At 38.6% G+C, this 72,089-nt stretch overlaps 2 protein-coding genes and 1 pseudogene across 3 annotated transcripts; 1 reads left to right on the top strand and 2 right to left on the bottom strand.

Moving 5' to 3' along the window:
* The first annotated feature begins 6,372 nt into the window (after nucleotides 1-6,372).
* LOC140931965 (uncharacterized) lies at nucleotides 6,373-11,762 on the top strand (annotated as a pseudogene).
* Nucleotides 11,763-42,584: 30,822 nt separating this feature from the next.
* On the bottom strand, nucleotides 42,585-50,317 carry LOC140930719 (uncharacterized). 2 transcript variants are annotated; one of them, XM_073380427.1, is made up of 6 exons: nucleotides 50,307-50,317; nucleotides 48,369-48,532; nucleotides 47,380-47,502; nucleotides 44,681-44,744; nucleotides 43,577-44,139; nucleotides 42,585-42,822 (listed from the first exon to the last, which is right to left on the bottom strand). In XM_073380427.1, the coding sequence occupies exons 2-5, from the start codon at nucleotides 48,482-48,484 to the stop codon at nucleotides 44,059-44,061; spliced, it is 384 nt and encodes a 127-aa protein (XP_073236528.1). In that variant the 5' UTR covers nucleotides 48,485-48,532; nucleotides 50,307-50,317; the 3' UTR covers nucleotides 42,585-42,822; nucleotides 43,577-44,058. The 2 variants fall into 2 exon arrangements, with proteins under 2 accessions (XP_073236528.1, XP_073236530.1); XM_073380429.1 differs by lacking the exon at nucleotides 50,307-50,317 and having other exon boundaries at nucleotides 48,369-48,569.
* A 113-nt stretch (nucleotides 50,318-50,430) lies between these two features.
* LOC140929503 (uncharacterized) lies at nucleotides 50,431-67,225 on the bottom strand. The gene is made up of 3 exons (XM_073379273.1): nucleotides 66,943-67,225; nucleotides 51,221-51,718; nucleotides 50,431-50,505 (listed from the first exon to the last, which is right to left on the bottom strand). The coding sequence occupies exons 1-2, from the start codon at nucleotides 67,085-67,087 to the stop codon at nucleotides 51,261-51,263; spliced, it is 603 nt and encodes a 200-aa protein (XP_073235374.1). The 5' UTR covers nucleotides 67,088-67,225; the 3' UTR covers nucleotides 50,431-50,505; nucleotides 51,221-51,260.
* Between the last annotated feature and the right edge of the window lie 4,864 nt (nucleotides 67,226-72,089).

Genomic DNA, 72,089 nt, shown 5'->3' with positions numbered 1-72,089 from the left:
GATGAGAAACTTGCTTTTGGGGGATAGAAAACGTGTTTTTTGTTCGTCAATTCAAGAGGCAACCTTTCAATCGTGCTTCGTATACTACATGTCTTCACTTTTTAAAAAATATTTTTCAATGAAGTTAACCATAGTCAGTTCAAGAAAAGTTGTAGTAAATTATCTTTTGACTTTGCCAGGAAGTAGCGTCCTTCGCTGAGATAATCGTTTGCAACCTTGATGAAACATTCCATGTGGATGCAAAAGCAGTTTCACATCGAACATCCCTTGGTTCAGAAGAAAAGGAACTAGATATGTTAAGCTCAATTGTTTCTAGAAAGCCTTGAAGGAAGGAAGCAGAGAACATATTCCCGTCCCTGGCGATTTTGTGGCGTTAGTAGCATCAAATTCTACTGAAAAATGTCCCATAGTGTTTTTTAAGATTATCGGAAGTTTGCAAAAGAACCTATCTAGCTCAGTATTCGGATACTGAACTAGGTAAATTTAAAGTCAGTGCTGGTAAGAGTTATAAAGAAGCTGTAAATACATTGATTTACTTTACTGATCTCGTTTACTTCCATTCTACCTGGATCTACGAGCAAAGGAAACTAAACATTCACATACATTGCCACATTCATAAGCAGTAAATGTGTTACAATGAATAAGTTATGTAGTGTCTTGTGAGCGAAATGTATGTTACCTTTATTGAATGAAAGGGCGGCACTACGGGGTGGGGATGCTGCCCCACCAACTCTTAACTTTCAACTTTGCGTAGGCTGGGATATACTTCAGTGTAGCAAGCTAAGAGCCACATAATCATATACTGTATGAGGGGATTTAATGTATAAGAATCCGTAAAAGCTACGTCTTGTTATACCTGCCAGCAATGCTGTGAGTGAGCTGAGTATTATCACAAATGGAAAGAGGGGAAAACAAATGTAAGAGAGCACTACATGGTGGGGCTTTTCAAGTATCTGACAGGTGGTTACGGTGGGAAAATGATGCCCAAGAATGCTGTTGAACACGTTTGTCATGTACACATTGTGGTCAATACCATCAACAGGGATGGTGATGACATGTACTTTCTGGTAAAAAAGAAAGGGTTATATATCTCAGACATTCGAGGAACCCCATCTTCCAACGGAAAGAAGTTGACAAGTGAAATGTTGAAGTCCTATCTGAAAAGTGTGCAACTAATTTCCACCTTTGTACATCATGATTTGCTAGTGGAAAAGCATTTCAGAATTTCCAACGCAAAAATTTGCAACTCTGCAAAAGTGGTAAGAAAACTTCAGCAAAACCATACATTACCCGACTACAATACAAGCGACAACAAGCATTGTGAAGAGGCCATGACTGCGTTCAAGGACGAGGACATCAAACACTTTTACAAGTGTGGGCGAACTCGGAAAGCAATAAAAGTTCTGGGAGAAGCATCAGGTGGAGATGCAATTATCAGCGACTCAAAATTCACGTTGGCAATGGTCTACCAAAAGTTGTCCCAAAGTGTTTTATCTTTACTCACTTTTTGAAACTTTACTGCACTAACATGAGAAACTTGCTTTGGGGGATACAAAACGTGTTTTTTTGTTCGTCAATTCAAGAGGCAACTTTTTCAATAATGCTTCGTAAACTACATGTCTTCACGTTTTGAAAAATATTTTTCGATGAAGTTAACAACCATAGTCAGTTCAAGAAAAGTCGTAGTAAATTATCTTTTGACTTTGCAGGGAAGTAGCGTCCTTCGCTGAGATAATCGTTTGCAACCTTGATGAAACATTCCATGTGGATGCAAAAGCAGTTTCACATCGAACATCCCTTGGTTCAGAAGAAAACGAACTAGATATGTTAAGCTCAATGGTTTCTAGAAAGCCTTGAAGGAAGGAAGCATAGAACATATTCCTGTCAATGGCGATTTTGTGGCGTTAGTAACATCAAATTCTACTGAAAAATGTCCCATAGTGTTTTTTTAAGATTATCGGAAGACTGCAAAAGAACCTATCTGGCTGAGTATTTGGATACTGAACTGCGTAAATTTAAAGTCAGTGCTGGTAAGAGTTATAAAGAAGCTGTAAATACATTGATTTACTCCACTGATCTCGCTTACTTCCATTCTACCTGGATCTAAGAGCGAAGAAAACTGAACAGTCACATACATTGCCACATTCATAAGCAGTAAATGTTTTACAATGAATACGTTATATAGTGTCTTGTGAGCGAAGTGTATGTTACCTTTCTTGAATGCAAGGGCGGCACTACGGGGTGGGGATGCTGCCCCACCAACTCTTAACTTTCAACTTTGCGTAGGCTGGGATATACTTCAGTGTGGCACGCTAAGAGCCAAATAATCATATACTGTATGAGGGGATTTAATGTATAAGAATCCGTAAAAGCTACGTCTTGTTATACCTGCCAGCAATGCTGTGAGTGAGCTGAGTATTATCACAAATGGAAAGAGAGGAAAACAAATGTAAGAGAGCACTACATGGTAGGGCTTTTCAAGTATCTGACAGGTGGTTACTGTGGAAAAATGATGCCCAAGAATGCTGTTGAACACGTCTGTCATGTACACATTGTGGTCAATACCATCAACAGGGATGGTGATGACATGTACTTTCTGGTAAAAAAGAAAGGGTTATATATCTCAGACATTCGAGGAACCCCATCTGTCAACGGAAAGAAGTTGACAAGTGGAATGTTGAAGTCCTATCTGAAAAGTGTGCAACTAATTTCCACCTTTGTACATCATGGTTTGCTAGTGGAAAAGCATTTCAGAATTTCCAACGCAAAAATTTGCAGCTCTCCAAAAGTGGCAAGAAAACTTCAGCAAAACCATACATTGCCCGACTTTGATACAAAAGACCACAAGCGTGGTGAAGAAGCCATGACTGCATTCAAGGACGAGGACATCAATCACTTTTACAAGTGTGAGCGAACTCGGAAAGCAAGAAAAGTTCTGGGAGAAGCATCAGGTGGAGATGCAATTATCAGCGACTCAAAATTTACGTTGGCGAGGGACTACCAAAAGTTGTCCCAAAGTGTCTTATCTTTACTCACTTTTTGAAACTTTACTGCACTAAGATGAGAAACTTGCTTTTGGGGGATAGAAAACGTGTTTTTTGTTCGTCAATTCAAGAGGCAACCTTTCAATCATGCTTCGTATACTACATGTCTTCACTTTTTAAAAAATATTTTTCAATGAAGTTAACCATAGTCAGTTCAAGAAAAGTTGTAGTAAATTATCTTTTTACTTTGCCAGGAAGTAGCGTCCTTCGCTGAGATAATCGTTTGCAACCTTGATGAAACATTCCATGTGGATGCAAAAGCAGTTTCACATCGAACATCCCTTGGTTCAGAAGAAAAGGAACTAGATATGTTAAGCTCAATGGTTTCTAGAAAGCCTTGAAGGAAGGAAGCATAGAACATATTCCCGTCCCTGGCGATTTTGTGGCGTTAGCATCAAATTCTACTGAAAAATGTCCCATAGTGTTTTTTAAGATTATTGGAAGTTTGCAAAAGAACCTATCTAGCTCAGTATTCGGATACTGAACTAGGTAAATTTAAAGTCAGTGCTGGTAAGAGTTATAAAGAAGCTGTAAATACATTGATTTACTTTACTGATCTCGTTTACTTCCATTCTACCTGGATCTACGAGCAAAGGAAACTAAACATTCACATACATTGCCACATTCATAAGCAGTAAATGTGTTACAATGAATAAGTTATGTAGTGTCTTGTGAGCGAAATGTATGTTACCTTTATTCAATGAAAGGGCGGCACTACGGGGTGGGGATGCTGCCCCACCAACTCTTAACTTTCAACTTTGCGTAGGCTGGGATATACTTCAGTGTAGCAAGCTAAGAGCCACATAATCATATACTGTATGAGGGGATTTAATGTATAAGAATCCGTAAAAGCTACGTCTTGTTATACCTGCCACCAATGCTGTGAGTGAGCTGAGTATTATCACAAATGGAAAGAGGGGAAAACAAATGTAAGAGAGCACTACATGGTGGGGCTTTTCAAGTATCTGACAGGTGGTTACGGTGGGAAAATGATGCCCAAGAATGCTGTTGAACACGTCTGTCATGTACACATTGTGGTCAATACCATCAACAGGGATGGTGATGACATGTACTTTCTGGTAAAAAAGAAAGGGTTATATATCTCAGACATTCGAGGAACCCCATCTCAATGGAAAGAAGTTGACAAGTGAAATGTTGAAGTCCTATCTGAAAAGCGTGCGATTATTTTCCACCTTTGTACATCATGGTTTGCTAGTGGAAAAGCATTTCAGAATTTCCAACGGAAAAATTTGCAACTCTGCAAAAGTGGCAAGAAAACTTCAGCAAAACCATACATTGTTCTACTACCATACAAACGACCACAAGCATGGTGAAGAGGCCATGACTGCATTCGAGGACGAGGACATTAATCACTTTTACAACACTTTTAAAGGTAAAAGCAAACTCGGAAAGCAATAAAAGTTCTGAGAGAAGCGTTAGGTGGAGATGCAATTATCATTGACTGGGGGACTACCAAGTTTTTAGGTTAATACTTGAACATGGTTCACGCCCAGGACCGCTTGAGAGCATGAAAAAGGATCTCTTTGAGAAAGCAGTGGAAAACCCCACCAATGCAGACTTTATGGTCATTGTGGATGAGGAGAAGACTTCCAGGCACTATGGACTGGCCGAGATTTCCTTGGACCAAACCAAGTACAGTTACATGAAGATTTACAAAGAGAATATACGCCCCAACTTCTGCAACAACCAGGAATAATTCTTTACACCCCTTGGAAGACAGGCTAATACCCTTGATTTTTTTTAAAGGGGGGAAAGAAGTAAAGATCAAGATATCTAGAGATACTAAGACCAGAGTACCTAAGAAAGAAAGGGTGCCTCCCCCTAAAGCTCAAAGGCAAAAAAACTCTGCAGTCACAAACAAGCGAGGAAGAAAGTATCTGTGAGTTGGGTTCGAGTACCCCACAACAATTTTAACAATTCATACACTCACCCCCACACCACATATATCTCGCATCTCATTAACTCCTTCCTCAAATCGTCAACATCATATCATGAATATGCATTTCCAAACACCATAGGGTTTTAACTGTTGTCCATAGCTCACTTCAGGAAAGAGTGATACCCTGGGACCCAAACTAGGCATGTGTACATTTATGGGATAATTTCGGGGAACGTGAATGTAACCAAACATAGCGGAAAGTGAAGAGGAATGTTTCAGCAGGGTTAAAACAGCTCAAAATGGCAAAAAGGAAGGTGGAATTAAGAGAAAAAAGAGCATAAAATGTGCAGCTGAAGTATACCTGGGGCGATTTTTCCTCAAGAAAATCCAGAAGAATGCACCGTGAAACGACTTCAGAGATGGCCTTTCTGCCGTGGTGCCAAAACAACCGGAACAAAAACCCAGCTTGATACTTCTTGCCTTTCGTATTCGATAAAATGCCAGACCAAGGGAGTTCCTGAAGTTATTTGTGGACAAAGGCACACAACAACTTGCATGTCTCATCATAATTCAAGTTGGCTGGTCGACTTGTCCCCCCAAACAATCCCATAAATGCACATACGCCTAGTTTGGATCACAGGCTATCACTCTCTTCCAAAGTAAGCTATTACTATTCACTCACTATACACATCCAAATTACAACACTACGACTGCCACCACAACCGCCATGGCCATCCATGATATCAACTGCCACACAGATTCAGACCCACAACACGGACGACAAAGACACAGGCTCTGTAAATATTGTATAAATATCAAACATCTTGTAAATACATAAAAGTGCAATTATTGTAATTGAGAATGACAACACTTAGACAAACATCCTAAAACACCCCTGTTTTGTAACCAGCATTTTTCACTTCATTTCATGTAATCGTAACAATGCTTGATTTATGCAAACATCATTTAAAATCCAATGTCACATAATTTGCTTTCACATAAATAAATTTGTCATTACGTATTTCGAGCTATAATAGTTGCTTATGTTTTAATGGCGTTGTAAACATGTCCACTTAGTGTGGTTTGTCAGGGAATGGACACGAGCTGGGGTAACCAATCCCTAAGAAGTGCCTCACAAAAGCCTTAGTTGACCTGAGCGGTAAGTAACTAATATCAATTGACAAGAATCTAATAATATTTATGAGTCATTTTGAAGAATCGCTGTGAAATTAAAGTAAAGTGGCCGCAGATATTCAGGAATCTGTATTTTCTTGACTTTTTTCGCAAAGATGAAAATGTTAAAAAGAATACGTCAATAATAGTAAAGGCTTAACAGACCACAAAGTTTTAAGAGAAAAGAAAAACATTTAAGTGGTATCGAAATCTACCTCAGCACTCCAGAGATGGATTAAAAGATGATGTTGAAGGATGTTTTTGGCATTCTTTCATGAGCTGTTGGGTCCAATATTTGAAGAGCAAGCTTTTCATGATGCCTCTCCAAAGGTTATCCTAGAGTACAGTAAGAAGTGTGATCCAGATCTCCAGTTTCAGCATTACAGAGGGGTGAACGAGCAATACAATCCTACCCGCTTCCCCTCTTTCAACCCAACTTTAAGAGCAGTGGAAATCCTTCACTGTGAATCCATTTCCAAGCAAACAGATTCAGGCAAATGAGTGGCCAGTCCCACAGTGAAGCTTAACCTTTATGTGACCACCACCACTTCTTTCATCATCGTCGTCATCATTACAATCATCACACTTTCAACAATTCATATACTCACCCCCACACCACATATATCTCACATCTCATTAACTCCTTCCTCAGATCGTCGTCATCATATCATGAATATGCATTTCAAATGTTGTCCACTACTATTCACTCACAATACAAGTCCAAATTCCAACACTGCCACTGCCACCACCACTATTGCCATTTATGATATCAACCACCACCCAGACTTAGACCAACAACAAAAACGACAAAGACAAAGGCCCTGTAAATTTTGTAAATAAAAATCAAATATCTTGTAAATGAAGAAAAAATTAATTATTGTAATTGAGAATGACAACATTTAGAAAACATCCCAAAAGCATGTTCAGTTTTGTATGCAGCATTTCTCACTTTATTTCATATAAACGTAACAATATTGACTTATGTAAATATCATTATTTAAAATCGAAAGTCAAATAATTTGCCTTTTACAAAAAACTTGTCATTATGCATTTTGAGCTTTAATAGTTGGTTATGTTTTAATGGCGATGTGAATATGTCCACTTAATGTGTTTTGTCTGGGATTTGACACAAGCTGGGGTAACCAATCCCTGGGGAGTGCCTCACAAAAGCATTAGTTGGCCTAAGCAATAAGTAACTTATATCAATTGATACGAATCTAATACTATTTATGAGTAATTTTGAAGAATCGTTGTGTAAGTAAATTGAACTGGCCAGAGATTTTCAGGAATTTGACCTTTACTGACTTTTTTCGTAAGATGCAATGTTAAGAAGGGTACGTTAACAGTAATAAAGGCTCAACAAAGAGGAAAGTTTCAAGAGAAAAGGAAAAATTCAAGTGGGATCGAAATCTTCCACCTGAGCACCCCAGAGATGGATCAACAGATTATGTTGAAGGAATTGTTTGAATTTTCATGACCTGATAAGTCCAGTATTTGATGAGCCAACTTTTCATGATGCTTACCCAAAGATTATCCTAGAGTACAGTAAGAAGTGTGATCCGGATCTCCCGAATGGTGCCTGAAACGATTAATGTCTTTGGAGGCAGCATACAGCAGCATGTTTCATGCCCTAACCGACATAGCAGAAGTGTGCCCATCAATGCCAGTCTAAAACACGTGGCCAGAACATGGATGCAGTGCCCTAAAGCGAGTCAAGACTAGAATGAACAACAGACTAAGTGTTTACATGCTTCAGTTCCTTCTAATGGTTTCTATCAATAGTCCAGAGCTTGCAACACCTGAATGCGAAGCACTGATTACAGCAGCTGTTGAAAAGTGGCATATACAAACAAAAAAAGAAGAAAAATCCCTAGGAATATTCCCATTTCCCAATCTGCAACAGCATTGCCAACCATAGTGGTGCCAGAAGTTGACGTCACTGACGTTGGAATACAAACAGAGACCCCAAAGTTGTTTCTGGCTCAGACGTTGAAGTTGCCACAGCTACTGCCTCCTTAAACCTGACTACTGATCCTAATGAGCAAGACTTAGGAGAAAACTGGCTATGGAAGTGACTGTGATGAAATTGATGTCATCCTTTTATAATCACCATTAAAATATTGTATACCTGGATGCTGGGAATGTATTAAATAGTGTAGAACATGGACAGGATTTTTACATAGCACAGGACATGGACAGTAACAGGATTTAAAGAAATTTGCACAGTTCACTATTAGTTATCTATCTATCTATCTATCTATCTAAAATGTGAAATCTTTTAAAAAGAAATTGTATACAAATTTGATCGCTAAGCAAAAAGAGACAGGTACTTTTGAATATCTTTTAAATAGATTTTAAATAGTTTCTAATTCGTTAATTTCTAAATAATAATTTCTAAATAAGACACTAGATAGTTTTCTAAATACTTTTTTTGCTCATTTTTAAATTGCATCTTTTAATGTTAATTTTTATCTTTTTATAGTGATACTGTAAAATTATTTAAATATTAATTTTCTTTTTACGTTTTATAGAGGGCCAAAAGTTTATCCTTTTTTCATAACAATGTAAAAACTTGCAAGAGGTGACAGGTCGAACATCTTCACCGGCGTGAAACCTTTGAAACCTTTTTACATATTGCTCCATTGAGGAGACCTCTTTCAGGGGATCTTACAGTTTAAAATTTGAACGATGATATCGCTTCTATATAGCGGACCAAGATACGGTTCGGTACAGTTTATGTTCAGCAACGGAAAATTGTGTAAGTGGAGCAGAACCTTTTAAATGTTCAACAGACAATTTATTCAGTTCGCGCGTATTCCTGTTGAATTTGTAGCCCGTTTATGAGATATGTCTACTCAAAAATATAATAATTTTTCCATACCTGCTGTTATGTGAGAGTAACTGCTTTTAATATCTCCGTACAGTTTAGGTTTACGCGATCTCAGAGAACAATGTTTAGCTGTACACAGCACGTAGTCCTTTTTAAAAAAATGTCTCCAGATCTGACACTGGTTTTGGGTATTTATCACGTCTAAGCATGATTTAAATACATTATGATGTTGTGTCCTTTGAATGTCGTCTTAAAACTCAATCGCTTTGTAAATGTCACTTGTAGTTTTAATATCGGAGGAGAGTATTTTAAAGCTCAATACTTTTCAATACCATTACCATGTTGTTTTTTTACCAATCAATTGACTGGCTTCTTTGTGCCACTACATTATGTGTGTAGTTAAATATAAGTTTACAAGTAAGACCGGCGGTTTCGAATCTTACGATTCTCATCAGTTGCTATGTGGTGGGATGGTTGAGGTGAACTCTGAACCATTCCGTATTGCTTGATTTAGTAAGCGTTTATATATCCACCCTGGTTTGTTTGGAGGATCGAAAATGGTGCGGTTTGATTGGTTCCTTGCAAAAAACCAATCAGGTTGCTGTAGGTTCACTCTGTGTTTTCTCATAGCTAGGTTGTGTTTTTATAAAGGTTTAAATTTGAAAAATAGGATTCTTGCCTTGCTTTTTTGTAAAGTATAAAAACATCTTGTTAAAATGTTTATGATGTATAAGTGTTCCTCAAAATGGCGAGGGACTATGTTGTATATTTTCGTTTCAATTTAAAGCAAGGCTTGCGTTGACTATACCGTTGTGTACTGTACAGAATGTAGACAAGATTATTTTTTACTGGCACAGCATGGCACCGTATAGCGTGAGTAACTGTAACGGATGACAGACTGCACATGTATAACGGCGTGAAACTTTGAGTTAACCTTTAATGTTTTGTCATTTGTAAGTTAGAGCTCTGAGTTATTTTTATAAAAAGGTTGAAATAATAGATTTTGTTAGAGCAATTGCGAACAGTGCAGAAATCTATGCAGCGAATCATGTTTTCACACGGTTATACTTCTTTAATTGAGTGTGATTCTTATATCAGGCAATATTACCAGTATTCTACAGGAATGACCTCTACTATGTCGTGCCCCTACTTCTATAAAAAATCACTTCACAAATGTAAACTATGGGCCTTAAAAACATGTACTGGTATATCTCCTCATGAACGTCAGTGGTTACAAAATTCTCCACGTAGTTCTCGCCAAAAACGGGATCTTCCCTGGGCTTGTGAAGCTGGATTATTAGGTTTGCCAAAATTGTTCTATACCAAAGTTTTAGGAGGATCCTGTGACCCTGGAGTTAATGTTTTCGGGTTAATGCAAATTTTTATAAAATTTCTAGGAGCCCAAAAATCATTGGAACAGATGGTCAAAACTGTTAACGGCAAAACCGTTTACCTCGCAAAAATAACAGACAAATTGGTTACCAAGGTTAATAACCTGCAATCATCCCTTCGTACGCTTGATTCTACATTCCTAGAATGGAAGACAAAAATACAAGCCTTTGCCACCCACGAAAACTGTCACCACAATAACTATATGGAATTTCTGTCAAAATGTTCCTTAGAAATAGCTAGAACCTTCTCAACACAGCTCCGTTTCACCGAAATAAATGATATCCTACATCAAGCCCACACGTTTCATAACAAGTAACTTGTCAGTTTTGCCGATCTTCCTTCGTTTTTGACCACAAGCATACAACACCAACTTCATTCACTGCCCTCACTACAACATACACTCTCTGCATTGGAGGCTGGTTACCCAATTTTGTTGCAACCGTTTGTCGATTATCAATACAACATGGCAAAATCTATGGCAATCAATATTCTTTTCACTATTCCTGAACTGACTCCTAAACATGCGTTTTGCACTATTGAATATCTGACTCCGCTAAAATATAATATTTCTGGCACGTGTTTTCAGGGTCCAATTACTCGCGATGATTTAGCCTTGTTACATTGTCCACACGCTGAATTTATTTTAAAACGTACACTATTAGACAACTGTTATCACACAGACGATACTTTTGTTTGTCCCCAACACATTTTGAAGACAGTCAACGATACTCGATGGTTAGGCCTACCTTGGAATAAAAACGCAAAACTGAATTTCGTTCGGCGATGCCAACAAGCCCCGGACTGTTCAGACCTTCACAATTTATACCATTTAGGAGGCCGATATTATTTGTCTACTCAGCAAGGGTTACTACCCGTTTACAACACTACTGACGGTTCCTCTCATTTAATTTCACTTACACCATTAACGGTCTACCATTTTCCTTGCGAATTAAGTTTCACTACCCAACAAACCAGTTTAGGTACCTACCCTCATAGTATAACTCTTCATTTACCGATATTCAGTTCTAATTCATTTCGTTACATTCCGTGGCAAAATGACAACGATGACCTTTTAAAATTACATTACCAATCGCTTAATTTTACACCTCCACTTCAATTCGATAATCAAACACTCCAATCACTTGACCACACATTTCGTCTGCTTGACGGACAATTCACTTCTCAAATTGCCACAATACAACAAGACCTTTCCCATTTACATTCTGTTAGTTCCACCACACTTAATGATCGGCTTACCTATATTGCTCTCTCACTCACCTTGCTGAACACTTTTGTCATCATTGTCTTGTATTGTCGCATGAAACGACCGCCAAATCAACCATTGTTTAGTACTGTTCTGTTTCGGCGCAAACAGTTTCCTAAAAGTAGTACAAACGCCGCCTCACACATCGCCTGTCAGTGAAAACGACATCAAGCTTGAAGCCTCGCCGTCGACTACTAATACTGACCCTAGTCAAGAAAATGCCACTTGTTCCACCTGTAATAAGCCTGTTTCAGTTTAATTCGTTTCACGCTATCTATAAAAAAAAACCCAATTCAGCATTTGTTTCCTATTTGGGAATCACTCTGGTACTTTTGACAATCCACAATTTCAATGCAAATTTCCGTCTTTGTTTTTGTTTCCAATTATTTATACTGCGTTTTCCTTTGTCCTAGATCGCCTATCATCTCTCAGCATGGATTTTCATCAATCTCGTCCAATATTACAATTAGCTGAGTCTTCAGACAAAACTCATATAGTTCGAGTTCCAGCCTACTCTCCTTTTGCAGTCCGTTTTATGAAGCGTTTCTGAATAGGCATGACACTAATTTTACAACCTCATCTTGCAGTCACTGCAGGTCTGAGCATTCCGTACAACAGTTTTGTTTGCCTTCTGATTATTCACCCGCAGAAGTAAATTTCTTATTCGATTTTCTGGAGCGTACACCTTAGGCAACATTTGCACCTGACTTATTTCTATCAGTAATTCGCTCATGCGATTATTTGTTAATTCCTCATCATGTTATTTTCGATCTAATCCAGCTGTATATTCCTCGGCATTTACGCGTTCCTTCTCGGTTTACAATGGATTTAGTACAAACACTCAATTCTACTAGCTATGCCCTTTTTGGACATGAATTCGCACGTACCTTTCCCTTGTTAGTTTGGTTTTTCACTTGACGCGGTGAAGTAATACTGCTCGTGGCTCCACGTCAAACTAACAAATATCTGTAATTTTTTTTTATTCCTCCATAGTTGCCCTAATGCCTAAAGTAAGAAGAAAGCACCGCCCAGACCGTGCAAAGGTGCACTTAACATCTTTTCTCGAAACTAAGTGTTTCGTCTGTCTGGATTCACCTCACGAACACCCAAGCCGGCCTCTCTTGTGTTGTCGAAAGGACATACACGAGGAGTGCCTTCTTGAGTGCTTGCGTTTTGCCAATCAGGCGGTGGGAGACTCCTGTCCTCACTGTCGGGCGCCAATCCAAGCGTAACATGTTTCGAGCCCAAATGTTCCTTTGGGACCAAATCCTTTTTGTTTTCGGAGGGTTCATTATCCGCCTCCCCCACCACCGCCACCCGATCCGGATGAATGGTTCGCGTATTTTGGCATCCCTTTGGAGCCGGATGATGATCCCTTTCCCCGGTACGTTCTTCCTCCCGCCCCGCCTGGTTGGGTAGAATATATGAGCCAGTTTTAACTATATATACCCCTTGGGTAACGTCACTCTTCACCGTTAACCAACGAAACAGTCACTCTTACCTTGCATGTTGACGGTTTCCCTCCTCCTTTTAAGCGTTGCCCAAATCAATATTATACACAAAAATGTTAAACACCACATAAACCAAAACATAAAAATACAAAATGTACCCAAAACCCAACAACAACAAAAAAACCTTAACGCACAATCCATATTTATCCGCCTTGTTTTTACCTTGTGGTGTTGGGATTTTTCATTGTTATATGCAGTTATTGTTAGTATTCCTTTTCCATTACACTGATTGTTCTCTTCCTTATTTGGAGCTGGGGACAGCTCCGTCTAAGTGGGGAGTATTTGTTAAACAATAAAAATGGAAGCGATGGAAAATGTTCGCAGTGCGCACGTTTTTGACTTAACATTATTAAAGGAATTTTATTCGGTGTTTGGAATTTATTGCAAAATTCATTCGTTTCGGGAAATATTTACAGGTTAAGGAAAAATATCTTAAAAAGCAATTTGACTCATTTTACTTGGTGTTAACTCCTACGCATCAGAACTGATCAAACAACATCCTTTCTCGAAATAAGAAAATGATTTCTGTTGATTCATTCTCTTTGGTCTCGTTGAAGGAAAATGTTGATTGAAGAGTTACGTTAGCCACTTGTGACAATTGCTACAATATATGTTTATAGTGGAGTTGTTGTAAACGTTCTTGTTGATTGGTTTGAGTAAGCTACTTCACTACTTGTAGGTTTGGTTTTCTAAGGTAATTGATGATCGATAGAAAGTTTCTCCTGACATGAATTCGGTACAAAGGAGATGTACCAATTTGGTGCATCTCCACGGTAACACTTCTGTTCATGAGATATGTTTAATTAGAGCCTTTGGCAGATGACAAGCGCTGTTTATATTAAGTATTTTGTCTAGTTTGACATCCTTGACCTTAATCTGGTCTCCCTTCGATATTTACCAGGAACTACTACCCTGCTTGTTTTCTTTTAGAGTTTTAAGCGTGTTTCCTCGAGTTTTTAACCGAATTCTTGGCAGTGGATAACTTTAATTAGGCTTAGTGATTTTATAGGTGTTTTTGTAATCAAACAACTATTGTTTTAAATTCTGCCTTGTACTTTGAACTGCATTTTTAAATTATCCTTTAACTTTGCAATCACGTTCGTGGTTAAATTATGGAAAAGTTGTAGCCAATCATCTTCGATGAAGAAGCTTAACACCTTCTGTAAATTGACAACAACCTTGGATTTTCAAACTGTAATTTTAGTACTTTCCTATCTGTGAGTATGAAAAGTCTGTTTAATGGTATATACCTTGTAGTTTTTATATTGTTCTTCTAGTTTTATATTGGCCAGTTGACTTAAGCTTAGCAGTGAAAACTTCAGTTGAAGAGTCATTTCGACAAAGCAATTATCTCGAAGGTTTCATGCTAATGAAGAAGTTTCAACCAATCGGATTAGACTTACGTCAGCATTCGGTTTGTGCTAAGCAGCTAGTTTCCTGGCTGATATAAAAATGCATGTAACACTGATCTTGTAGAGAATTGTAAAATACAAGTTGCACTAACTTCGTGACACCTTACGGAAGAATTAAAGAGAGTCGATTGAACAAGAACTCGTGTGTTTGTTGTTAGAACCTGCTAGTACCCCCAGCAAGGTTCTTCAACAATATAAACATGGGTTCCTTATATTTATTAGTATATTTTGTTTCATTTCCTTCTTGCAAATGTTTTCTTATTTTATTTACGCCCTTGTAAATGTATTTGACATGGTTTTCACAGGAGGTGAACAAGTTTGTATTCTCAGTGAACCTTTCCGAATGGGTCATGTTGCCAAAAATGCTGTGCCTTTATTATTAGATGATAAGCCAGTACAGTCTTGTTGGGAAACTGCTCATCGATATTTCCGCACAAGGGAGCCATATGATGGCCCAGTTCAAGAAATTCAGTTCAGCATGTGAAAGTGGACAGCTTATTGTCAAGAGAAGACCAGGAGAAGAAGAGGACTGTTCTCAAGATTACTATCTGCCTTGCATTCTCAGCCTGTGCATTGTAAAGATAAAGGATCGTTGGAGAGAGAGTGGTGATGTGGATGATAGGACTGACAACACATCTGCTTAAGCTGTTTTTACTTCTCCGTGTAAAAACCTATCAATTGTTATGGTCTGTTTTGTAAGCAATGGCCTATTCGCCTATTTGTCCTACCCTTCCCTTTACTACCAATGGCCGAAGATACCCTGTGCTGGTGAAGACCACTCAAAAAAGTATCCTAGAGCTGTCGCCCATCAGTGCCATCTTTGCAGCAAAGGTCTCTCTTAACTAAGTGCAAAAAAGCACGCTGTACACGTTGCTTCCACCCACGAAGCCAGATCTATTACGCCTCCGAGATTCTTTACTTGACCTTGTGCCTGGACATCATGGTAGCCTTATTAGACAACAAACTGCTGGACTACAGAACTGTTTTTCCCTTCCTGTTCGTCGTTGATGTCGTGCTCTACCTCCTACTAGAGAAAAATTATTTTCAATGGCAGATTACCACCGAACCACTGTTAGTGCCACAAGGCTTCGCACTTTTTGACAGATTTCCTTCTCATGATATATGACCTATTGACAAGCAACAACATTCATTTCTTTGCTGAATTCTTTTGAACACCCAAGGCCAGTACATTTCTGCTAGTTTGGTGAACGCCACAGTTCAGGCACAAAAAATAAATACGAAAATTTAAAAATTTACATCACATGTAGAGTTTAGAAAGTTTTATTTGCTGCGCGTTTGCTTAATTTTTTCTGGTATATTTTTGGTCGTTTCCTTTTCTTTTCCTCTAATCAGCTGAGGACAACTGAAACTTAAGGTGGGACGAATGTTCAGAGAGAATTTGTTGTTTACTTATTTTGCTTTCGCTGATAAAAACATGAAAAGCTAATGAGAAAATCCTTTGATCTTTATTCTTAACTTTTCTAAGTCATAAACAACCAGAGCTGTTGATTTATTCCTCCTAGGCAAGGGAACAAATGATAAGTGGATTTCAACGGGTAAAAGCAGATACAAAAATGGCAGAGGTGCAAGAAAAAACCTCCGCCAGCAAGATCACAAAACTAAACTCTGCTTTAAATCCCATGGAAGAAGAGGAGGACCAAGAAAGCTCTCAGAAAGGATGGGGGACACAAATTATGCCCTTTTAACCCTTTCACTCCCAAGCCGGCCGGAACCGGCCGCTAAGAAATGTGCAATTATTCCCAAGCCGGCCGTAACCGGCCGCTGAAACAGCCTTTGTTTTGATGCCCTCTCACCTCCCCCGTAAGGCTTGAAACTCTAAACAAAAGGTGTCCCATTGTTTTAGACATTTCAGCCAATCATATTACAGCTACTGTGCATAATAAACTCGTGGCCTGAGGGAGCTAGAGAGAGGCGAAAACATAACATTCACAACGTCGACACTGATCAACATGGCGGTACACGACGGAATTAACGATAAGACTACAGTGAAATATTTGGACATTGCAGTGAAGAATTAGATTGAAAGGATTCATAATGTTTTAGCTTAAGCTATGGGCACCAAAATATTGTGCAATGCACAAAACATTTCGCGTCGTGAAAAAATTTTCCGCTTGTTTCCTACACGCACTACCGCTAGGTTTGTAGTTCCTTTACGCAGATCCGTAGGTGTGTAGGTGTGTTTTTACGTTCGTGTAAAACTATTTCAGTCGATTTTTAGGTACATATACAGGCATTGTAAAACTTACTAATGAAGTGTGCATTAGCCACAGAATAAAAGAGTTCTTCACTCAAGAGATTTGTAGTCGTTCAACCGTTTAAAAAATTAAAAAAAATCAACCACCGATTACGGATTAGCATGGCCTCTCGTTTATCACTAACAAGTATTAGCGAAGACCAATTCAGGGAAATCTTTGGAAATTCGGACGAGGAATTTGATGAGAATGATTCAGACATGGACTTCACGGGCTTTGAGGCCAGGCGGGATGAAGAAAGCGACAGCAAAAGTGTGGAAACAAGCAGCGAAACAAGCAAGGATTCCACCGAAGCAGAAACTCCATGGACGATCGAACTTTCAAACTTTGAAGTGAGCGAGTTCTCTGGTGAACCTGGATTATGTTTTAACCCTCCGGACGATGCCAAGGCGGACCATTATTTCTTAAAAGTTTTCGGAGAGCAAACAGTTGATCTGATAGTCAAAGAAACTAATCGATATGCCCGCCAGAGTCTTAGGAACAATCCTCCTCGCCTCGCCACTTGGAAGAATGTTTCCAAAGAGGAATTGAAAGCGTACTTTGGCGTCTGTGTGATTATGGGAATAAATCAACTCCCCAGAATTGCAGACTACTGGAAGGACGACCCTTTCATTGGAAATACGGGAATTAAACAGACAATGACTAGAAACCGCTTTCAAGAAATTTCCCAACTTTTACATTTCGCTGACTCGACGCGAACTCTAGCGCGCAGCGAGAACGGCTATGACCGATTGTACAAGGTCAGAGCGGTCCTAAATGCCGTATTAGAAAACAGCCAGCGATGTTATTCGCCCAACAAACATATTGCCATAGACCAGGGCATGATTGCTTTTAAAGGCAGACTTTTGTTTCAACAATATATGCCAGTGAAGCCGACAAAATATGGCTTAAAAGTGTGGACTCAAAGAATGGCTACGTAATAAATTACGATGTTTACCTTGGAAGTGAGGAAGGCGTTCAAAGAATTCACGGACTTGGCTACGATGTAGTCATGAAAATGATTCAGCCCTACATGAATAAAAATCATCATGTTTATTTTGATAATTTTTTTTCAAGTCCAGTGCTTTTGGAGCACTTAGAGCTGCAACAAACTTATGCTTGTTCCACTGTTCGATGCAACCGTAAAGGCTTGCCGGCTTGTGTGGCAAACAAGCTAACCAGACCTGGCCAACTTGTTCAGGCCCAAAAGGGAAACATTGTTTTTCTTTTCTTGCCACTAATGTTTCTCCGGGAGAAGCTTCACGCACTGTACAGCGAAAAGAAAAAAAGGAAGGAAATTGAGATCGTGAAGCCACGCGTTTCGGATGTTTACACAGTGAACATGAGCGGTGTTGACCGAGCAGATCAACTTCGCTCGTATTATTATGTTGGAAGGCAGTCGAGAAAGTGGTACAAATATCTGTTTTGGTTTTCTTTTAATTTGGCTGCCTGTAACGCTTATATTTTAGAGTCCGAAAGCCGTGTGAAACGTGCACAAGATCTTTTCCGTCTTGAGTTGGGAAAGCAACTCATCGGCAATTTCAACTCCAGAAGACGACCCGCAAGCGACGCTTTGCCGCTTGTCTCTGGGGCCCCATTGACCCATATTTCCACCAAGATCTAGGGCCGTAAGAGGCAGTGCGTCAACTGCAAAGCTAAAGGGAAGAAAACTCCCAAAAACTATCCAATTGAAACAAAATTTATGTGTCAACAGTGCGGAGTTGCACTCTGTCAAGACCAGTGTTTCCGCGACTACCACAATGAAATTTGATTTACCTCACTGACTTAAATTTTCAATTCTTTTTTCGATAGCAGCGATCGTTATTTGCAATGTCAATGTCGGTATTACTTCTATATGTTATAACTTTGCATTATTAAAGCTTTGTACTGTATATAATATTTATTATATCGAATATTGAATGATGAATATGAGATGCCGTGATGTGACACGCTAAGAGCAATGGCGGGAACTTTGAATTTTTTAAAATATAAAACTTCACAACATATTTTATACCTGTACTTGATTTGCTTCTTAGTAATAACTAAGCCAATAAATAAAACAATGTTTAAGCTTGAATTCTGAGTAATTAGTAGACTGAGTAAAGGTCTCAAAAGCTACTGAGCATATATGTTTTGATTTCTACTCTCTCATTGGGATGAATCTCCTAATTGCCTCTAGGAACAACAGGAAATCATGCGTGAAGGCCCCTGGTAGTGAAAGGGTTAATGCAACTGCAAAATTCCTCCGAGGCAAGAAGACAAGTGATAAGCGGATTTCAATAGGTAAAAGCAGATGCAACAGACTCTAGCTGACATGAAAAAATGATCATTACATGCTTTTTTTCAAATGACATTTCAAAAAATGTGTAGAATTTTTCTCACACATCCATAATGCACCAGATCGCATCTTCGAACATCTAAATTGTAAACCTACAAGCTCATGCCCAATTCGCTTATGGGGAGGCCTTGACACTCTACACTGCTCCATCATTCTTCAAAATCTTTTTGAAAAGGCTGCTCTCAAGTTATGAATCAACTGATGGTAAGCAGTGTATTGACTTTATACTTGCAATTAGAGGGCCGCTGGTTCTTTCGTTAAGGTGCATGTGCAGTTTAGACTTTGTAGTTTTCCTATACATTTCTTTCAAATTGAATGTTCTGTTATTTCTTCTCGTTTTAATATTGGCACTTGAATTCTTTACCATTTATAGCCCTCAACAATATCTCTTCATATTTGCAATTAGAGAGTCACTGGTTTTTTCTTAAAGGTACATGAGCAGTATAAAGTTCGTATTTTTCCCATACATTTCTTTAAAATAAAATGATCTGTTATTTCTCCTCGTTTTACTATTTGCATTTCAATCTTTGAAAAGTGAAGAAAGAAGGAAACGTGAACAGAAGGAGGAAGAAGAGCGAATGAGAAAGGAGAAGGAAGAGGAACACCAGAAATGGGCTGATAGAAAAGCTGAAAGTAAATGTCACAAACGAGGGAAACTGGGCCATTATAAGCAGGAGTGCCACAATATTGCCCATCCCAGAAGGCGGCAACATCAACAACCTGTATACAACTTGTATGGAAGCTGGCAGAAAAAATAAGCCCTCAATCGGCATAAAAGTGGTTCCCATCTTTTGGTCCTCCGGCCAACGGCAATAAAAGTAACCGGCCAAAAAATCCCGATTTTGCCCAAATCCGGCCAAACTCAACGGGAACAATATATCATTGATCTGTAATCCTGAGAAGGTTGAGTGTAGTATCGAATTCGGCCAAGTGTGATGCAAACAGAATTTTCTATGTTCTCTTGCTTTCCTCTCATCTTTTGATTTCACGACATCCTGTTCAAAAATCAAAGTTTGGTGCATGCACAGTAACAGGATACTGTTCCTTTGACAAGCTCATTTGCACACTCTTTTTCCTGGCAGTGGCACAGATAGGAATAAGCTTGAGCCTTAGAATACTTCATTTTGTTATTTTCAGCCAAGCTTGTTGTTGAGTCCAGAAGTTATGGACTCGTTGCAATACAGGGACTACAAACGGGCTTCTTCCTATGCGTGACCGATAAGAAAGGACGTCTTCGAGCATGGGTAAGTCACTTATTCAAATTTTTTTTATCTCATTTACTGTCTGGGATTGACATAGCTACTAGACGTGTTGAAAAAAAAAGCTATAGGAACTGACACATAAACGTAACAATAATTGATTTATGGAAATATCATTATCTTACAAAAAATTTGTCATTATGTATTTTGAGCTATAATAGTTGGTTATGTTTTAATGGCAATGTAAATATGTCCACTTAATCAGGGATTGAACAGGAGCTGGGGTAACCAATCCCTGGAGAGTGCCTCATAAAGCCGTAGTTGGCCTCAACTTACATCAATTGATATGAATCTAATATTATTTATAATGAGTTATTTTTAAGAATCACTGTAAAATTGAATTGAAGTGGCCACCGATTTTCAGGAATATCTGTTTTCTTGCCTTTTTTGTAAGATGCAAATGTTAAGGGTACATCAATAAAAATAAAGCCACAACAGAGCAGAAAGTTTTAACAGAAGAGTGGTATGCTTATTGCTCTATTTGTTTAAGTTTTCACGATGTCTCATAACCCCATGAACCTTTGATGTCTCATTTATTGGAGAAATTTATTTATGAGCGCAGGTTTTGTAGTACAGCCAACCAAATGATGTCTCTAACTGTTGTTACAGTAATCTGGTAAATATTTACTATTCATAAAAGGGGAGAAGCAGCAACACTGCAATGCTGCAAGATATAATAAAAGTAGCAGAGAAAAGTAAAATAACAGATTGATTTCTTTTTACAAATATGGCTTCCTTTCGTTTTTTAGTCTATTTTGCTTCATTTTTTACAGCAGTTTCCTTATATTCCCACCCTTGTAAATGTATTTTGCATAGTTGCCACAGAAGGAGAACAATTTTGTACCTCCCGTGATTTTTCTCAAATGGGTAATGTCCCCAGAGATGCTTTGTCACCATTGTTAGAGGATATGCTAGTACAGCCTTGTTGGGAAACTGCTGGTTGGTAGATAGATAGAAGCGTGGTAGATTTTTACGATAATGTAATTTTCAAAATAGTGATATACCAGTTAAATGCGTCAGCAAATGCTAGAAGATTTATGGAAAAAAGAAAATAGTGAAGGATAAAGACAAAGAAAAAAACAGAGGAGAAAATTTAAAGTAAACCTTTGTTGGCACTTTGGTATAAAGTGACCGCCATATAGACAGTGACACCTTTACAGAGGTTTGAGTGTAATAGAACTTAAACTCAAATGTATTACAAACGTTTTAGAAAAGCTCCAAGAAAAAGTGCAAAGAGAAAAATACAGGAGAAGGAAAAACAACACAAAGAAAAGAAAAGCAAGACAAAGAGAACACAATAACAGTTTAAGGAGAGAAAAGTAGGATAGCAGGTTGATTTCTTTATATAAACATGAGTTCCTTATGTTTATTAGTATATTTTGTTCCATTTCTTTCTTGCAAATGTTTTCTTATTTTGTTTACACCCTTGTAAACGTATTTTACATGGTTTTCACAGGAGGTGAACAAGTTTGTACTCTCAGTGAACCTTTCCGAATGGGTCGTGTTGCCAAAAATGCTGTGCCATCATTATTAGATGATAAGCCAGTACAGTCTTGTTGGGAAACTGCTCATCGATATTTCCGCACAAGGGAACCATATGATGGCCCAGTTCAAGAAATTCAGTTCAGCATGTGAAAGTGGACGGCTTATTGTCATGAGAAGACCAGGAGAAGAAGAGGACTGTTCTCAAGATTACTATCTGCCTTGCATTCACAGCCTGTGCGTTGTAAAGATAAAGGATCTTTGGAGAGAGAGTGGTGATGTGGATGATAGGACTGACAACACATCTGCTTAAGCTGTTTTTACTTCTCCGTGTAAAAACCTATCAATTGTTATGGTCTGTTTTGTCGGCAATGACCTATTCGCCTATTTGTCCTACCCTTCCCTTTACCACCAATGGCCGAAGATGCCCTGTGCTGGTGAATAGTACTCAAAAAAGTATCCTAGAGCTGTCGCCCATCAGTGCCATCTTTGCAGCAAAGGTCTCTCTTAACTAAGTGCAAAAAAGCACGCTGTACACATTGCTTCCACCCACAAAGCCACATCTATTACGCCTCCGAGATTCTTTACTTGACCTTGTGCCTGGACATCATGGTAGCCTTATTAGACAACAAACTGCTGGACTACAGAACTATTTTTCCCTTCCTGTTCGTCGTTGATGTCGCGCTCTACCTCCTACTAGAGAAAAATTATTTTCAATGGCAGATTACCACCGAACCACTGTTAGTGCCACAAGGCTTCGCACTTTTTGACAGATTTCCTTCTCATGATATATGACCTATTGACAAACAACAACAAGGATTTTGCATGTTACCTACACCAACAATAATGTTCCTTTGTGCCAAAGATTGTTACTGTGGTGTACAACCTCTTCCTGACCTTATTTCACGGAACTAGGTTCTTTCGGGGAGAACCGTGACATGACACGTAACTTTACATATTTTCATTTTTTTTGTCCTGGCCTTTTTCTCTAATTACTTATTCTATGTTCTTAGTTTATTTTATTATTTCGATTTTCACTTCTTCATCTTCGTTCATTTCTTTGCTGAATTCTCTTGAATACCCAAGGCCCGTACATTTTGGCTAGTTTGGTGAACGCCACAGTTCAGGCACAAAAAACAAATATGAAAATTTAAAAATTTACGTCACATGTAGAGTTTAGAAAGTTTTATTTGCTGTGCGTTTGCTTAATTTTTTCTGGTATATTTTTGGTTGTTTCCTTTTCTTTTCCTCTAATCAGCTGAGGACAGCTGAAACTTAAGGTGGGATGAATGTTCAGAGAGAATTTGTTGTTTACTTATTTTGCTTTCGCTGATAAAAACATGAAAAGCTAATGAGAAAATCCTTTAATCTTTATTCTTAACTTCTCTAAGCCATAAACAACCAGAGCTGTTGATTTATTCCTCCTAGGCAAGGGAACAAATGATAAGCGGATTTCAGCGGGTAAAAGCAGATACAAAAATGGCAGAGGTGCAAGAAAAAACCTCCGACAGCAAGGTCACAAAACTAAACTCCGCTTTAAATCCCATGGAAGAAGAGGAGGACCAAGAAAGCTCTCAGAAAGGATGGCAGACACAAATTATGCCCTTTTAATGCAACTGCAAAATTCCTCCGAGGCAAGAAGACAAATGATAAGCGGATTTCAACAGGTAAAAGCAGATGCAACAGACTCTAGCTGACATGAAAAAATAATCATTACATGCTTTTTTTTCAAATGACATTTCAAAAAAATGTGTAGAATTTTTCTCACACATCCATAATGCACCAGATCACATCTGCGAACATCTAAATTGTAAACCTACAAGCTCATGCCCAATACGCTCATGGGGAGGCCTTGACACTCTACACTGCTCCATCATTCTATTTGCCACCACAAAATCTTTTTGAAAAGGCTGCTCTCAAGTTACGAATAAACTGATGGTAAGCAGTGTATTGACTTTATACTTGCAATTAGAGGGTCACTGGTTCTTTCGTTAAGGTGCATGTGCAGTATAGACTTTGTAGTCTTCCTATACATTTCTTTCAAATTGAATGTTCTGTTATTTCTTCTCGTTTTAATATTTGCACTTGAATTCCTTACCATTTATAGCCCTCAACTATATCTCTTCATATTTGCAATTAGAGAGTCACTGGTTTTTTCTTAAAGGTACATGGCAGTATAAAGTTCGTATTTGATCTGTTATTTCTCCTCGTTTTACTTTTTGCATTACAATCTTTGAAAAGTGAAGAAAGAAGGAAATGTGAACAGAAGGAGGAAGAAGAGCGAATGAGAAAGGAGAAGGAAGAGGAACACCAGAAATGGGCTGATAGAAAAGCTGAAAGTAAATGTCACAAACGAGGGAAACTGGGCCATTAAAAGCAGGAGTGCCACAATATTGCCCATCCCAGAAGGCGGCAACATCAACAACCTGTATACAACCTTCAGGGCCCTTGTAAACTCTTCATAAACAAAGAAAAAATCTACGTTTGTAGATCGGATCCTCTCTTTTCTCTTCTATGAGTAACGGCCTGGCTACAACGAGTTCACACGCTCAGTGAATGATACCCACAAAAAAAGTTATAAAACCACACAAACCAGTGTTTCAAGTTTAGTTTCTAGAAACTGTCAATAAAAGAAATAATCTACATGGCAAACAAAACTGGTATTAGTCACTCAGAACCAAAATGCTGTTGATACTTGACCTTGTCAAATCCAGAGCCAATTCTGGTGTTCTGCTTTCCAGCCTAGACTCTACCAACAAAACTGTTCACAGAAAGTCAGTTTGGATGCAAGGTGATGCCACAAAAGCCCATTTTGCCTTTAAAAAAAGTCTAGGTCAAGCACTTCAAGCCAAACTTGATGGAAGCTATGATTAGAAATCTTTGCTCTAAAGGAGCACTCTGTGCTGCTTCTGCCAACCATTTCATTTTAAGAGAACATTTAGTTCTTATCTACTTATGTTTGTTTTCCAAGTAAACTTTTATTACCCTTTTTCAAACTTGACATTTTATACTTGTAAATTTAAAATTTTAGTAGTAACTTAGTTAGTAAAGTCCTTAGAACTATAAGGATTTTGGCACTATAGAAATTTAAATATTGTATTGTCAGTGTAGCTGTAACTCTAGCACAATGAAACTTTGGATACTGTTGTTTGTTTGTTTGTTATAAAAAAAATGAATAAAGAGATTAACATTACTGAATTTGCATATAATAGTTTCCGGTAAAAATAAGGTAACGAAGAACTGGGTATCAGATTTTTATAAGCAATAAAATGGGAATAAACTACCAGCAGCTTTACACTTTCCTAAATAGATGGGTTTTCAGGAGGCGTTTAAAAGTGGCAACATTAATGTGTGTCCATCTTAAACTGTTGATCAAACCAGGTACCAAGTTTCTTTACTTCACTAGCTGGTGAAATTGTACTGTCACCAACTCACAGAGTATGATGTATCCACCATAGAATGCTGGTCACAGAACAGACTAATGCAATTTAATCCAAGCAAATGCCTTGTCATGAGGATAACCAGAAAGCGTGAACCTGTTATTTATGACTAAAAATTAATGGGTCATGCACTAGAATCAATATGTAATATGTCAAAAACGAGTGCGAGTGTTTCATCAGGGGTTCCAGACACCAAGAAAGAGATGAAAACACAAGGCAGCAGGCCGAGTGATTTTATTGTTTCGAGGTAACGTATTCCCATTTTTTGATATTTTAGGGTATTTAAAGAATACCCATAAAAATCCCAAATTTGGCAAAGTGAGACAAGTCCCAACCATGGAATTCCCAACCAAGTTCCCTGATTGGGACTTGTCTCACTCTTCCAAATTTGGGATTTTTGTGGGTATTCTTAAAAATACCCTAAAATATCCAAAAATGGGAATCGGTTATTTTTTCCTGTGGATGAAACATGAAGCAAGAGTTTTTCACATGACTTCTCAACCATACCTAAAAATACATTGCAATAAAGCATGCAAAAATAATGTATTCACTGCGGAAATGGTAAACAGCTCATGCAAGTCTCTGCCATAATATGTCCAAAACGAGTGCGAGTGTTTCATTGTTGATGGTTATGGCTGAGAAGGAGAAAGGAAGACCGAGTCATTTTCATTTGCCGGAAAGTGCAGCTGAGGAACAAGTCCTGGCTGATGAAGCTGTTCCATCTTCTACAAAGTACAAAAACAAATGGGCTTTAAAAATATTTCAGGAATGGCAGCAGCAAAGGGAGATGAAAGTGCCACTTTTAGATTCCGGTGGTCTTTTCAAAGATTATGAATTGCACAAGGTTAATCCTGTTAGTTGTAAAATAGAGGATATGGATGCGATATATCTTAACTACTGGCTCACGAAGTTCGTAATGGAAGTCACCAAAGATTCAACGGAAAGGTATCCACCCAGAACTGTGTACGGGATAGTGTGTGGTCTGAAGCGTCGTTTGGGAAACAAAAATGGCGATGAGGCATTGAATCCACTTGATGCTCACAATAAAAGGTATGGGAAATTAAGCACGTTGTTTTTGCTTGTTTGGTATTATTGATTTCGGGAATAGTTTCAGTTTTTATTTTAAGTAACATACTCTTGTTGGTGGATTAATTGCAATAGGTTCGGCACTTTTTGGCGTGCCTCACATGCAGAGATGAAGAATGCTATGAAAGAAGGCCTCCATATCAAGTGCCAAAAGGAGGAGAAAGAATTCGTCACTGCCGAAGAAGAAAGAAAATTCTGGGAGATGAACTTATTAGGAACGAGCTCAGCTAAGTCGTTATTGTATACAGTGTATTTTAACAATGGAAAAATCTTTGGTTTACAAGGTGGAGATCATAGAAATATTGTGTTAAGTAATTTTGAGCTTGGGTCTAATTTTATTAAGTTTCAAGAAAATTCTTGTAAAACATTTCATGGAGGAGTCTCTGATTTGAAACATATTCCCAGAACAGTTAAGCATATCTGTCACGAAGAAGGGGCAAAACACGAGCCTTGTCTTGTTGAAATATATCACTTGTATATAGGCTTAGTGGAAGTCTTTGCAAAGAATGGTAATGCATTTTACTACAAGGCATCTAAGGCCAAATTTGGTTTTGAAAAAGTTCCAGTCGGTATTAACACTCTAAATAAGGTATTGCCAGATTTATGTGAGGCAGCAGGGGTAAAACAGAAAACTGCGCATTGCCTACGCATCACATGTGCTTCGTCTCTTTTTAATGCTGGGGTAGAAGAAAAGCTTAGACGTGAGCGAACAGGACATCGGTCCAATGCTTTATTAAAGTATGAGAAACCCAGCGAGGAAAATAAAGGAAAGGTATCTTATTTGCTGGGTCTAAATGCTGTGTTAAGTACTTCCAAAGGGGAAACTTGTAAACAAGAGGATGAAAAACCATTAAGTTCTTTATTTAATGCTGCATTCCACGAGGGAACTTTCCAGAATTGGAATTTTCACGTTGTGAATAACTTTTGGAAGTACGAGAGTGAACAATTGATTGTATAGTAATTGAGGCTGCTAATTAAAATTGAAATGTCTTGATCAGTGTTTTCATCAGTTTTTGAACTAACTGGAGTAATCTTGACCTAGATTTTCATTGGGTATCAAGATACATCCAGCTGACGAAAATGGAGCACTCCGATTGGCTTTTAACCGTATGAATAATTAATTAGTTTGAGAATACATTTATCCCTATCTTAAAGTAGAGTTATTATCCACATTAGACTGGAGCCATCACATTGATAACAAACTCAACAAAGCAAATCAAACTCTCGGCTTCCTGCGAAGGAATCTTAGCAACTGCCTTGGATCAATTAAGGAATTAGCTTATAAAGCACTAGTGAGACCTCATCTAAAATATGCAGCCAAGTATGGGATCCATGGATGGATAAGCATACAAGGGGAATAGAAGCTGTACAGCAGTGATCTGCACAATTCGTAAAAGATTGTTGGGAGTGAACGCCTGGAACTGTCACAAACTTCTTTAATGATTTGGATTGGCCCCCTCTACAACACCAGAGAATCAGAGAAAGAATTCCCAAGCTACATCAAAAGGCACAATCGCCAAATATGATCCTCTCAAAATGACAGATTTATTGAATTGAGACCAAAAACTGGGGCCTACAGAAACTCTTTTTAATGCAGGACAATAAAGGAATGGAATTCATTGCCTAGCAATGTTTTAGATATAGAAATAAAACCATCATTTAAGAAAGCACTTAGATAAGATTACAGTAACTAAGGTTTTTAACCCATTTGTACCTGAGCCACCCGTCACCACGCGTGCAGATCCACGTTCTTTCTACCACTTGTGACATCATCAGTGTTAACGGTTGAGGACAACTTTGTCCGCTCACTTGAACAGTGAAGAGATCTTTCAAACCATATCAGAATGAGCACAATTCAGATACTAGACACTAGAGAAAAAGCCTAAAAACCATGTAACATTGACCTGAAAATTTCCAAGAAAAATCTTGTTCCACTACCCACCAACCTTTCCTTTCATCTCAGCATAAGATCCTGAAAGTTTTCATAAAAACTTTTCCCACCAAAATAAAGCCTGCTAAATGCCCAGCAAGAGAATAAAAATGAGGCAAGAAAAGCGAAAAAAGAGGGGAGGAGAGAAAGAAGAAATTTTGCTTTCTCCCCATGTCCGAACTTTGCAAGCTAATATTTTACATCTGGATCAGAAGGCCGCGAAATGTATGACCTGTAAACAGCTTGGTGGTAAGTTTTAGCTCTTTATGACACAACAGTGAAAAAATGACAACAAAATGCTTTTTTCGGCAAAATCTCCTGGAGGGAATGAGTTAACTAGCAAGTGACATTTACTGTATAATAGTATTAGTATTTTATCTCAATTTCCAATTTTTTCGATTTACCTACTATTTATTTATTTATTTAGTTAGTTAGTAAGGTATTATTTATTTGTTTGGCTTTCTGCAGGGCTTTCATTAGAAGCAGGCTACTGCCGGAGCTCCGGCGGCTGCGTGTCATCGAGTCACTGGCTACTTGGCCATGTTTGTCAGCAAATACTTCAAAAATATAACTCTTAAAATGTTTACAGCCTACCCATTTTTCAGTTGAAATAAATCTGATAAAATATAGCGCACTCTTGCCTTGAGAATTTTGGAATAAAGCATATATAAAAACGATTTCTGTACCGCGACGGATCACAACTGATTGAGGAACGCTTAGCCATTTTCAGCGGTATCATAATGAAATTGAGCCTCGATCCCAAACTATTACCACGTGGTTGGTTGAACAAAGATGGCGGCCAAGCGTAGCCTCGGACAAAGTGAATTGTTTTCATTCTTTACAAAGAAACCACGCACCGGAACAGGTATTTTGAATAAATTTTGACTTTGCAATTGTTTTCTCATAAACCCATTGTGTTGTTCTTCGCTTAGTTAAGAATATTAATTGCAGAAAACAATGTGACACATTGCAATGATTCAGATGACAACCCAACTGAAAGTATACCTGAAGTCACAGATCATGCCTCGTCATCTCGGCAATCTTCCGAAACTCCTGAGCCAGACAGCGGGCCTTTAGCCAAAGAAATGAAATACTTTGTTCACTCATCGTTTGGAAATTCAGTCAACAAACCTGTACACTATCACAGTTTTTACACTTGTCAAGGGAGCAGATGTAGTTCTGTCACTCAAACTGAAATGAATCGATTACAAGCAACAAGTCTTTACTTCCAAGTCTGATCAGAGCTTTAGTGAGTAGGGAGACAAAGAGATCAAGATCCTTGCAGAATATCTGTATCAGCTGGAGACTGGAGAATCAAAGGTCCAGAAGACAGAGGAATTGATTTGTGAGTGGCGGAAGTTCAAGTACAGCATCTTAAAACTCAACAGTGAAATGCCAGCAAATGTCGGTAAGCCACCAAAGAACAAGGAACTGACATCCCAAACACCTACAGATTGGCTTTTACATCACATGCTTTCCAATCAATCGACTTACAGTCATATTGCGCCAGAGCTTCTTTGTCTTGCTAAAGTGTGCATGTCTCAGCCCGTAAGCACACCTGGCCGGAGCGTGGGACATCAGCAGTCAAACGACTGAAAACAAGGCTGAGAAGCTCTCTGAAAGGTGATATGTTGGAATAACTAATGCACATTACAATCAATGGGCCAGAAGTACAGGAGTGTGAAAGCCTAGTCAAGAAAGCAGTGAAAAAGTGGCATGTGAAAGCTCGAAGAAAAATTGCTAAATCAATCCCTGCAAGTGCCACTTCCAGTAACTGCCCAACAACTTCTAATGCTGCTGTCCAAGTTGATATGCTGCCACCACTGGCACTAGATGTTCCAGAACAAGTGAATGCCATGGGAGATGGGATTGGAGTTGAAAATTTGGAGAAAGAAGTTAATTCAGTAATCAGCGCTCTTAAACTTCTCGATATCTCGGATATGGATGACTCTCACTCTGACTATGACTCAGACTTTGAGTCAGATTCAGACTGAACAGTTGCAGGTGTCATTTAATTTTCAAAACGGTCAACAAAGCTAGAATTAGAACTGTCAGAAACAGTACTGAAATTGTCAAAGTATAAATTACTACTGAACTAGTGGCCAGTGTAATCATCAAAATTATTTAAGGAGGAAGAAGTTTGTCAAGAATTTGATGAAGAAATTAGCTATACTTTCAGTTGAATATCAGCATCTTCTCATAGCTTTACAACCACACTGGCTATATATCATGATGTTTGGTGTAAATTTAAGGGTGGGGTTGCAGCTTGGGCCTTGGTAAGTCACGTGGCAAGCACTCCTGCCAAACTCAATTACCTTACATGTTCACAAAAGCTCTTGAAAAACACACATGCCAGGAATGCTGGAAATCGCATTTGCGAGCTTCTAAATTTCAAAATTTTCTGGGGGTGCATGCCCCTAGACCCCACTAGAAAAGGTGGCCTTCAGCCACCTAAATAGTCACAGCCACCTACTATTATATGGACAGACGCCTACTTCAAATCGTATTGAAAGCCCTGCTTTCTATAAGCTTCAGCGTTTGGTTTCAATTCAATTTATTTCATTTTCATTAGTATAGGTAATCACATGATTTCGAGTGTATTTTGGAATAAATAAGCATGAGTAAATTTTTTAAAGACCAACAGAAGTGCACAAGCACGAAAGAAATAATATCTGTTCAAAAGGCTAATTCACATTTCAGCCATGTCAACCGGGACATAATAATTTCTTAATAAAGTATCTATTTATCTTCTTAGGATTCTAATAAATATAAGGATCAATGTATCATTACGTATTGAGTTGAATAGCTTGAACTGAAAACAGTTTCAGAGGTTACAAGTGTATATGTGATCAGAAGAAAACAAGTTCACAAGCGCAGGGTGAATTTACAGTGCATGTTCTTCCATTTTCTCTCATCTTTACAAAGGAAAGTGCTCTTGACTTCTTTAACCTTAAGTTGCAAGTCCAAGAGGAAGACATATTGAGTCCAATGGTGAGTATAGTTTTATTGTCAACTACAAGAGAGCAATGTTATAATTAAATCAACATATCTTTCACTCAATCAGTTTCTGCTGTGTTTACTTTATTTGAAAAGGAATGGACGATCTGCTTTCAATCATTTTTTATGACTTGATGCAGCACTGACACGTTATAAAACTGGGGACATAAATTGAAAACCAGGGCCTACATAGCAGGCGCATCCTCAAAATTTTTCAGACTTCACCCATAAAAACAAACCCGCACCTCTTAGGCAGTATTTTTGCTTGGTACTACAAGAAGTTTTTTCTGTATTTTACAAAACAAATCCCACCTTCAGCATTGCCTTTGACGCAGATCACGCTAGTGCTTGTAGCTTTAATAACAACTCCTACAAACTGTGCAAAGCAATGCAGGAAAGAAACCTCTGTTCACAGGGTATAAAATTGTCCAGTTTGAAAAATTTTCTTTGTATGAGAAATTATACAATGATCTGAATGCTACACGCACTGTGAGTACAGATACATGGATGACGTGATGGGAAACTTGTTTTCTAAAGTTTTGTTGAACATGGTACACGGTTTTGAAAAAGTTTGTGAGATTATTTCAGATTTTAGAGGGTGAAAGCCTCGAAAAAAGTTTAGCAGGAGCTATTTACAAACAAAAAAGAGACAAATGAAGACAAAAAGAGCTCTTGACTACTCAAGAGTGCCTAGACTACAAGAAATCTTCACAACCGTTGCCATCATGTGTAATCTGTAATAAAGACGTGCTGTTTTGTAAATGTTTTTGCCATTATTCTGCTTTGAGCAAGAAAAGACATGAAAAACTTTTTGAAGAAACTGCATACAAGTAGGATAAAGAAAAAAAGAAGCAGAGACAAAAAGTAGCATTAGGGACTTAAAAAATGCCTAAACTAGCAAAAGTCCTCGAACAGTCAAGCAGTACGAGGCAGGTTTGTGTATCGGTCTTTTTTCTTTTCTAATCATTGTATAAAACATAATTTTCATAGATTCAATGTTGCCATGGGTCTGTTCAGTAATAGATCCCAGAGGACATCAAACTGTAATAAAAACATCAGTGACACACTCACCTGCAGCTCATGTGGCACTTCTTTGTTGTGACCACATTTCCACGTCATCTGGTATCCCTTTTTGAAATACTTCTAACATCTTTACATAAAAAAAGGTGACAAAAAATGCCCCACTTAGCTTTCGGTATCATCTTGACAGAACAATAACTAGCATCGCAAAACTAGCATCGACAGATGTTGCTGAAAAGTAATAATAATAGACTGTCTCACAGTTTTGGAAGGCATCTTGACGGACACATGTTTCAAAGTGGTGAATGCAGGTGCATGCACATAATGCCCTGGGCCCAGTTGTTCAAAGGCCAATTAGCCATTAACCCGGCATTAAATTTAACCCGGGTTTCTTTTTCTTGTGTTCAAAACCGTTTTCTCAGATAATTTTCTCTGTAGTTTTTACAACTTCTAATCATCAACTTGTAGACAGAAAGAATTAAAACTGAAATGCTTTTTAAGCTTTCAAATCTGAATTCAAATCCCGAACTAATGCATCAGTCAATTCTAGCTGCGCCCAACAGGCAACCTCCCCCGCCCCCCAGGCTACTGCAGGGCATTTGCTAGCCCTTGTCAGTCCCAGGGTGGGGCATTTGCAAATTTTGCACTGCCCGGGGGCCGGGCATTTGCCAACCCTGGGGCCATTCCTGAGCTTTTGACACACAAGCGGTTTCCTATTAGAATATAACTACACACTAGGTTTTACTGGTAAAAAAGCAGATTGGCTCATCTGTCATGGACAGGAATAAATTGAAGAGGGTTGTAAAGGCATGTTCTCAATTTTATGCATGCATTTCTTCATTACCTATGAAACCAGAATTGCATAGCGAAAACCAGAGCTATCGATGTGAATCAACCTTTTGGGGTTATTGAGTCAAATTTCTGTTGATATTAGTTAAGAAAATCCTTTCATATTTATAAAACTATTCATAACATATGAAGTTACAGCGCTCTATTAATTTCAAGGTCAATAATTTTATATCAATACAAAAACCACACACTGGCGCATGTCGTCATGGTGCAAAGTCTTCATTAGAATCCTAGCGCTATTACAAAGGAGGCCGTTAATTGAAACAAAAAAATCACACATTAAAATCCTTAAAACGGCATTAGTCGACTGTGCAATCAATGAAAACTGTTGCAGTGTTGACAGAGGACGGAGCATTTGCCCTCTTTTTTCATCCCCACCCCAGGGGATTTGACAGCTCAAGAGTCTCCACCCCCGGGAATTTGCTTGACCAAGGCAAAAAAAATTGCCAATACCGGGGGTCAGGGGGTACAGGGCGCAGCTGGAATTGACTGATGTATAACCATGGGTTATCTTAATCCAGCTTTGAATAACTCGGCCCTGAAATGTTTTCAATAGAATACTCAGGGGTGAAGCTTAAGTAAAATAATGTATGTATATGTATATATATACATATATTCTTTTCAGAACAGGGTTTTTACGGAAATTATTCAACATTAGTTTCTCATAAAGACACTGTAATTTCTCAAACGATTTCGTCAAGACGGCTTCCAAAACCGTAAAAAAACAACCTTCCCAAATCGTGTTCTAGCTCAGAGACCCCACGTACGTCAGGGCAGGAAAAGACAATTCATACAACGAGACTTTAGAAAACATGTACACACCAAACACACACACACTCTCTCTCTCTCTCTCTCGGTCCTTTCGGTTCAAACAAAGGGAATGTTATTTACAATGAAACAAGTCTGAAATCCGATATCCTAGAATGGAGCAGAAGAAACCACCCTTTAATGAAGTAAAGTTGGTGCATATGTTCTTGAATTCGCTAAGCTTCTGGCTATGTAGTCGACTTTGATGATAACTACTTACCATTATAAGTCCTCTTGTAACGATTAACCAGGAAGAAAGTTCACAAATCAATCTGGAAGCTTTTTCGTCGGTGCTGCTCGAGTCTCGCATGTGGGGGAAATCATTCCGCCATGGTTTTCATTGGATCATCATAACTGCGAACTTCGACTAGAAATAAGGCAAACGGACCATTTACAATTGTAACATATATGTCATTTGTCTTAGAAATCATCCAACCAATTTCAAAGAGGTTCATAAAATGTATTTCAAGAGCTTTTTACCTTCAGACGAGGAACAACTCTGTTCCACCTCAGCTGTTGTAAATTTCAGCGGGCATGTCTTCTTTTGAGGGAAAGTCTTTGCGGTTCCACGATTTTTCCACCGCGGAAAAGAGAGCTTTTCGCTATACCCGTAACGTCGTTAATCTTAACAACCGTAACGAAGAAGAAGGCATGAAACTGGACAACATTTCTCTCTGGGCGTCCCCAGTGGTAGAGGTGTTGTTGCTCGGCAAAAGGTTAGATCGACTGAAGTGGGTGTTTGAAGGCCTCGGGACGGAGCAACCCCCGCCCCCACCCCCCAGACCGTCCCTCAAACCCTTGTTACCTAAGACATGGGTCGCACTTGGCAAATTTTTGGGAGAATTTGTTTACCTTGCGGTAGAAATCTGTCATCGGTGGACATTGCTAAGCGCGACCTCGAGTTTTCAAGTTAGAAAAAACTTTGAAAATCGGCAAAAACATCAAAGACGCCGTAGTGCTTGGGTGGGGCAGGCAGATTTTGGAAAACTCCAGCTAAACAATAGGAATTACAGCGGTAAGTGTCAGCGCCTTGTCATGAACGTGATCCATTTGAAACACGATCAATTTAAAATAAACTCGGTCGAATTTTCAGACCTTTGCGAAGATGCTTCTACTCGGCTATCCTTCGCCATTTCAAGTTTTTTTCGAAAACCCTCTACAGGCAAGGACTTCACTCGCTTATAAACCTTCGCTATTTTAAGGTTTTTACGGGAACTAGCTCTATTGAAGGCGAACCAGTTCCCGTCTACACAAGCAAACACTTCACAGGTTTGTTATTCTCCAAGCCAAATGTACTATTCGCATCCAAGAACTTTCTGGTCTTTTTGATCTGTCCCATCCTCCTGAAACTGGGAATGGAGGAAAAAGATCCTTCGACAAAGGTTTCGACGAACAAGAGAAAAATGTTTTGTGGTATCTGGCGTTCTTAAGTTCTCAATGTGTCAAAGCAAAAACTATTAACTCCCACTAATGCGAGTCTATCTTTTTGTCGAGGGTCGAGGGTCGAGGGAAACATTTTTTTTTTTCCAATTTTTTTTTTTTGGAAAAGGTAATAATCGATGCAATCAATGTCATTAAAACAAATAAGAAGAATTTAAAAAACAATGGCGCGTGAACATCTTCTAGTTGTTGGGTTGGGCGGGGGGGGGGGGATAGAGAAAAGCTCCGGGACATCCCAATTTGTTTTCGAATAATTACATTTATAACACCCCGGAAACCCAAACCACGAACAGAACAGGTTACTTGAAAACACTGATTTAAAAAAAAAATGTTGTAAACAAAATTTAAAATGTCGTAAAACAAGAATGAGTGCGTCGAATTATGAATTTCTGGTCCAACCAACAAGAACGGAAGGAAAAAACTCTTATTGCGTTGTAAAATGTGTCATAAAATGTGTCATAAACGAACAATGCAATCGTTGGAGTCTATCTTTTTGAAGAGCTATTAAAATGCGCGAACTTGCATGGAAATCGCCACCCACTAACGCAGAGGATTAAAATAGAATAATGCCTGGTAGCGACTTTCGGTGAGGTGAACATCGGCACTTGCCGACGCTTTCCCTATAAATACAATATATCTTTCTAGGCCACAATCGGTCATATTTATTTGTGAACGTGGACCGGTGAATAGGAAAAAAAAACAGACGTACGGTCCATGTCTCCCATTGATCCAATTAATTGTTTTAAAGATCTGTTGTTTTGCCAAGTTGGACATGAATAGGAAAAAACGGAATACTGCCATAATGCCGTTTATCTTGAACCGTGAATACAAGTTTTTTATTCCCGAAAAAAAATCGACTGTGTTGCAAATTCTGTTTAACTGTTTGAAATGTTACAATGTCACACAAGGCCATTCCCGTAAAATTTTTCGGTCGGTCGGGCAAGAAAAAATGGCATTGGGTTTGTGGAGATCTGTGGAGTGATTTTGGTTCTGTTTTGAGGATATTTTCCCTGGTATTTCAATTCAACCTTTCTCTGTGATCTATTTTCCCGTGGTTTCTGATGTAAATTTACTACTTTTAACATCATGCAAGAAACTGGACAGTGTATTCCAAGTCTGTCTTTTGTGGACTTTTTTTTTGTTTAAATATTCATATAGTGTACACTCTTTTTTTCTTTTTTTGAAAGTTCGCATAATCGGTCTGCTTCGATCTGATCGCTGTTGGTGAATAAAAGCTCCCCTTTTCGTGCAAAATAGGAAATAATCGCTGAAGCCGTTGTCGCGTTGTGAAGAACGTTTTTGCGCAGACGGCTCTGATTTCTGTTTGAAATGCACACTAGGCATAAAGATGTGTACAAAATTAGTTTCGCCACATGACTTCCTAGTGTCCCAGTGCCGCCATCAACTGCGCCGATAAGTGTTGGTTTTGCGTTCCTTTTGTGTTTCAGGGTGTTTCAAATTTCTGCAGTGATACACTTTTTAAGCTGCAGAACATAACGTTGGTAATTAAAGGAGTTTATTATTGCGGCGCGACTCGGGCGATAGCATCAACCATCTAAATTATCACTCTAGCTACGCACCCACGATCACCTATGACCTAGGTCACGATTTCCGGTGCCGGTGATTATCGATGACTTGTATTTAAAAAATTTCATGGCGAGTTTCTACTTCATTGAAAGCACGACAATTCGGTCGCATACAGTGGGATAGCTTAAAAAACAAGAATCGGTGAAATATCCATATTCAAACTACCCCACTGAACAGCCAAGCAAGGCAGAGAAGAGGCAGACGTGACTGAAATATATAAGCCGCGAAGCAGGGGCACCCAACCATGGTTACCTCCTAAATGCATTGAAAACACTTTTTCGCTTATCCAGAATACTTTCAAATCTCTAGAAATGCATTCTAAGCGGCGCTATAAAAGTTGTATCTGTTCGGTCGTCCTAGGGCAACTTGAATCTTTTCGAAATCACTTAGGGCCTCAGTATTATTTTCCGGAAAATTTTAGATGCAATGTTAGGTTTTACGAAAGTGAAATTTTTTCTGATTCCTCTCTCCATCGCATTTTCTAATCCGAAAATTTTAGATGTCCTTTTTCTACGAAAAGTAGGCTAAAAAATGAAAAACTAAAAAAAAGTAAAAAATGAAATGTGAAAAACTAAACTTCAGAAAATCGTAGGGAATTAATTATAATTAGATAAGCTACGAAAATTGTACATGAATGGAACGGCCATCTAGAAATTTTTAGCCTTCCTCAAGCAACAGAAAATTGTAGGCAAATTTTTGCTTCTCCGAACAGATATTTTACAGAAAACAGTCGTTCGGTGCCCCTGCCTAAGCTCTATGACATTTTTTTAGGCACAACCTGTCTACCTTCACAGGAAGGGAGAAGGTTCTTTACTTTTAAGCGAATTCGAATGTCCACGTACTATTTTAATAAAACAACAACAACAACAACATCACATTTTCTTTATGGATGTCCCGGAGCTTTTCTCTATTCCACCCCCCCCCCCCCCCCACCCAACAAGTAGAAGATGTTCACGTGCCATTTGTTTTTAAAATTCTTCTTATCTGTTTTAATGACATTAATTGCATCGATTATTACCTTTTCCAAAAAAAAATTGGAAAAAAAAATGTTACCCTCGACCCTCGACATGGTACCCTCGCCCTCGACATGGAACCCTCGACCCTCGACCCTCGACAAAAAGATAGACTCTCAAAAAGGGCCTTTGAAAAATATAAGCCCCGGGGCTTATTTTCGGAATTTTACGGTATATTACTAACGGCCTCACACGTTATACCTTTACGCTATAGGTGAAACACGCTCAATCACTTCGATAGTTTCGAAAACGAAGCACTCGTTTTTTTTCTCAAAATCAGTAAAGAAGTCGGTAAAGCGTGGCGTAAGAGTAATACGCGCGAGCCTCACACTCCGTTTTCAGCCTCGTTTCAGACCTTTAGTGTTACTGCTCACGCGTACTTGAATACACCAAAATCTGCTGACGGACAGTTTTTTCAAGTCTACATAAACATGCATGTGTACCGAAAAAACGCATATTAAGGTAAGATGTATCAAGTATAGCGAGACCAATAATAAAATTAATACACTATATCCCGTCTAGAAACGTTCAGTTAAACAGTTGGCAGGCTCTTATAAAACCTTGGGATGGATTTTGTGGACCTTTGGAGGTGCGGACGCATCCGCTGCCTCCACCTGATTCGGATTGCGTCATGCAAGACGTACAGCCTACAGTGGTTTCGAGTTTTCTGGTACTTCGTTTTCGAGATTTTGGGGTCTTCGTTTTCGATCTAGGGTGCTTCGTTTTCGAGATAGGGTGCTTCGTTTTCGAGATTTGGGTGCTTCGTTTTCGAGTTTTGGGTGCTTCGTGCTTCGGTCTTCGTTTTCGAGTGCTTCGTTTTCGAAACTACCCTATCACTTCACGCATTACTTGTAACACTAAAAGTGTGATCTACATGGTCCAATGTAACCGTTGTAATTTACAATATATAGGTGAAACTAAGCGTCGTCTAGCTGTTACGGAAATTCCATGCATACATATTAATTACGTCTCAAGGACAGATTTAACGAACACAGACGTACAGTCGACAAAACTAACATTAAATCTAAACCCACTACTGTTTCTGAACACTTTCTCTCTCACTCTAACCGTTCTCATACGGACATTCAGCAGAAACTTACCTTTATTGTGGTGTATTGTCGTCCTTTTGCCTCAAAAGCGGTTTTTCGAGCGATTTTGAAGGAGTTTGAGTTCGCCATTTACAGTTTTACTGTTCTTTGTTGTAGAATACGTCATTCTATTATAAGGAACAGTAAACGGCGAACTCAAACTCCTTTAAAATTCAGATTGAATGAGCGCCCCGTGAAGACAAAGCGCGTAGTAAGGAAACATAATATTTTTCGATTTTTTTCTTTTAAAAATTCTCTATTTAAGTGATGTTTCTGTTATTGTAATTTATCGACTTCAAATTTCTGAAGTTCCTCTCAGGTCTTGTCAGTCTTCCCACGCAATGTCACGAAATCTTTTCGTAAGTCTTACGGCTGCAAAGAAGAGTAGACCATGCATATTGGCACCCGTAGTTACTAAAACAAGGAATGACCTACAATGACTACAATGACCTACAGTGACCTACAATGACCTACAATGATCTACAATGATCTACAATGACCGAACGAGAGGACCTGAAAATACGCTTAAGATCCCTGTGATAAGCTAAAATGAAGATTTTAGAAAAAGACAAAAAAAAAAAGATATGGGGATTTGTGTATCGCGTTTAGTCTACTGCATGACAGCCCAAGTGATGACAGCATCTCTAATTATTACGCTTGGAGATAAATTTACAGTGTAATAATACATGTATGATGATAATGAAAACCATCCCTTGCAACCTTTCCCATTAGTTGTGTTTTGTGTTGTCTTTTTTTCAAACAAATTAAACAAACACAGTCACCCCAACAGTCGATCCGGGGGGATCTTCAAGGGACGTTTGGGTATAGATGAACAAACGAGGCCTTCAAATAATTCTGACCCTGTTTAAGAGAAAAATTGTTTATTTAAGTACCCTGGCCTGTATAAGACATCATAAGACCCTTTACCGTAAATGATCCAATAAAAGCCCGGGGCGTTTATTTAATTTTAGGGGTCCAAGAGGAGTCGTTTAATAGACGGGAGGCGTTTATTCTCGTAACTTATTTTAACGAGCTCAACATAACTATAACTGTACACAGTATGCTTTCGGCTAAAAACGTTTTCGTGTTAACAGAATCTCGACAGCGGGCCTGATGGCTTATCTAGAAATTGAACATGACATAATACACAAACTGATGTTAGAGCGGTTGTCATTTGACTGTCGTAAAACCAAAACCAAAGTAAATACACTAGCCAACCAAAGGACGTAGTAAAACCAAAACCAAAACCAAAACCAATCCCAATTCGACAGTCAAGTGAAAACCGCTCTAATCAAGCAATGAAATTAATAAATTGATTGATTTCGCTCTATTTCGCTATTTCCTAGTATTTGGGGGCAATTTTCAAGGGGGGCGTTTATTAGAGAGGGGCGTTTAATACTAACTTAACAGCGTAAGGGAGGGCGTTTATTAGATGAGAGGCGTTTATTTGACAGTGGGAATTTATAAGATCGTTTACGGTAAGTGGCTTCCGGTCCAACAAGATGCTCTGTTTGTAATGCTAAATAGTAAAATCCATATCCTGCTTAGCGGCCCATACCCATCTAGGCCAACTAAGGGAGTGCCTGGATGACTTCCGTCAATACAGGGTATAATAGTGATACCGGTAAAAACGCGATTGCAATAATTTATTTTCAAGTTTCTCAAGTTACCTGAGATCAGGCTTTATTTTGTTTTGCCTTTTCAAAACGTGCTTGGCAGTTTAATACCATGAGCCTAGAGTCACGTCCAAGCGTGATACACGACAAACATCATTGTCAGTCATTTTTTAGCTCATTGTAGGGCTTATTTTAACTCATTTTAGCTCGTAGCAGCTCATAGTAGCTTATTGTAGGTCATTGTAGGTCATTTTAGATCATTGTAGGTTATTGTAGGTCATTGAAGATCATTGTAGGTCATTCCTTGTTTTAGTAACTACGTATTTGCACCGCGTGTTGGAGTGACTACGCGTCTGGTGTCCCGCGTTGACCTTTCGCTATCATTTCCATCGTCACGCAAAAAAAAAGTATATGTTAACATTGCCAATGACTTGATCATTCAACATCATTTAACGAAAAGCTGCGTTACAATTCATTTTTAAAGCATTCAAATCCGTTCAAAATGCATTTTACTCTTTAGCGGTTGTGTCAGTAGTCACACGCGCTTTTCGGGCGCCTATCTTTTTAGTCGCACGCGCCGTTTCACGCGAGTTCGTCGATATATGTTCCGTTATAACAGTATGTTGGTTCAGATTTAAAGGATTTTTATATGGTACATGAATATAAAAAAGCGAGCGGTGAAAAAAGTAAACCCAGAGTTCCGATCCTGTATCAGTGCTCGCATTAATAAACTTTACCATTTTAAATGTAGGCGTGTTCGCATGTTAAAAAAAGAACACTTTAAACATGCTACAAAACTATCTCGTATTAACACTTATTATATTTGTAGAATAATGTTTAAATGGTGTTGCCTATGGGCGTCGATAAAACCCGGAACAGGGAACATCCCGGAACATGAAAAAATTAACATATTTTTTATGAAAAAATAATTAATTAATTAATTAAATAATAATATTAATAATAAATAATAATAATGAAAATAACAATAGATAGAAAACAATTTTTGCAAAAATTTAAAAAAATAAATAACATAACATTAAAACGAAAAATAAAGAAAGAAACAAAGAAAGAAAGAAAAAGAAACTGGTATCAAAGCACCTTAAGTAAGCAAATGTCGGATATATATAAGGAGACTATATGTTGGCTTGAAATGAGCTACTTACCGACTTGGCTTGGCATGAAATACTGAACCGACATTTCAGACCATTACAGAACCGTAAATGGATAACCGCCGAATGATTAACTCAAGGCGAATAATTACAAGAGGTGGCTGTGTAAGGAAAGCTTAGAAAACCCCCTCCTCGCGACCCATTTTAATATATTTTGAATTTAGAAGCAAACCTTCACTCGTTACTGTCATTTACATGAACCCTCACTCACCCAACAAATTTTAATTTGTTGCGACAAGATATTGTTTTCTCATACTCAGAGAGGATACCAGTTTCTTTTTCTTGATTATTTCATTATTTTTCGTTTTTTTTTTTTGTTATTATACGTTATTATTAATTTTTACAAAGACTATTTTATTATTATTATTCTATTATATATATTTTTTTCATGAAAATTATTATTATTTTTTCATGTACCAGGGTGTTCCGGAGTGTTCCGTGTTCGTAGTTTTATCGACGGCCGTTGCCTATCCCTAAGTGTAGAATGTTTTAGCCTCGTCGCCGCAGTACGAGTTATCCGTGCGAGATTTAACCTCAAATGGCCTCAAAGTACAGTGAGCAGATGAAGCAACAATTGAGTTCTGTAAGTCGCGGTGAGTCCTTTCCGTGGGTGTTTCTTTCTTTTCTTTCTGATTTTCTTTCTCTTTGTGTTTACGTTGCTAACTCTGTCATGTGTTAATCGGCAACTAAGGCCTTGTGGAGGGAAAAGAACAATACATCATAGAACTGCGTTAAATAACACGTCGCTTATTAAAGCATGGAGTTTCTTCCCATTTCAGTTTTTTTATCCGCAGGCCTTACTATGAAAAAGAAACATGATCCGGAAAGAAGGAAACGTTAAATGAAACTCTTTAATATGAAAAAACACACACATACACGCAAGTAATTACAACTTCATATTAATGCTTCAGCCTGAGTTGTAACTGTTGAACAAAAGAAAAAATAAAAAGAAAGTAGTCATTAAACAAAACAGGAACTTACAGTGTGGTATAAAGAAAGTATTGTATTTTACGATCTCTTAACCCAGATTGACTAGCAACTTCCCTCTCTTATTCTCAAGCAATTTTACAGTCAAGTGTACTTTTTTCTCTAAATTACTTTTTTCCCCCAGAAAGTGGTCGTACCGTACCGTATGTGTGTGTGTGTGAAAAAAAGAGACGCAAATTTGGCAAGTGGTGGAAGTCATTGGTTACAATTTTCGAACAAGGCAGGGCGTGATCGATCACGTGAACAAATAATTTAGATTTCTTGATCCAAGTTTTAAGTCAAGTTTACTTTACCATACATCGTTCCTCGTGGATGTCTTTAACCATAGTTTTTGGAAACGGTACGTAAAATGCTTAAATGACTTAGATCCAGGCCTTAATCTACTTGAGAAGTGTAAGCGTAATATAATGCAAGTTGACGAGGTCGAAGAGGTATAGAAAAATTACAAGGGAAATGTTACGAATTATTCGCCGTAAGTGATAAAACAACTAGAAATTTAGACTCGTTTAATAGTAGTATGCTATAGTGTCATTGACGATTATTGTTCGAATGAAGATGGCGGTAAAATCCAGTGATGATGATGAAGATTATGGTGGTAATGAGGAATGCGCCGACGATTGTGATGATAGTGATAATGATAATGAAGATGATGATGGTAATAATGCTAATGAAAAATATAACTGAACCAACCTGTCAGGTGTTGTTCAACTTTGCCCCATGAAGTATGTCGGTTGAGCTTGATGATGGTCATAGAATGTAGGACTCGGAGTGTCTGTGTAAAAATATATTCTGTAAGTAGGCTGTAACTCTTTTCAAAAGGCCTTAATATTTTGAGTGGTGCATGGAAAATAACTGACCTGTCTTTCAAATTACAAACGTTACTCTGTTCCGTTTTAAGTTACACAGTATAAATTACATTAAATTATATACATACAAAGCAAACTATCCTAGACACATAGACCCATTGGTCACTGATAGGAGGTCGATAGAAGGTTTTTTTTGAATCTATTGGATACATTTTTCACGAATATATTCCACTGAAGTCACAAGTGTTCTATTCGTGAGATACTTCCTACTTGACTAAAATATATCTGTTGGCTGAAGATTCTGTAGGTGATTTAAGGCCGATCATTTTTTATTATTTTTCCGGCGTCTGGATCGACGTCGTGGTCTTACAGGTTGTGGCAAGGGTGGAGAAGAAATAGGGGCAACATCGTGCACAGGGGGAAGATTCCGGAGGCACTTGCTCTGTTCTGTAATCAAACAAGATTGAAATGGAAGAAGGTTGATATTAATGTTAATTCGAATATATTTTACCATAAAATACTTATACGAAGTATTAAATCTTTTTGTTATCAATGTTCAGTTTTTGAAATATTCGCTGTATGTTTGTATCAATCATATTAGAGTTGCAAGAATAATAAAAACTCGATTTATTGCAACGACAAACAACTTAAATAAAAAAGCCATTAACAAATCCTGGTTGATCTACAAGTATAAATTTAGACTGTTGCATTGTTCGTTTCTTACGAAGTATGGAAAATGCCTATATTCTCGCAGCTGTAGTGTCTGTCAGCACCAATAAGCATACTTTGGAAGTGACTATTGCAGGGTTAACAGTGAGCGAAACTTAATTGTTTCTTCTTTTTTTTGCAATGTAGCGAGAGAGATAATGCGTTGGAGACGAAAATCCGATAGCTGCTATGGGGATTTCTAACCAGATCAATCAACGGAGAAAATTTACACCAGTGCTTTGTTCTGATAAGGTAGTAAAATTTGTGAGAATTTCCTAACCTGAAAATCGACAGGAACGAATTCTTTCGCGAAAACGTTTAACGAATGCCTCCCTCCGGTAATTCTGTTGGGGAGAAAGAGCTATAAAGATTAGTTGAGCCCGCGATTGTCAGCTACATCAACGTGGAAATTTAGTATTTGATTGGGGGGGGGGGGGGGGGTGGGGGCGGGAGCTGTCACTTGGTCTACCGGGCTTCATCAAGTTGCCTTAAAACCTGGGTGAAAAGCCGTGAAGGCAGGAAGATCCTAGAAAACGGAACAACTTCTCGCTGGCGTTACATACCAACATTTTATAGTGAGAAGCTAGCAAACTTCAGGCGCATTTTCTTTTTGGTTGTCTTCCTTCACTGATCCACATAAACAGAGCTTTTAAGTCACAAGACCATGTCACTAGACTATGAGAACATATATATTCCGCACAACTCCACAGTTAGTTATCAGAAACGACAGAATTCTTAATTGCGCAATTGAAATGGATTATGATATATACACAAGCTCCAGTTTTTCCAAAATCTTCCCTTTTAACTGACGGGTCGCACTGGTTGGCAATGCTGAAATATAAAAAAGGCGACAGGCAACGGTAACCAACACATTTTAAACCTGCAGACTATCATTGCGTTCGAGGTACGAGAACGCAACCCCTAATTTATGTTTGATTTTCTGTGCATTATTGGGTGACCTGTGCAATTAATAAGGAGGGATTTTTTGAGATTGCATTTTCGTCGTCGACACACATTTGCCTCGCTCTGAGGCGCTTGCTTACGTTTTGCTTCACTTTGACGCGCTAGCTCACGTGGTGATTCTTGTGTCCTGGGCGTTCATCTTTCAAAGGTTTGCTGAGGTCTGATATTCTGTCTTCGGAAAGCGTTCATCGATCTGTGTTTGCTGAATCGTCCAAAGCGTTCATCTTTCAGAAGTTTGCTGTTAAATTTTACTTTGGATTATAAGCCTTCATATTTTTCAGCATGGTTCGTCACTGTCTTTGGAAAATGTTTGCTCCTGATGTATGCATCAAACCGGGCTTAGTTCGGCGGCCGTTGTGTCACAAAGTAAATCTACCGAGTTGTGTAGCACAGCAGCCGTTGTGCCACAAAGTAAATCTTCCGAGGGGCAAGGCTCAGCGGCGCCATTTGATCATGACTTGTGATATTTTCGGCTCCGGACAAACGAACACTTCACCTCTATGTTATTTATTAGAAAAAACTTATAAACCAGCCCACAGTAGCGCCACTCTCGAGTCACTGAAATCAACACGCTCGACCAAATTACTGGAAAAGTTATTGACGTGAGCCGCACACACAGGGTTAGTGCGAAGTTTGAATTCAGATGTGAAAGCTTTTAAAACAGTAAATTCAATTTAATTCATTTTGTCAACAAGTTGATGATTGGATGCTCTTAAAAATAACAGAGAAAATTATCCGAAGAAATGTTTTTGAAGAAAGAAAAAGAATCCCGGGTTAAGCACTAATCGGCCTTTGAGCAACTGCGCCCTGTAATCGCGCCAGGAAAACAAGATCTTCTATTTACACTCCCGACGCACTCTGGTCAATATCTCCCTCTATTACAAGCACTTGACACCGAGCCATACGATATCTTTTCAAAACCTTCTTATAATGATGCACAGTTTAAGTAGAGGTTTCCCTGTATGCAACCCTTACGTTCAAAATATGCCATAATCATATTTATCTATACCGCAACCACCCTTTCCCCTCAACTGCTACCTGTTCGCCTAACAAACGTATCGAACGCACTCTCCTAAGTTCCGATTACTCCTAGTTTATACCTCACAATACTAAACTGATCGGCCATTGGTTTTACAGTCTGAAATTAAGACATAATTGTCGCCTTTTCCGACAATGCTGTAATACATAAAAGACGACAGGCAACGTAACATGCCATGTCGTTATGACGGTGCGCGTGTTTGCTCGTAAAAACTCTTTCTTAAAGGACTGCAAGACTCAATTAGCTCTCATGAATGATTAACGTCCTATATTTATACGTGTGCAATAGAAATGAACATCCAAGATCCGGTTGGCACAAATAAATCTTTAAAGCATGGTATGAATTCGTTAGCGTCAAAATGCTGAGGCTAAAGAATTTGTACCATATCTTAAACGACATGTCCTGCATTGCTGGAAAAAAGGGAATGACGAAAGGCAACAATTACCAACACGTTTCAGTTTGCTTTCCAACTAAAGGCAAATAAAAGCAGGCCACAGCCCATATTCACAGTACGATTTCATCTTCAATCATGCGAAATTAAAGAGATCACGCTTTTATTTTATTCTTGTATTAGTTCGTCCTAACTTGAATTATCGCAGGTACGAATGAAAAAAGAACAAGGTCTAAAATAAAGCACTGTGGCAGTCCTGTGAGGTTGGAAAACAACCAAGAGACTAAGCGGACTTGTATACGTTCTGATAAGTGGGACCTGAACCAGTTCGTTGTACTTGAGCTAGTCTGATACTTTGGAATTCAAATTTATGGGGATAACTCTTAGAATCGAGTTACAGTACAGTGTTTTACAGTGACCAATGAGATGGTTCGAATCTTAGAGGACTCTCACATGGGTGGGGGAGGAAGTTCCTTTTGGTTTGGTTCATATGCACACATCCTTGTTAAACCACACCTGATTTACAGTAGTTATCGTAAATGATTAACGCCCTAAGTGCGCAATAGAAGTAAAGCATAAAACATACCCACGATCCAGTTTACCAAATCGCTCTGCAGATTCAAATCGGCCGCCAGTTGCTTGAAAGCGTGGAATAAATTCGACGGCGTAAGCCTTTAAAAAATGGTGTTGCCCACCCTGTCTGGTAATGCTGAAATATAAAATAGGAAGACACGCAAAGGTAACCAACTCGTTCCAGTTTTCCTTCCATTTACATGCAACCTTTCTACTTGGAGGTTCGCAACGTTTACGGGCGTATTCTTCCTCTTTGTGATCCTCTATTTAAATATATATTATAGATAGGGCCAAAGTCAAAAGAACATATATCTTGAATGGGCTATGCGTCGTAACATTTTATTTATTACCTTCTCAAATAACCCGGCATAATTTTTAACATCCATATCATGCAATACTTTGTAAAGATCTCATACATGATTACCATCCCAGGTGTGCCACCACAGTAATGTATACCTAAGCTCCAGTCTGCTAAAATGTTTTGTTTCAAATCCGTCAGATAAAACGCCGAAGTCAGCAGAGCAGCGCCAATTGAATGCTAACTAGCCTGCGTAGCAAGCGTTTCCGTTTGGTTTCGGAGCAAGGAAAGACCAAGGAACGGGATTCTCGGTTTTGGCCGCGCGAGAAATGAAACAAAAGCCAACAAATGAAAGTGGGCGCGGTCTTTGACTCTCATTCCTCGTTCTCTGCTCTAAACCGCACGGAAACGCTTGCTACGCAGGCTAAATGCTAACATTTAAATAAAACATGTTGGCATTCACTTTGTGTTGCGTTGCTGGAATACTGACGACCACAGAGAACGGTTAAAACCACTTTCAATTCCAGCTTATCTAGATAGTTTTGGCCAAAGCCAAAGAAAAGAGGCTAAAACTTAGCACTCAATTTAAGTGCACTTAATACTACATACTTTCACAGTAATATTGTATTTTTCCCTGATTAATGATGTGGGAGATCGATAGATCTACCTCTCCCTCTTAGCATTCTGTTAACGGAAACTCTTACCCAGTTTGTTCTTCTTCTTGTGTGAGTAGGTCAGAGAAGCCACGTGCACTTTCTAACTCGATTGCAACGGTCTGATGTCTGTTTCCAAATAACGTCGTTGGACTTCTCTCCTGCATCAACCTCGTGTGTGACAGAGACAACCTGTTCGTTCATCCCTTCATGCACTACAGGTAACAGTAACAGAAATAGAAAAGTATATTTCTTGTACGACTGGCCGCGAAAAAGAGTTCAAAACAAAATGGTCTTTTTTTGTCTCGTCCCTTTCAAAAATTAAAATTTTAGATACCGTTTACTTAATTGCGCAGATTTTAGTCACTATTAACGTTTATATTTTGTTGCATTGCTTTTTTCTCAGCTTTAAGTTAGGGTTATTGTCATTATAAAGGTACAAATTACTGATGTAATTCGCACTAACTGAATGTTACTCAAATTAAATTTGATATCTTTATAACTGCAAGTTGTTAGCAGTCAATAAGTTCATTTACACAAATGATCAGATTTTGAATACCGCCCATGATGCTTAGCGATCGTAGTGCGCACACCACCTGAGTTCATTCAGTATTTTCTCTGTATTGTGGTTAGTGTTTCTGTAGCTTGCCTGCATGCACACGTGTCCTATCTCCTTTATTGCACGCGGAAAAGGGACGTCTGCGTAACGCCGTCGCTAATCGTGTTCTAGCGTCCCGCTGGCAGGGTATTTCGCATACACTGTGAAACAATATCCGGTTAGAAATAAGAGTTGACAGGCCAAACACAACATCATAAGCTCGTGATAATGCGAAACGTGAACTTGAGAGTCTGCTTGAACAGAGGTTTCTCTTTTTTTCTCCCTCGCGCGAAGGTTACTAACACTACGCAGCGCATGTAGCATTCTAAACTTTGACTGAATAAATATTGTTTTTGCCGCACTAAGTCTTAAATTTAGAGGTCATGACACTCTTTACAAATATGATGTGATGTGGCATGCACAGTAAATTGTAAAGAAATAATTTCCTCGCACACGTCGAATTTTCCGCGCCTTCCCACAAGATTTCGAACGGTCTGCACACAATGGCACATGCTTTGATTTGTTTTGGCTGGAAAGCCCCGATTACATAAATCACCTCATACATTATCAGAGCAGATTCGATAACAACCAATCAGCGTTAAGTCAAACAATGCAAACTGTGTGTCAGCCTATCACAGCATGTTCCCAAGATCTTAGGAACCCAGCGGGACGCTGGAACAAGATTAGCGACGGCGTTACGCAGACGTCCCTTTTCCGCGTGCAACAAAGGAAATAGGAGACGTCTGCACGAAGGCAATTCTCTCGCATATTCGTTTTTCGGTCACTATTTCCTCTGCGTTGTAGTTATCGTTCTGTAGCATATTGTTGTCGTGTAAATGTCATGCGCGTGGGCACTTTCAATAAAACTGTAAAGAAAAAAAAAAGTAACAGAACCCCCGAATTATGAGAAAAGGACGAGGACTCTCTTTCCAGTCTTTACGCTTTTCATTTTCAAGCTCGCCCCCAGGTCCAGAATAACTCGACTTTGTCCCCAAAACGAGGCTGGAAATAACTGAAGACTTGTGATAGCTGAAACTGCGAATAACATTGTAGTTTTCATTCTGCGCACCGTTAAACACACTGATGTTCATTAATTTCCTCTTTGACAGCGAAAGTGGTTACAGCGTGAGACAGCCTCACTCTCATTTCAAGAGGCACAAAAGAAAAAAGGTCGCGCTTGCTATTTAAAGGCAGCCTCTGTGAGTAAATGTTAGGAATTTTTACCAGAAATAGAAACTTGACTGTTTAACACTTTAAGCTCGTAAGAGTGATTGGCTTGAAAGTTCTCCTTATAATATCAATGCTTTATAAAACAGGATGGTCATGAGTCTTAACGACATGATCAGAAAAAAATGCATCGAATTAATATTTCAACAAATTCTCTTCACTACTTCTATCGAAAACACATAGGGGTAACGTCGTGATTGTGTCCCATGGTCATCGTTAGGAAATCGTCAGGCCAGAAATCTCGGTTGTTCCCTTTCCGTCTTTCGCCATCCTTTTCCTCGCTGGTGACGTCAGAGATTTCAGTAATCACTTCATCAACCCTCATCTTGTCACTCTCCTTTTCACTCGAGGCACCAGAGAGATCTATGACAGAATTTTGAAACTCGATCACGCCATCGTTTACTTCACTTCTTAGAACATAAATCTCTATAACGGCATCGTTGGCCAATGTCGCGTCATCATGTTCTTTACCCGTCACGCGAGGAATTTCAAATGCAGTATTATCAACAGAGTATATGAAAGGCTTCGAACAAAGTGATTGGGTGGACAGTGAGACTGGAGAGAGTCAAACATACGCCAATTTCTCTCAACTCGGAAATAACACCTTGTGGAGGGATTAAGAAGTATTAAAAGTCCTATTGGAACATAAAAAATACGCACGATCCTCGATATACAACTTAGTTTATCGTAGCACAAACCTCGTAATATATACCCGCCAAATAAAGATGTGCTATACTACAAAACTGCTAGCAACATGATATGCTTTCTTTTTCTTTGCGAGGCTGCTCATTATTTATAGTCCACTCGGTGCTACTCCTCTCCCCACCCCCCTCCCCCGCAAACGGGATGTAAAAATTACTTATACTGCAGAAGTTAAGTTCATGAGTTTGAAAAAATGCTGTTCATGAGAAATCAGTACAGTGTCAACCAACAAGTTTCTATCTTTAAAAAACCATTCTTATTTTATATTGGAAATTGATAGAGAACCAACTTCGACCAAGACAGTTTAATAAAGAACCTCCAATTATATCACACAAACGAGGCAAGTCTCTTCAATTGTGAAATCAAAGCAACTTACCACAAACGGGCCAGTCCAGCAAATATGAACAGGAACACCATTATACCAGAATCAACCGCTGCAAAATTGACAGAAGATCTTGACTGTCCTTGACTATCGTCCCCATCAGTATTCTTCTCTTCGCCGTCATCGACACGCTGGAATTTGTTTTTTTTCTTCTTATAACGTTGTCTGTGTCTGTTTGGAGCTTCGTCCTGAGATCGTGTGCAGCCCAACGGAGGCCTGGGGATGTTATCTCGTAATGCGCGCTTGGTTTGTGCTGGTGTGCCTTAGAGTTAGTGCCACCTTGTGTTGGGCGGTCATGCTCTGTCATTCGGGGCTTAGGAATATCGTGCGCCTGGTCTGAATGATCGTGGTTTGTATCGCTTTGGTCTTTAGTATCCTGTTTTGCTGACCCAGCGCCTTCTCCACTGGTCTTCGAAGACAACCTGTCCTCATCAGCAGTCGGTAAAGGTGTTAAGATCACGGGTAGTTTAACTTTCTTCTGGACTGGTACTTCTGGAGGGGTAAAAACACAGTAATCAAAACTATAAAACTTTTAAGTACTTTCTTGGGCGACGCCATCACAGGTATTCAAGGCCAATATACTTGATATACATAGCTAGAACTCGGATTAGGCTTTCGTCGTTCTTTATATCAATGGAAAGGAAAATGTTACCAGGAGCCCACGAGAGCCCATAACCCGTAGCGGGCAACTCCCATACGCTCCTGTCAGGGCTTTCTCACGGACCAGTTTATTTTTAAAACAGTTTTTGCGTGAATTTTGAATATCTTTTAAATTCCACAGACCAGTCTGCAAAACCTACAGACCTAAAAATGATATTTTTTGCCCTCTGATAACCCTCAGTTTTCCTTTTTTAATACCTTATATTTCGAATGCGTTCATAGATATAGTGGAGATTCTATTTTCGCCGGAAAAGTGCCACAAAACGTGTCTGAAAATAAACTGGTTCGTAAAAACGCCGTGACATAGGCCAAGTATGGGAGTTGCTAGCTCCGAGTTATGGGCTCCTGATGTTACGTAATGTAGTCAAAAGAAAAAGGCTTCGTTGTGCCAAGTACTTTTTACTACTTTAAATAAAGTAAGATTTGGCAACCATTTAAGGGCTGGGACACATTTTGCCATCCAATAGACAATGCTGTAGTAGCTTAATTCACCGAAAAACGAATGCACAAAATTTTGCTTTTGAAACAACAATACGCATACCGTTTTTTACTTCATACTCACTTTGGATGAAAGCAAATAGAAAATCCAATGAATTGTTGTAGAATGAAAAGCTATCATCATAGACGCGCTCCACACCTCGCGCTCAATCCCGACCCCAGAGCTCTTGTCCGCATATTCGCTTGACGAGTAAGCACTGGGGTCGAGAATGAGCTTGCAAAGGATGAACACGAACCGTTGCAAAATTCCGTTGCAATGCGATGGCGTGAAACAAACAACAAATGAACGAAGGAATATAAATTTATATTTTCTATTTTCTTTTTTATTATTATTTCCATTTTAAGTTTTAAAACACAAAATTGAGAACTAGGGTTTTTACAGTTGCGCATTTGGCTCACAATCCTGAGGAGGTAACTGAATGTCAGGTTAGAAGGCCTGTAAGGGTTTATGACCCTAGGGGCAATGTTTTTCAGCGTTGTCTGTTTAATAATTGCACATCGCACTATGTACCAGATTTGTCACCAATAAAAATTGATGCCATTTTAAGGACGGAAGTGCAAGCAATCATAGTGGGTAGGGCGCAGCACTAAATCTTTAAAAATTAGGCGTCAGCTCTTAGACACCAAGGCACACTCGCCCAAAGGCAAGCGCTTTCAAAGCCAAGAGCAGCATTCGTACACATAAATAAATAAATAAATAGAGATAAATTTGTCCTTACCTTCACAATCTTAAGTGATCAACAAAAGGCTTGCAAAAATCAATTTAAAAAAATATTTTCGTTTCATTTCCGCTTTGGATCAACCCGAGAGTGGTATCCAGAACATTCTTTTCAAGAGAACGAAAAGCGAACGTCACAAAAGCAGATTTAATAATTGCGGCTTCGATCAATTTTGCGCGCTCGCTCTTTCAGCGCGTGGTTAAAACAAATTTTCACGAAGCTATCCGAGAAAATGGCAAAGTATTGATGGTTTAGTTAGTTTGTATCGAAATGCATATGAAGCTTTAAAGTAGAAAAATCTGGTTTTATCTATTGATCTGGATTTTGAAGAGGTGAATTGGCTGTCGTGAAAAGATCGAAGGGATTGTAACTGCACTTTTTGCAAACGTTAGCCCTTCCACTTATGGATCTCTTCACGGAAGATGAGCCTCGCTTTCAAAACCGTACTTTTTTGTCGACACTGTCACGGTTGACATCCCGTTTCACTATTGACCACTAATGCAATATCTTCAACGAGCTTTTGCACGCGTATCTTCCAATCTCGGTTAATTTAGAACTCCAATAAAAGCGAAAGGCTAGCCTAGTCAGCGCGGCCCAAGCAAGGGTTTAGCCGCTTTCTAACAAATCACCTACTTTTCGTTTGTGCAAACATTTTACGACAAAGTAACCTGAAGTCAGGCTCTATTTCTGTTTCGCTTTGAAGATAAGATTCCGGCGGGAGCACGTAACAGAGAATGTATGAAAACTGCTTAAATTGGGCCTGATCTCAGGTTAACGATAAAGAATTCCAAAAGCCACAACTGAGACCGTCCTCTCATTATCTCTAACAACTTGCACTCTATCTCATTTCCGCATTTCCTTTTCTTGTTACGCAGAATAATACTGTGTCCACACTATACCGGATAGTGTTTACTCCGGCGAAAAAACCATACCGAAGAGGTTCTGTTCACCAATAAGGTGACAACGTTTTTGACGCTTTATCTGTAATGGAGTGAAGGTGTGCTGCACCGATCTCCAAAGTGGAACGTCACATATCGTATAGGTTCCGTACCAGTCTTTGGTGCAGTGTGAATAGGTATTCGGAGCGTAGTGGAAGTGAACAGGGGACCAGCCATTATTTATCGCCTTGGGGGTTGGAGGATTTTGGGGGATCACTTGACTTTTAGTATGACGGAGGGAGGATAATTCGTAATTGGGGACCCAAAAAGAGGGATCATTGAGGAAAAAAAAAAAAAAAAAAGAGTTTAAAGGGAGCACTCAAATCTGCTTGAGCAATGCCAGTTTGAGAGCATATAAAATATATCGCGTCCATTATACTGAGAGTTAAGCGTGTTTGCAGTCTCAATTTGTTCTAACCACAACTTTATTTAGAAAGCGCAAGTCTGTTATACTTTCGAAAGTGAATATTTCAATTTATACGGACAACGTTTCGTAATATTTATAACGTGCTTATACCGAAGGGCTAATATTCAACTGATCTGAACACAACAGGGTAATTCTGAATTGTGAACCATAACTCTAGGTAACTAAAGCATTGTGAAATGGTGAGCGTCATCGCCTGTTCGGAAATAGGAACCTTTTCAGCTCTTTAGTAAATCTGATTCAACGGCCTCGTTTGTCTCGTCTCGGGTCTCATCATCTGATTCTGTTTAGTCCGGCCTTACGGCAGGTTGACCTTTTACTTTAAACTCTTGAAATGGCTGTTACAGCAGTTTTAGTTTTTCAAATCATGGCTGGATTTAGGCGTCGGCCGAGTGGACTGCGGCCACCCTTTTTCTGTGAAACTTCGTATTATTTGTTATGGATAATCTGTAGCAAATTTTTTTTTGATAATTTACACTTATAACGGGCACGATTCCCGACCGCCCCTTTCCAAATTTTCTGGACTCAACTGAAGGTCATGCTAAAAATACTTCTTATTACTAACTAAGTGAGTATAAGATTAGTGTAAAAGACCGTATTGATGCTATCCGCAAGCTCTATCATTCCCTTCAACTAGTGAACCGAAAATTTGTCCCACGGCCTGCACTTGAATAAGTGCAATTTAAACTGACTTTAAATTTGTAAGATTATTCTGTGTAAAACTACAAAATTACAGGTGAGATGGGGCCAAAAAATGACATAAATTCTGTGTTTTCAGTGGCAAACAAGCAACACCTGATAGTTTTCTTTACTTCAGAGGTGATCGGCTTGTTTACGCGGCACTAGATCTGTAAGGTAAACTTTAAAGGAGCCAAACACACAACAAAATCTGGCTCAATTGTTCATTCTGGCCTTTCATTTACACAGAGAGATAACACCGATAAGTTATAATGTGTAAATTAGCTTCCTCTGAGGATTATCGCGTCCCAACGACAAATTGAAAAAATGAAAACAACATAATACGTTTTTATATATCCAAACAAAGGAATCCACTTTTAGGGGAATTAGGGGGGCAACCAACGATAATATAGTTCAAAACCACTTAAACTTAGCATTGAACTAGAATTTTAGTACTTAAACGGTAGATATAGGCATATTTTTATTCCCTAAACATTTTTCATCAGTTCCGATTTCCTAGCTGAAAGTCTAGTGATCACAAAATTATAGGGATCAAAACTCACCTTTTCGAAAATTTCAGCCAGAAAAAAGGCTCCCGAAAAAAACCCTAAAAACCCGTTAAAAATGGGCAATTATACCATTTTTTAGATGTTCAAAAATCCTAGAAGAGGCAGGCAAGTAAGACATTCCGAAAATTCTAGATCTCAAATCGTCTTCCGCACAGATATTTTTCGAAAATTTACCTGACGTTGGGTGGCCCTGAATATACTTTCTCTAATACGTGTTTTGGCATATGTTGAAAGGCACCCCTATTTGGGAGTCACCCAGGATGCAAATCTGAGATGGAATCACCATGGTCATGAATTATCCTCGAAAGGTACCAAGACCTTAAATCTGAACAAAAGAATCTTCTGGTTTTGCGGTGAGGATACGAAATGTCTTCTGTATAAGACTCTTGTTCGACCAAAATTGGAGCATGCATCAGTAGTCTGGGACCCGCAGTATCTAAGTGATGTAAATAAACTGGAAAATTTTCACGTAGTACGATCAGCATTGCAGTATTCTGCTTGCAGAATTTAATATGTCTACTTTTCATTTATGCTGATCAGGTCTTTATAGATCCTATGTTCTCCGGCATATTCGTTTGCGGTCTTTTGCAGTCCTTTGTGGTTAATGTTTGTACTGAATTGAACATACAAGTAGCGATGTATTTAAATACTCCTATTTTCCTTGAAAAGTGAGGGAATGGAATAACCTTCCTTCTGACATTGTACGCTATCTGCCAAATCTTTAGATATTTTTAAGAGTATTAGGCTCCTGCTTACGCGGAGATTAGTATGAAGTGACCCTCCTCCAGTATTTATTTACTTTTATTATTCATTCAAAATATTTCCCCGATTCTGATTGGCTAAAAGCACACGTTTAATTCACCATAACCAGTTACTGATGACCAAATTTGGAGGAAATTTTTGTTTAGCGAGGAAATGACGTCAAAAATGCAGCGTTCTTGCAGGTTAATGCACCGTTAACCGAGAAGACCTGGGTTGTTGAGTTGAGTTGTTTTTTGTTGTTTTCTGAGTTGTTTTGGTTGTGAACTTGAAAAATGGCGGACATTTCACTCGTTTCAAGAGTAAGAACTAGGCGAAAAAAAAAAAAGGTAAAAACATGGCAAGAACAGCAAGAAGATAACTCCAAGGGCGACATCTGCTATTTGGAGAATATTTGCGCAGCTGAACAACCCTAAACGTGTACCATCGAAGATGAACTTAACATCGATGGATCGATGGAGGTGAGCATGCTTTAACGATTTTTTTAATCTAGGAATTATTTTGAATGAGTAATAAAACAATTATTGAATTCGGCTTTCGCATCATATGAAGAATTATGGAGATCTCGGAGGGTGTTATCTGCGTCGGCATACGGCCTCGATGGATAACACCCTCCTTGATCTCCAGAATTCTTCATAAGATACCCAGCCTCATTCATTAATTGTTAAATTATCTTATTTTACTTGTTATTTTTTCCTACTAAATTTTGATTTTTTTTCTTCTTAATTTAACGTTAGCGTGATAACTGTACATAGTTTCTGCTGACGAGTAAGGGTAGATGTGGATATAGAGGATTCCACTAATCAAAACCTACCCTCCCCAGTTACATTAATTCAGTATATTTTTTCTCTCCCACCCTATCTCTAACATTAACGGGTCTCCTCCCCGAACTTCAAAAGCTCATGCGATACACATATTTCTAGTTAATCTTTAATATTTCACGTTTTAGGATGGTGAGCTACAGTCGTCGAGTCGTCGTAGGGTGATTTTACGCCATTCCTACCGGTACGGGGGGGGGGGGGGGGGTAACGCGGCGCACGTGTCGGGTACGGGTGTGCTAGGTCAACACCTCGGTCCCTCGATTGGATCCTCGGTACGGGTCTAGTGCTCTAGTGCCCAGTCTTAAGCGAATCGGCATCAAATTCCGGCGTCTCTTCGCAGTTGCACGGGTGACAATTTTCCACGGGCGTGGAGGGAGGATGAGTTTTCGTTACTCAATTAATTAGTCAGCGGTAGTTTGGCTAAATGAAGAGGGACTTCCGGTTAAATGATCGAGCTTCCTCTCGGGACGCTTCCGGTCGACTTTTTTACCTTATTTATGGCCCTTTTTCGCAATCTGGCGGAAAACCAGACGGGCGAGATCAAGTTTTCAAGCGACAATTATGAAGTCTTCCGTGGACGAAGTAAGGGAAAAAGGGATTGCATTTCTTCGAGGAAATTTTGACAATGTTCGCTTTTCGGAGAATTACTGGTTTGCAGTCTATAAAAAAGAGACGCACAAAGTCTAACTGATTTGATCGACAGATATCTTTCTTTGAATTCGACGTAAAGATAATTATGTTCATGTTTTCATATCCTTCGTAAACTGTCTCCATACCAAATTATTGTGGTTATTTGCTTGAAGTGGCTCCTTGATTGTCTCTTAATTTGCACATACAGCTGAGCCCATTTTTGAACACAACAGAGGAAATATACCCATTACTTTCTTTGGAGTCCCCTTTACAGTAGAAAGCTCTGAATCCAGACATTGCGTTTATGGATCGTTGAAGGTAATAGTAAATTAAAGCCGTCAGTTTCTATTATATTTTGTTTATCAGCATTTTTGGAAGTTGGTCAGGATGAGTTATTTTTTCTCATTTTTTATGTAAGGGGCCGACCATTTAACTCTTGAGGGGGGGGGGGGGGGGGTAGATGGGTGATTTTGAAAAAAAAATTCCTGCAAGCGCTTGTCAGAAGAAAAAAATTGCATGCAGCACAAATGTCATAGAAAGCTTATGGGAAAAAAGGGGAAAAAATATCCTGCCCACCAGATTGCTAGAAAAAAATATTCTTGATGACCAGAAATCACCGGTCCCCCCCTCCCCCTCAAGAATTAAATGGTCGGCCCCTAAGTGAAGAGCGTAAAATCGCACAGAAAGTTAAAAGTTCGCTCGTATTGCTCATGATTAACAGTTACACATGAAAATCTCCGGATCTTTAGAGTGGCTGGGGGTGTTGGAAAAAGAAAGTTTGTGGTGTTTTGTTTAGCAATTTGTTGAATTGATTGTCACTGATTTTAAAGTAGAAACCTAAGGTAAAACAGACATGATTTTCCATCGATCTAAATCAACAAAACTCAAAAACCCAGGCATTGTTTGGGATACAAGACAGCCTTTATTAATCATTACAAAATTCAATACATGGTAAATAACTAAAAGGTAATATTTAGTATACAAATAAAAAGCTCCCACAAATACGAAAGACCAAACTAACAAAAAAAATAAAAATAAAAAAATTAAAAATTAAAACAACCTTAATCAAATAATAAAAGTGATCACACTGTCTATGAATAGAAAAAAAAAAACCCTACAGGGAGGGAGGGAGGGAGGGGAATGATTGCTAGTGCAATAAAAGTGAATGTTGCTACTGCGATGCCACGAGAGAATGAGACTAAACTAGCATTGTATCCGTCTGTAACCCTTATTACAGTCGTGGTATTCCTGTCTACCGTAAAACCACTATGTCCTAGGTACTAGACACAGGGTATTATGAAATGTCTCGTGCTAAAAAACTACTGTGATGCTGTACTAGTCCTGCCCCCAATGTGACGCCTTCCTTTGAGATTTAGAACCGCATCAGTCATCTCAACTCAAATTATTATCTACATCATCTACATCTACTTCTACCTATATTAAGTCCGCAAAAATCGCTAAGACATCACACCAACCAATATGTGGTGCTCCAAAATTTGCCTTATTTCCCAGTCTCATCAAAGCACAACAACAAAGCTAACAACATTTCGACACCAGCTAAGACTAAAACGCTGATAGGATTTCGTCTTTGATGTTCTTTGATATGATTTCTTATTGCAAGCACTCTCTAAGCAAGCCCTTCCAGAAACTAAAACATTTAAAAGTGCTCCTAATTTCGAATTAGCCCCGCGTCCCTTCCCCCTGATTCGACAATGTCGAAACTAAAGCGCCGATTGGTTGACCTGGTTTTTACTATGCTTCAATTGCAGGACTCGAGGGGTGGGTCTAAAAAAAATGATGCTCTGTCGTATCGGATATTTTTGATTGCAAGAGAATACGTGACAAATACAATGATCCTAATAACTTCAATATGAAAATAGAATCTACAAACCACTGTTATTACTGTTATTTCTTTTCGGCAAATACTGGGTTATAGCATAGATTCGCGATTCGGAATTCGCGGTTGCGTTAAAATAGAACAAAGAAAAATGCTTTTTAGTTTTTACAGACATCGTGATTGCGGTGAAACTAAGTGAGAGTGAATCGTGAATAAAATTAGTTACATCCAACTACTGTACTTGTGACTTGTGGACAACACTGTTATTGGGAGGCAAAACATTCCCCATAATCGAAGTATTTTTTTTTTGGTTTTGAATTCCGTCCCCATTCAATCATCCCCGTCACTTAGAATCAATACAATATATATTCCCATACATCAAGTACCTACCGCAGCGTTGAAGGATACCGCTGACTAATTAAGAGTGATTTTCTGGAAAATTCGAACTTCGGCCTGACACGGTACCTCATCGATTTGGCTGATTTTTGGCATGTAGTCTTAGAATGGTGTCCTAAATACTGAATGCATATTCTAAGGTTCGAATTCTCTTTGGTTTCAAAGATACAGGAATGACAGTTTTGACGAGGCCTCGAGCGGCCGCCATGTTGGTGAACTGAAGGAGATTTACAGTAATTAATTCTAGCCTTATCATTAAAATAACTTAATCGTGACTCATACAGTTGCAAAGAACTATCCTTCCTTCTTTCATTTACCTACTCTTATCTGAAAATGGTTAAGCCTGAGCTACGAACGGCTATAACTTCTCACAGCACTTTTTCGGTACTTAGAAGGTACACAAATTTGGTAGAAATTGGAAGGCCAATATCACCCATGCCACATCGATTTAGACTGAGCCATTTTAACTTAACATAGTTTGTTTATAGCTAAGTTAGAATATTGAATAAAATAATTGGGCAAATGCAACGGAACAGAAATATGATTGCATGAATGCGCAGTGGTTCAGCCACTTGGCCGCTAAAACTTCAAAACAAAATTCGGTGAATATTTGAAAAGAAAATTCTTTAAAAATTGATCGTGCCTCTTAAACCCTATCTATCGCTTAAAAAACCCTCCCTTGTAAGGTAAACAGATGGCCTTTTGATTCTGATCTTGCGAAGAGCTTGAAATATGCGCTAAAATGAAAATTATAAATTTTGTTACACACGGTACTAGCTCAAGTTCGCTCTTCGATTTGCCAGACCAATCGGGAGCCGCTCGTGTACTGCACAGTTACAATTTTCTCTGTAGTATTTCGCTGTATACAGCTACAAATTACATATTTTCTTAGGCAAAGATAACGCAAACGTTGTCAATTTTTATCAAAAGGGTAGAAAAACCAACCGTGCACTGTAGCTTTATGCAAATTGTATGGTATTCGATAATTACACGTGTAAACAGGAACCTACCTTTGCTAATGTACACTGTTTGGCAGATCTTTCCAGCGTAAGATATAAAACTAGTACATGAAATGAAATTAAAGAACTCATCAAGTCAAATTACCTGATCGTACCGTCATTACTGAATAATAAGTCCGAAAAATATGACATGGAATGATCGGTGGGAGACGAAGCTATTTTTAGGAGGAGGAACTGCACGCTGGAACGGAACTGAAATGAACAACCTCAATCAAGTTCAGTCTTCTTGACGCTATTAGACGTTTCACCCGAATTTGAACAGGAAGTTGTTTTCTATTTTCTTTCTCATTCTTGCATGTATTCTGCAGTTCGCCCACTATTTTTTCGTAACTTTTAATTTTCTAGCTAACTGGAACTGTTAAGAACTACCAACCCCCCTCCCCCCTCCCCCTCTTTGAGTGAACTTTTATTCGGTCTGATTCACAATAATTTTCGAACGGTGACAAAGTGAAATTTGAAATGACATTTTATTTAGTATTTTTAAAAGCTCCTTCTTTTTTTCCCGATAGCCAGGAATGTTTTGAACGTAAAGGCTCAAGTGGCGGTGTTTTTCATGACTCTGCTTTTGGACTGACCTCACCACCAGTACCACGGACAAAAAATCTGATCGGAGAGGGTCATACAGTAACTGATGGGTCTCTGAAAAGCGAAATGCAGTCACTTTGGGGCGAGTAGGCTATATAGATGATGAACTCATTGTTTATAACTCCATAACCGTATCCCAAAAGTCGAGCCAGCCCGGGGCGAGCGAACACAATTTTGGGGCCACTGGCCACGCCCTTATGTTTGGCGGGAAATTGGTTGATTAGTCAAATCTCCTTAACTCCACGACCATGCACCTTTCCAAATATTGCCCTTCTAATCATCATATAGTTAGGGCCTCCCGTAAGCATTTGCAACTATTTTGATTTGTAGAAGACTGTTTAACAGTTTTCATTACTTTAATGTCTTGTAAACAACACGAGGTACATGTTCTGATCTCTCCCCCCAACCCTTCCCCCATCCATAACAAAAAATTTTCAGACTAACACTGAATTGATGAAGGTATGTACAAAAATATGACCATCTCGAGGCAAGGTTCATCACTGTAACTTACCACATAAAAGCCTTTTCGTTGTTTGCCATCGACTGATTCTGTTCTGAATACTAAGGTCCCATAAACAACGCCACGTTTAGAAAGAGCCCGCCCTTTTCAATCCAAGAAAACCCAAGTAGCGATTTCACCAACGGACATAAGCCGTAAGAAAAGGACCGCGTCAAATAGTTTATAAAATCACAAACGCCTCATGACACCTTTAATTCACTCTTTCTTCGATAACCTAATTTTTAATTTTTTAAGCATAAATGACATCAGAATGCGCGATTATGAGCATTGTAGCTTATGAAAAGAAAATTTAACACCTGATGCACATGAAAGCGTCTAAGAAGGGGACTAGGGTGAATTAGGAACATCGTGCTTACCGCTGGAAAAATTTTGGCTAGTTCTTTGAATAGACTCAATTAAAACCGTTTTTGTTCACTAAGGAGCTGTTAGATGGGGGGAAAGCTACATAAAGTAGATCGCATCAGAATACGGCACAGGACTAGGCTCTCAAAATCGATAAGCTGAATGCAAGACCAATTATTATGTAAAACAGAGAAAAATTCCTTGAGGGAAAAATTATGGCTAGGGAAAAGACCCGAAGGTGGAAAGTTAGGATCGTAGCTTCTTTTTAGGTAATCGATCATTTACGTTAACTTCCGCTATCCGACGGGCATATCGGAAAGACTGAATGGATGAGAGTATAACACATTCAAGAAGAAACAAATTTGTGATTTTTCACAACTCAATAAAATAACTAAAATTGTGTACTACTCGGTTATACAAGATTTTTGTTTTCAATTTCAGATTTTTACGATGGAGCATTAGCCCCCATACTCACTAGACACTACTTCACAATCATCGTGTTAAAATCAGTGAAATACTCCAGAACAATTTGGATTCCCACCCTTTTACCTTTATTAAAAATTAAAGTTGGGAAGTTTGTTGTTTTCTAAAAGTAGTTTGAACAGCCGAACGACATTTTTTTTACACGGAGTGGGGAAGGCAAAGCTTCACTTACCTCTTCTAAGGTAGAAAGTGTCAGCAAAACGTGAGAGTCGTCCTTGAGGGTAAAGTGTCTAACCTAATTTTCTCACCGATTGCAAATGCCATTTCATCCACGCATAACCTCACCTAGTTAACAGAATTAGCAAATGTAATGGGGAAACGTTGCGAGAGAACTGAGTAAGATGTTAGGGTAAGTTTTGGAAATTTTACGCACACCTGGAAAATCCTGGCTACGCTCCTGATAGAGACTTTTGCTGGAGAGAAATTGAAACGTGCTCGCTAATATAGTGACGACCAGAAAGGACAAGCCATAGGATAGTTCCAGAAAACCACCCATTAAAATAGATCATGAAGTTGTCGCCGCGGAGGATGAACTTGAAGGCTTCTGATGAAGTGCAATTTTTCAAGGGAGCCCAGACAAGATTATGTATGATGGGCACACCTTGTTTGATCTGGAAAATTTAGAGAAGCTCAAGGGAAATCGCTAGACAACACATGCTAGAGCTGAACTAAAAATCTTTTGCGCCTTTGAACTCTGTCCCTAAGGGTAAAGGAGAAAGTTTCCCTCTATCAATGCATTTACCGAGTTGATTATGAATGTCTCCTTATGTTGACCGTCTTACTAACAAGCACATTACCACTACTTGCCCTCAGAGGCGTTTTTGAGTTGACGAGCAGAGAAAAATAGGTTTTGACAGTTTGAAATTCTGGATGCCATCACCATCATCGTCCTACAGTAAAAAGCGTTCGTTTTTTACCACTGATATTACCTCAATCGGTACACTTATGTTGTCGAAAGGTCCGTGAGCATGGTAAACGATTTTACCTTAAACTGCAGACACATCTTCAATCACTCCTTATTGTTCGCGATATCGGATAAACACTCTGGTCGCTAACTGAATTTTCTTTGCTGTTTACTTTATTTTGAATTAGGACTGTCTTGAGTTGTCCATGCATTGTCTAGTGATTTTAAGCTTTTTCAAGGAAACGAAAATCTGGAATTGTCCCTAGGGTGAGGCATTTGCGCACAGTTTTAAAGCCCTTCGGTGGGTTGACTGTGGTTTTTGTTGTCCTGGGCTCATCCCTCATTCTTCTTAACCCCTTCCAAACCAATTTTTCTGTTTATCAAGAATCTCCTCAAAACAGGCTTCGTGATGGAGACAAAATACCTGAAAATTGTACACGGCACCGTTGTTAACGGTGTACAAGGTAGAATGAGTCTATTCATTACTTCGCCAACGCCCAATATTTAAAACCGGAAGTAATGATGTTTATTTCAAGGCTAATGTCTCATGAGTTTTGAGTGAATCTTCAAACGCTGTAAATACATGTAGCTGGAAATATCATCGCATCCTCGCTCACTAATAATGATAACTTATATCAACTTCCATTATTTATTGCCTGGCTAAGATTTTCAAGGATTCTTCAGTTCAGTTGTTTGAAACCAGGCGGTTTCACGTGAGTTGTAACGCCAGGCAAGAAATGTGACGACCCGCGATATGCGTGGGAAAATATTACTTTTTTTCGATCAAGGTGGAAACTGGCAACATTGTCGTCGAGTAAGGTAATACATCTCAATTTTCATTACTATAGTTAATTTTAAAAGCTCTGGTTTCGATAAAGGAACTGGAGGAAAATCAGGAAAATTTCTGTTCGACTGTGATGGTTGAATTTTGTTTACGCGTCGTAGCATAAACATAACAAATTCATTTTCCTTTTCCTTATACAATCTGCCTTTTTTATACTGTTTTTCGCAGCAGAGTTATCGATTATATTACAGAGGCTAATTTTATTACACAGATCACTCAGATTTAATGACAGAAACTCTATTATCGATTGTAATTTTGGCAAAACCTGGCGAGTATTCGGTGTACAGATTATTGACAAAGTCGCTAGAACACTCTTCCATTCATTACTTTTGTTTCTGCTCCGTTAAATTTGCCCAATTTTTTTATTAACGAACTCGATTTAACTACAAACAGTGAGTATTCAGGCAGATTGGCAAGCTTCAATGCGATGTGGCAAAAGAGATATACGCCTTTAAAATTCTGTTAATTTTGCGGGTGTAAAAAATTCAAAAAGTATACCCACCAAAAGTTTAATCGATCGTTGCGAAAACGTTATCAATTTCGAAGTAGTTTCTAAAAATACAATAAAGAGGGATTGTTCTTTCAATCTGTCTTGGCAAAGGAAGATTAGCTTTGAAGACAGGGTTGTAGTCGAAGGCTCAAAAGCAGCTTCTATTAACCAATATGGCGCCGGTCCGAGGCACCCAAAAACCGGCCATGTCGATAATTTCCCAAATAGGAGGAATTAGAACCTAAAGTTACCTATTCCTTATTAAAGACCTCAAATCAAGTCTACATGCCAATTTTTAGCCAATTCGGTGAGATAGTGTGGCAGCGCCTTTTTAATATAGCTCGAATCTTACAGACAACTGCTCTTAATTGAGTAACGAAAACTCACCCTCCCTCGGCCCTCCCTCTACGCCCGTGGAAAATTGTTACCCCAGTTGCACACCACTTGCATGCGTGAAGGACGAACCGAAAACGTAACGTCTTTGATCATTCTGCGCTGTTGACAAGCCCTTTTCCGTCCTTTGTACTCAACAGTTCAGTGAGGGTAGTATTATTAGTCAAAGCTTTTCATGCATTGAGTCGCCTACTGTTTTGTTCGCCCGCTCAGCTGTGTTGTTCCTGTCGCTTTTGGCATTTGCACTTTCGAATATTATTGAAGGTAGAATCGAAAACGGAAACTTTCATTTAGTAACCTGTATATTTCATTTAAGAATTGTATTGTTACTTTTTTCATATTGTTAACAGATCCGTTTCACATTAATTTGCAGCTTTTAAGATTCCTTTGCATATGAAATCTGCTAAATCAGGCTGGACACAAACAAATGTAAGCTTAAATGATGCCGCCGGGGCATTGGAGTTTTGTCTCGGGTGAAATGGCGACGTTGAACGTTTTTAGGTAAGTACGAGTTGTAATAGTACATGAGTAGGCTATGAGAAGAGAAATTTAACCCAATTTATACGAATGTGAACGTTGTTGTTTCGGCCATTTTGGCATGGGAAAGATATTAGCCTATATTATAACTGGTTGTGAAGAGCAGCATCACGGCCCATTTGAACTGTTTTTGTTGGTCCTTTATTTTTCTCCTCCCCCTTTAATCTCTTTACTGTTATCAAGAAAATTTCGATTTCGGTGTTTAAAATGTTCTCGGATGCATGTGACCGCTAAAAACAGATTTAGTGCTCGTACCTGTGAAGATCGCTCACAAGCTTACTAATTCAGGTACTTTCAAAAAGTGATGTCAATCTTTGCTCGCACTTTATGATTTAATATTTAACAATTATTCTTTGAAGTCGAGGTGAATACTTGCTAAATGTTAACCGAGCCACGAAGTGGCGAGGTAAATATTCCTAAAGCCACTATTCACCGAGATAGAAAAGAATAATTGTTTTAATATATACACACGAAGTGATCTCAACAAAATCAGAGAGGAAACCATTAAAAAGTACGATTTGATTGACAGATCAGGTCAGCTAGACACGCGACAGTTGAAAAATAGATCTTCGTAGAATTTTCAAACATGGCAATTCACAAGCTTATCACTTCGCAAACAACAGCGTAATGACCTAAATGGAACCGCTAAAAGTTTGAATTGTTTCCTTACCTGAGAAGAAAAGAAGAGCTTTGTTGTTTTCTGTTGACTCGCCAAGTTTATAGCCTAAAAGGTTTGTTGTGTCGTTCTTCACATGAAGTGCTGACGAAATTGGCAATTCAGTTCCTTGAGGTAAGACATCATCTTCATGTAGCATTCTTTCTCATGTTAACTTGAAACATAGAATTTCTCCAAACATTTGCTTTCAAATTTGTTTGTCATAAATAAACTTAGTTTTTGGGCAAAATTTTGCTTGTTAGGAAACGCTTAGTTCACGAAACAGCCTCTTCTAGGCAAATAAATAGGAGTTGTAAACAATCTATGGACCACAAATCTCAAAAACGATAAATGGAAAACGCCGTTTTGATTCCTTCGAAGTCTTTTCTTGCCTGCAAAAGAGTCAACCCTAGGATTTTGTTGACGTTTAAAAGATCTTTCCTTAAGAAAATGGGAAAAAACTGAGCTCACACATTATCCACTCGCTAGGAGGTGAATATTGTTGAATAGTCCAAGATAGCGAACCAATCAGATTGCTTAAATCACCAAGATCACTGAGTGTGTATATACTAAATAGATTTAGCCCAGGCTTGAAGCAAAGCTCCCATTAATAAATTTGACATTTAAATCTAACAGTAAACTTGTATTCCACAATTCAGTTAACTTTAGAGCACATTCATGTGACTTTTGAGGGATAGAAAGGCTAAGTGATTTTAGAGAAAAATAATTTGCAACAGTCCAAGAGTGAACCAAAACTTACATCGAGTTGATAGCCCTATATATACATGTACACCCCAAAAATAGCAATCATCTTCTATTACATTTAAGAGCCATAATGGCTCTTGATCACCGTAGATTAGGCCTGCAAAACAAATTCTTGGAAAACAAATCAGGCTGAATTTTTTGCATTCAATGAGTTTGCTTTACAAAATCTTGCTAACAAATCTGGGGGCGTGTAAACCAACCTTTTATACTTTCTATACATCACATCTGAGGTAAAATTTTAGCACATTGATTAATAATAATTTCTTTATGTTGAACATGTATATATCTTGATTGTGGACTTGACTGCAGATAGTCTGATAAAAACTTAGGCTAATCGAGAACAAACGTCGTCTATCTTGGCACTATATTTTTCGAGCTTTGTGTAAACAACTTTATGCAAATTTCTGTTGACATGCAGTGACCTCATCCCAACAAAGCGTTGTGTGATGACCCAAATGAGACCTTTGCTGTATTTTATTTTTGACTTCAAATAGAGTACCGTTAAAGGCAAGCTGTTTCTCCAACAGACTTCCCAACAAATAAACTTTTGCCCAAAAATATTAATGATCTGTTTCTTCTTTATGGAGGAGACTTTCAATCATGTGCTAGGCAATGAAATAGATCATGTTTCACTGATGTTCATTTCTGAACATGAATCGATGCAAATGTGTGACACAAAATGAATGTTTGCATATTTTGTTCTTTTATAACTTAAACGGGTTTATTTGTAATTCCTGAAATTTAACTGCAAGTGTAAATCATTCAAAGTTAAACTTAACTACAAACATCGAGAGATCGACTTTGTGGTGACTTTAGGACCCGAGGGGGAACATTTAACGTTAAACTTTGTTTGTAAGTTAGTTTTCTAGTACATCCGTTTTGAAATTTAAATATCTTCACACAGTTTAATGTTAAATCAGTAGTTAACTTGGAAATTATGCTGTAAATGTTGCAGTTGAGTTGAAACTGTCTTAGACAAGACATGTACATAGTAAAACTTAATTACAATGCCAGACATCAACTTTGTCTAACTTTGTCTGTAAGTAGATTCATTTTGAAATTTAAAAATGTTCACATGATTTATTTCAATGAATAATTTAAAGTTATGTTCTAAATGTTTTCTCGAGATGACGGAAACTTATTAATCTCTGTTCTCATGCCTTGCGCATTTCACTGGATGGACTAATAAAAAAGAGAGACTGCTCGTAGTCTATCAACTGTGCTCTACCTGTGTAAGAAATACATATTGCCTTGTAAAAGATTGCAAATAGGTCAAAGATTATAAAAACTTAGATTATACAGTGTTCTCCTTATCAGGCGGTAACCGGTAAAATTTACCGCCTGAAGCAACACTTCTTACCGCCTGCAGCCGCTAAAAAATATGCAAGTTGTGATCCGATCCGATCCCCACGAGAAAATGAATGAATATATAAAAAAGTATAGCCACCTAAGAACAAAACATACGTATATACAACCCAAAAATAATTAGCCTGCGAAAACATTGGCGGCGAAGAGCGAGGAGAAACGGATGTTTTCACAGGTAAAAAATAATGCACATGCAAGAACTTCTTTTCGCTTCCGCAAGCTGGCAACTTCGTGTGGCTTTTTGCAGGGCGCTTGCGCTTGAATCCAGCAAGACGCAAGAACTTCTTCCATCGTTTTTACTTTCATAAATATATTTCATTGAAAATTTTGCAGACAAAATTATTCAACAGGTCATATCAAGGTCAAGTGAGGCGTTACGCTCAGTGTTTGAATCGTTTACATTTATCGTTTGGCAATTTTTTCGTTTTTATCGTTTCTATCCTTTTCAGTTTTCATTTGTTTCCCTTCATTCAGTAGCTGTTTGAAGGAGTTTCACAAACGATCATCGGGTCATTTTGCGACATCGCCGCAGACACATGAAAATTTATTCTGACAATAAAATAGCTTTGCCACTTTCTGTATTTGTCAGCGGATCACTAATCTATACTTTAGGCTCATAGTGTTTGAACATTTAAAACCCTAAAATTAATTCGTTCTTGCTGGTTTACAATGACAGGGATGTATAGATAACAATTGTAAACAAAAAAGATATACTGAAAATACTTTCATGTTTTTTTAAAATGCACACTGCAGCTCGTTTTGGAAAGTGAGGATCAGTGAATTTTGAAACGGTATATATAAAAAGGTAACCTTTTAAGCAAGGAAATGTGTACAATTTCGATAAAAAAAGCAGCACTTCAAAAATAAGGAGCGATAGTAGTAGGTTTCCCAAAAGAGCGGTGTAATTTCAGACCGGACATACAACTGTGTCAACTTAAAGCGCTCTTGGAAAAAAAAACATACTAAAGTAAAGTAAGGAATATTTTCACTAAAGGCTCTTTCGAATTACTGCTATAAAGTAATAATAATTGTCATGTTTTTTTTGGAATCATGGTATCCGTTGTGGCAGAAATTCAACGCCTTTGGTTTGTTTTGCCCAGACTATGGTATTGTACTATGAAATGATCGAAATGTTCGAAACTACGGATCGTTTTGTTAAACAATCGCCTCACACGCTTTATCTAACTTTGGAAAAGCTGAACGATTGAAGTGTTCACTTTCCAGAAAAAGCAGAGAAAGCTGTTCGCTTTCTCAGGCAACTTTTTACTTGTGTCCTTGCATGATTACCTTCTGCTGCCACAGAGTGAATTAGTGTCAAGGCTACAAAATGATGTAACAAAAAGGCGACGAACACCACAAACTTCTTTCAGGTTAACACTTAACAAGAATTTCGTACGCCTTCTTGAGGCTTGCGGTAATTTTGTAGCTTCTTGCAGTGAAGATTTTTGACTTCTTTCGTTTCAAAGTTCTTGCAGGTAAACCACAAAGGGTCCGCTAAAATACGGCACTTTCTCTTCTTGCGGTGGCTTGCATGTTCTTGTAGCGCAGCAACTTCTTATGCCACTTTTTGCACGTGCATTTCTTTTGGACTGTACTGTATATACAGCTTTCCTGTAAAAAATTCCAAAATCACCTGTATGGCCAGCTGGTTGCGAGCTGTGGAGTGTTTATCATGTTTATTTTTTGTTTAGTGGTTTTATAACCCGGTGTTTGCACAGTCTTGAAAAAGTCCTTGAATTTTAAGGGAAGTCCTTGAAAAGTCCTTAAATTCCATTCTTCCTTGAAAAGCTCTTGAATTTTTTTTTTAAATGTAGTTGCCTGGAAAGAATTTTTTGATGCTTTTTGGTTGTCCAAGACAGAATAGTATCCATAGCTAAGAGAATTAAAGGTTATTAAAAGGTTATTTAGATAAAGTGGTCTATGTTTTATGCAATAATTAACTATCAGTTGAGAAGTTTAGAATAGACTGGGAAAGTGTATTTTTGTACAATCTGTGAAATTATATTCCTAGTAGGTGGTCCCTGAAAAGTCCTTGAAAAATAGTGGCAATTTTTTGTATGAACCCTGATACCCGCAGGGTATTAGAGTACTCCGGCAAGCGATGTTCATGAATAACTGAAAGCAAATGGCACAGTGATTAAAATTGCTAGAGAGACTCCTGACAATCAACAACAGGTTTGTGCCACTGAAAACGTATTCGCTCAATTCATGGAAATTTTTTTACCTTCACTTACTTCTCTCGCATAAACATGGCTTTTTTCACAAAACAGGATTTCTCCTCTTCAATTTTTCCACATCCCCTGTTATCCATGATAGTGTTCCATAGCTTACAGTCTCGATTTCTGATAACTTCAGCTATTGCATACAGGTGGTTGGTGTATCCGAATCTGAACGCTCGCTTAAAAAACTTGTCAATGTGATCAAGGTATTTACCTTGATATGCCACTCCCCAAATATCAATTCCATACAAAAATAGGGACATAATTAAAAGATCAAATAATTTTGTCAGTTGTTCTTTAGGGTATCCAAAATATTTACAAATGCGTAAAATGTATAAATGACTACTAGCTTTGCATAACAAATTGTCAACATGAAGGCCCCAGTCCGATGGATTCTCCTGGAAAATTATGCCAAGCAATTTCAACCAGCTTTTCTGTTCAATCCCCTATACCAGTAGTGGCAGTGGTTTGGAAATTCACCATACACCTCCATCTTCCAGGTCTTAGTGAGGTTTAGTTTCATATGGTTTCTTACCGCCCAGTGGTGAATGCGTTTAATCTCAATGGAAGAGTGACCTTGATGTGCAGACACATCAATTTCTACATGTACATTGCACCTTCCTGGAGAGGGTGGTAAATGTAGCAACTGCACTGAAGTCACATGTGCATGAGAGGGTGCTGAAGTTTGAAGGTTTGGGACATCTTGCATATACAGTGTACATGTACTCCTGTATTCCTGTAGACAATTTAGAATACATGACATAAAGTAAACTTGTTTTTTGAATCTGGACGTAACGTTAATTAGCAACCAAG

Source organism: Porites lutea, chromosome 3 (assembly GCF_958299795.1).
Source record: "Porites lutea chromosome 3, jaPorLute2.1, whole genome shotgun sequence".
In the NCBI taxonomy this organism is placed as follows: Eukaryota; Metazoa; Cnidaria; class Anthozoa; order Scleractinia; family Poritidae; genus Porites; species Porites lutea.
The sequence above is the reverse complement of the archived record's forward strand: the minus strand, read 5'-3'. Positions and strand labels throughout refer to the sequence as shown.

What these genes read in the sequence shown, in the direction of transcription:
- LOC140930719 (XM_073380427.1), bottom strand. Translation starts at nt 48,484, where the DNA reads ATGCAGGAGAGAAGTCCAACGACGTTATTTGGAAACAGACATCAGACC. An exon ending in CAAGAAGAAGAACAAACTGG is followed by an intron (nt 47,503 to 48,368) that starts GTAAGAGTTTCC and finishes TTTATATTTCAG; the next exon opens with CATTACCAGACAGGGTGGGC. An exon ending in TCGTTCCTGTCGATTTTCAG is followed by an intron (nt 44,140 to 44,680) that starts GTTAGGAAATTC and finishes GTTTGATTACAG; the next exon opens with AACAGAGCAAGTGCCTCCGG.
- LOC140929503 (XM_073379273.1), bottom strand. Translation starts at nt 67,087, where the DNA reads ATGCTACATGAAGATGATGTCTTACCTCAAGGAACTGAATTGCCAATT. An exon ending in AGCTCTTCTTTTCTTCTCAG is followed by an intron (nt 51,719 to 66,942) that starts GTAAGGAAACAA and finishes TTACCCCTCCAG; the next exon opens with AAGTACCAGTCCAGAAGAAA.